At 43.8% G+C, this 72,089-nt stretch overlaps 1 protein-coding gene across 1 annotated transcript; it reads left to right on the top strand.

Moving 5' to 3' along the window:
* Positions 1 to 37,586: 37,586 nt before the first annotated feature.
* LOC115539083 (NLR family CARD domain-containing protein 3-like) lies at positions 37,587 to 49,954 on the top strand (the record flags this gene model as incomplete). The annotated part of the gene is made up of 6 exons (XM_030350282.1): positions 37,587 to 37,637; positions 38,458 to 40,240; positions 40,682 to 40,855; positions 47,167 to 47,340; positions 48,510 to 48,556; positions 49,476 to 49,954. Coding segments are annotated over exons 1-6 (2,700 nt in total), but the record flags the coding sequence as incomplete, so codon positions are not given.
* Positions 49,955 to 72,089: the final 22,135 nt, after the last annotated feature.

Genomic DNA, 72,089 nt, shown 5'->3' with positions numbered 1-72,089 from the left:
CAGACACTGCATTCAGCCGGCGGAAGTCATTGCAGAACCTGTGGGTCCCGTCCGGTTTGGGCACCAGCACGATAGGGCTAGCCCAGGCGCTACTGGATTCCTCAATTACCCCCAGTTTCAGCATCCGCTCTACCTCGGCCCGGATGGCCTTGCGCCGGGACTCGGGCACCCGGTAGGGCGGGATCCGGACCGTCACCCCCGGAGCGGTCCGGATTTCATGGGAGATCACCGAGGTCCGCCCCGGTACGTCCGAGAACACGTCTCGATTCTGCAGCACCAGCTCCCCTAGTTCTTGTCTCTGGGCGGGGCTGAGGTCGGTCCCCATCGGGACGTCAGGGACCGCGGGCCGAGCCATCAAGGCTATGGGGGCCCGCAGGGGAGGGTCGTCCTCACCCCGCCACTGTTTTAACAAATTCACATGATAAACCTGGGTGGGCTTGCGTCTCCCGGGTTGCCTCACTTTGTAATTGACGGTCCCCACGGCCTCTACCACCTCGTACGGGCCCTGCCACTTCGCGAGAAACTTGCACTCGCTGGTTGGAACCAGCACTAAGACCCGGTCGCCTGGTTGGAAGTTCCGCACGCGCACCCCCCTGTTATACACGCGCGCTTGGGCCTGTTGAGCACGGGCGAGGTGGTCCCGGACTATGGGCCAGACCTTGGCCATTCGGTCCATGACGAGCTCCACATGTTCGATGGTGGTCCTATGTGGAGAGGGATGACTCTCCCACGCCTCCTTCGCCAGGTCCAGTATTCCACGGGGTCTCCTCCCGTAAAGGAGTTCGAAGGGAGAGAACCCCGTGGAAGCCTGGGGTACCTCACGAATGGCGAAGAGGACGTGGGGGAGTAACTGATCCCAGTTCTTCCAGTCCGCCTCGATGCTCTTTTTGAGCATTCGTTTGATGGTCTGGTTGAACCGCTCCACTAGCCCGTCCGTCTGCGGGTGATACACCGAGGTCCGGAGCTGGGAGACCTGCAACAGTTTTAGTAGCTCCTTAAGCACGCGGGACTTGAAACACGAGCCTTGATCGTGAGGATCTCCTTTGGGAGCCCCACCCGGCTAAAGAGTAGCACTAGCTCTCGAGCTACCCGCCTTGCTAGTCGCCGCACGCAGGGGGAGGGCCTCGGGGTATCGGGTCGCATAATCTAATATGACGAGGAGGTACCGATGTCCCCGGCTCGTCCTGGGTAGGGGTCCCACAATGTCCAACGCTATTCTCTCAAAGGGGGTCTCAATAATGGGCATCGTATGAGCGGACTCCGCCCCACTGCCCGCGGCGCTACGCGCTGGCAGTCGGGGCACTCCTGGCAGTAACGCGCTACATCTCTACGCAACCCCGGGCCAATAGAACCGTGCTACCACCCGCTCTCGCGTTTTGTCCATGCCCAGATGTGCGCCGAGCAAATGTGTGTGGGCCATGAACAAAACCTTAGTCACGTACGGTCGCAGGTACCACCAGTTGTTGTAACTACCTCCCCCTCGCGTTACGTCGACCCGATACAGCAAACCCCCGCTGAGTGCAGAAGTGGGGGTGGGTCAGGTGGCTCACTGAAGTCCCTCACCTGACCGTCGTGGGGCGACCACATGTCCCCACGCGGTGCCGCAGGGCATCGTCCCGGTGCTGGGCCGTGGCGAACTGCCCCGGTCGGGCCGAGTTCTCCCCCCCGGCCTGGGCGAAGTCCGATAGCTCAGTTAGGGGGAGCTCTCGGGCACCTCGGGTGTGTTCCCCCTCTCGGAGGCGGTGACCGGTGTCGGGAAGCTGGGCCCCGCTCCGTCTCCCGGTCCCGGTCCGTACCTGGTCCCCGGTAGATCGGGGCGGGCTTCCCGGTGCTGACGGTCCCTCTCCTCCGGAACCCGGCTCGTCGTCCGTCTCGGTCCGCGCGGCGGTCCGGTCGGCGGGTCGCTCCCAGGGCTGGTCCGTGGTCGTCGTCGCGGTCGACGGGGCGGGTCCTGACTCCGACCCGGGCCCTCGCACGGCGGGCGCCTTGCCTCTCGCAGGGCCGGTCGTCCGCTTCGGCCGGTCGGACGGTGTAGCTCCCGTCCCCCTCGGCTCCCCCTCGTGGGGCTCCAAACTGCGAGCGAAGATGGGGCAGTCCTGGCGATCAGGAACGGGACTGGACAGGGCTCGGTACTATCCGGCTCCGGGCGACGAAGACCCCCTGTGGTGTGCGCCACTACCACGTGGCAGGTTTCGTACGTCCGCGGTGTCGCCGTGTACGCAGGAAAACCTGCATCGGGGTTTCCCCGGTCTGCCCCCGGCGAGGTCGGCCCTCACTAGGGTCCACGGCACTCCCCGTGTCCACCAGGGCATGGGTGTCCTGGTGCATCACCCTTGATGGGGACGGTGGGGGAGTCCTTGGCGCCCTGTGTCCAGCAGGTCGCCAGCATGAGGTGGGGCGGTCTCTCGGGACGGTGCAATGCGGAGGGCATGGGGACGTCCTGTCGGTCGGGACAGTCCCGGACTAGGTGCCCCCGTCGCCCGCAGTGGTAACAGCGCCGGGTTCTCGGGTTTCCCCTCGTTCTCGGGGCGGGGTGGACGGCCGGGTCCTCGCCGGCGGGGTTGGGGTCTCTCCTCCGGACGGCCCGGGGGTTGGGTTTCGGGCCCGCCGCCAGCCGTTTGTGCCACCTGCCAGTTCTCCAGCTGGCGCACGAGGTCATCCACGGTCTCAGGGTGGTGGTGGGGCCAGCACCCTCCGGGCGTCGGGGGCAGCTGTCGCACGGGTGTTGTCCACCACGACCCGATCCAAGGGGCTGGGTCCCGCTCCGTCTACCATCCACCCTCCGGGCTAGCCGGCATTGGTGGGCCACCTGGGTCCGTACGGGTCCTCGGACGTCGAACGTCCACTCATGGAAATTGAGGGCCTTCGCAGCAAGGCTGTGTCCATAGTAGGCCAAGACGTGCCGCCCTTCAGTGCGGGGTTACCGGCCCGCGTCCCCGGGGTTGAGGTCTGGACTCGCCTGCTGGGCGGGACCGGTTAAAAACGGGGCCACTATATAGGCCCACTGGGCCTCTGGCCACCTCTCCCGGGTTGCCACCTGCTCAAATGTCTCTAGGTAGGCCTCGACGTCGTCGTCGGGTCCTAGTTTTGTGAGCCGGCTCGTCGGGGCGGTGGCCGGCGGGTCGCGGGTGGCCTGCTGGGTCAGGCGAAGCACCGCCTCCGTCAGCAGGCAGGCCGGGGTCCGGTTCTCTCGGGCGGCTGGTCCTGCGGCGGTCCGGGGTTCTGCATCGACGTCCCGCGGGTATTCACCTCCGCGAACGGAGGAACCGCACAGGAAAAAACAAAAAAACAAAAAAAAATGAAGAACCACTGCAAAAACCCAGGGGAAGGGGGGTCCTTACCGGGAGCCGTACGTGGACCGAGATGCCTGCATTCTCCACCATATGTGGCAACTCGGTTCGGGAGAGGGGCTCGAAGTAAGGACCAGGCAGGGTGTGAGGGTCCAAAGCCTCAAACGGCGGTTTATTACACTCGGTTTCAATAGTTACACAAGCGCACGCTGCACATCAAAGACGGGGGGTTGCTCGAGTCGTAGTCCACGTGTCCGCCGTGCGGCTCACTGTGCGGGGTCTCGGTCCTCTGCGTCGTCCCTCTCTTCCACTCGACTCGGTGCCTCCCTTTTAACACCTGGGTGCCTCCCGCCCAGGTGTTCCTCGTTTCCCCGATTGCGGCTCTCGGGAGGTCGGGGTTTGTCGCCGGCTGTTGGCCACCGGCGGTATATCCCGGCCTCGACCTCTCCCGAACAGGGGGCGTGGCACCGGGGGGAATGCCACAATGCACACACACACAACATCACAACACCACACACACACATACCCGTTTTGTCGGGCTATAGGGACCATTTTCGATTTTTTGCTCAAATCAGACTGGGCATAGGTTTATGAGGACACCGGGTTCCGGTGGTGCTAGAGCTACAAAAAACATATGTAAAATCATGAAAAAAATCAGCGAACCTATACACAACTTAAAATTAAAAGATTTTCTTTGCACAACTGAGACATAAGAAATGGCTGTTTTTCAGACTTTCTGGTGGTTTGTAAGGACTTCTCTGTAACACGGTCTATAAGGACAGTGTGGTATACAAGGACAGTGATGTCATCATACACACACACAAAGTATAACCTGTTTTGAAAGGACAAAAGGTCTGTAAGGACAGGTCACCATACACATACACCAAATATAACCTGTTTTGAAAGGACACATGGTTTATAAGACCAAAGTGACTGAGGCACACCATTATAATAATATGGAATATATTAAGAGGTCATTTTTGTTTTCTTTGTTGACCTCTGTTGTGCATCACAATTTGGCACATAAATTGAACTAAGTGTAAATAACTCATCACATCGAGACATCATTTGCAGATGATGTACAGAACATGAAGAGCACAATCACTCCATTCTACACTTCTTCCTCTCAAAAGTTTACAGATAACACCACGGCTCTTATCTGATGGGGTCTACCTACCGGTGGGCCAAGTGTCATTAAATCAACTAGGAGCATAACACAAAAACATTGCTTGCATCCACTAGGACGAACTAAACCCCACCAGCACATATCATTGCATCCTTGCTACCTAGTATTATGTCCAACTGCTAACCTGCAATCATGTTTCTCTCACTTTCTGATCAAACACGATAACATTTTACTGGCCCATAGCCCCTAAAATCGACCTTTAGAAGTGACCTGGACTTTTAACATCAACATGAATAAAGGAATCTAATTTCTCCAAATATAACTAACTACACTTGCTCCTTACCAACCCACTCTTCAAAAACATGTTTATCTACTTTGGGATATTATCACTAATTACAAAGTGAGGGTACACTCACCTAAAGGATTATTAGGTACACCATACTAATATTAACTGAACTCATCTACATTTTTGAAAATAATTATTTATTATATAATTATCATATGTTTGTCATTACTAACACACAACACCACATTAGTTTAATCACTGACTTATATTTGATTTAATTCCCTCAAGAATCTCTTCCTTAACAAAGGACAGCATTTTTAAATGAATAAAGTAAAATAAAAGTGAATCCTGACATTAAAAGGCCCAGGCTAACCACAAAGCAAAACAAACAAACAAAAAAATGCCTGTGAGCAAAAAAAAATGAAGTGACCTAACCCATTTCTGAACACAGGACACCAACTTGTAAAACATGCCTAGAAAGGCTCAAGCTATCCAAAAGTGCATTTAGCGTTTAGAATTTGAATGCCTTTTAAAGGCCAAGCCTCTGTTGCGTACAAAATCTCGAATGTTTTGAATGGATCTTGTCTCCAAGATAGGGTGTTCCTTTTCCTTGCACAACAGGCACTGCCCACTGGTGGCAGTGACACCGTTTTCAACAAAAGGCCTCAGATGTTTCATCACGGCTTGTATCTCCTCACCAGACCATGGTCTCTTCGTACACCGCCTTGATGAAACACAGAAACCTGAACAATAAAAAAAAAGATTAGAAGATAAAAAAAGATGCACTTGCAAGGATGTACTTGCAGGTAGGGATGTTGCTGTTCAAAATTGCCAAACAAACTGGAACTTGTGTAGACAAAATATGTGTGGTAATAAATTGACTAGATCTGCTAAAAATGAAGTTGGCTTGTTTTCATTAACATGACATTTCATTACACTGCTTGTTAAAAACAAAATACACCCAGCTTCTTTATATGATTTATGTGTGTTGACTGTACATTAGCAAGTGTGCCTAGTGTGCCTAGTGACCGGATTTAATTAATACCTTGAGTAACTGAGTCAGGGAGATGAGGTGAACCAGAAGTTACACAGGCAGAGTTCCCCTGGTCATCTAAAAAAACATTGCAGGTATAAATGTATGGGCTTAAAGAGCCTGTCTGCCTACCAATCAAACACCATGGGTATAGAGGGGATACATGTAAAACTGTAATATATTCTACTACCATGCACATGACAAGCAGACAGCCATTTCTATATTATAATAACTATGCTCATGGCAAAGTTGTTGCCAGAAGTTAACAACATTTACTCAAAACTGTAACTGACCACTGGCAAGGTCTGCTGAGAACACAGGGGATGACACTTCCTGGTGCTGGACACCAACTTCTCCAATCCCCTCTTTCGCAGAAAAAGTGCCACTTTGACCTCTCACACAGTGCACCTAAAAATAATGAACAGCAATATGCAAAGATGAACAGGCATCAACTGGTACAGATGGGAATACTCCATACAGTATGTGCAAAGACAGAATATTTAACAAGATTTAGCATTTTGGATAAGGGAGGCATGTCACTGCATAACATATTTCAGCATCAAGCCGCAGGAAACAGCTGACAATGCACCATATAGGTACACATTGATGCCACAAGTAAGAATGTGCATTAAAGAGAAAAAAACGATATTCCTTAACTAGCCACTTTACAAGCAAGTGCTGTAGTTTCTACATCTGTATGTGAGACAGGGGAATATTCATGTTATGTGAGGACAGTTTGTAACACAGACAACCTCATGGTATGCAAGGACACTGTCCTTTGGACTTTTAATGACATCCTTGATCAAACTCTAAGTCTTGCATTATTGAACTCCCAGTGTATGGCACACTCAGAAAAAAAACAGTGTTGAGAGGACACCATGGTTAGTAAAACCATCCATACTGAATAGAAGACATTTCCATTATTGAACTCCCAGTGTATGGCGCACTCAGAAAAAAAACTGTGTTGGGGGGACACCATGGTTAGTAAAACCATCCATACTGAATAGAGGACATTTCCAGTAGCTGCAAGATGTTTACTAAAACACTGAAAATGGTGTTCCATGGAACATCACAGTACTTCTAACCATTGGTCAATTTCAAAACACAGGTAAATTCAAACTCGCCTCACAAGCAGAGTCATTTGGCGCAGCTCTGGATGATTGACACCCTGATCTTGATTCGGTCTCTGTACAAGAGAACACAGAGAGATTCAGTGCTCGACTTTCCTCAAGTCATAAAACCACATATAGGCATAACATACTCAACTCACATCCCTGACAGATGATATTCTACTCAAAATCTCCATCAAGACATAGAACAAAGGCCTGATATCGCCACATTTTTCATGCTGCAACCCCTTAGCAGGCATGACATGCATTGCCAGAAGTTAACAACATTTACTCAAAACTGTAACTGACCACTGGCAAGGTCTGCTGAGAACACAGGGGATGACACCTCCTGGTGCTGGATACCAACTTCTCCAATCCCCTCTTTCGCAGAAGAAGTGCCACTTTGACATCTCACACAGTGCACCTAAGAAAATGAACAGCAATATGCAAAGATGAACAGGCATCAACTGGTACAGATGGGAATACTCCATACAGTATGTGCAAAGACAGAATATTTTACAAGATTTAGCAATCATTTTGGATAAGGGAGGCATGTCACTGCATAACAAATTTCAGCATCAAGCCGCAGGAAACAGCTGACAATGCACCATATAGGAACACATTGATGCCACAAGTAAGAATGTCTATTAAAGAGAAAAAAACGATATTCCTTAACTAGCCACTTTACAAGCAAGTGCTGTAGTTTCTACATCTGTATGTGAGACAGGGGAATATTCATGTTATGTGAGGACAGTTTGTAACACAGACAACCTCATGGTATGCAAGGACACTGTCCTTTGGACTTTTAATGACATCCTTGATCAAACTCTAAGTCTTGCATTATTGAACTCCCAGTGTATGGCACACTCAGAAAAAAAACAGTGTTGAGAGGACACCATGGTTAGTAAAACCATCCATACTGAATAGAAGACATTTCCATTATTGAACTCCCAGTGTATGGCGCACTCAGAAAAAAAACTGTGTTGGGGGGACACCATGGTTAGTAAAACCATCCATACTGAATAGAGGACATTTCCACTGTAGCTGCAAGATGTTTACTAAAACACTGAAAATTGTGTTCCATGGAACTGGACATCAATTACACAATTGTGTTATTGTATCAAGCCCAAATATTGGCATGATTTGGGCTTGGAAACGGTCTTTGATAGACTCTTGGGCAGCAGTGCTTGTAACAGTAGGGGGAATCTACAAAACATTCAGATAAGCTTGCTGTCATCATCTGGGAGAGAGACACGATTGACTAAAAACCAGATTGAAGACCACCAAGATGTGACTTCTCACCAAGCAGTGACTTCTGTTTTTTGGTTATGATTGTTGGCACTAACAAGCGATAGCTGCGCGCCTCCTATTTGCAACGGAATTTGTTTAAGATATAAAACCATTTAATTTAACACGCAAAAACTAAAACAGATATTTTCGTTTTTAAATAAATATTTGGAAACTAAAAATGTTAGCCAAACATTTTTTCCGCAGTATGCCTCTCTGGCATTGAGCGGGTCTACAGGATCGCATTCTGCACAACCCAGTCAGTAAAAAAGTGAACGTCTCGGTCCCGTAGGCATACGCCTCCGTAGTCAACGCTGTCCAAGCATCGGTGGTGATGGCAACTTTCTCCGTTATGGACAGGATCTCACGGAGCGAGGCTTCTGCTTCGCTGTACATCTTCTCCAGCCGCACAGTCATAGTTTGGCGACATGGCACTGTAATCTGCCTCGAGAAATGCGATCAGATCGCGGAAGTCCCGTCGCTGGCATAGGCTACCGTATTTAAAATAGCATGCATATGCATTAGTTATATTCTTAATTTAATTTACAGAGCAATCCCTGCAACGTTTTTAGCTTAACTATAGAAGAGACTAGGAGGATGAGTGTGTGTCTGATGGCGGGGGGGGCATCACGATGGTGGCTCTCCATCGTGATGTCGGTCAGCCATCACGATGGACGAAGACATTGTCCATCGGTACAACCCTAGCGCTGGACATTAAGCTTGACAAGCCATAACCTCTGGCTATACTTTCCTCACGTGGGAGTTAATGTTTGCCTACTTAATATTTAGTCCATTAGTTTTCTAGATGGGCGAGTCCCTCTACCTCTTCAGAGAAACTGGAACAATTCAGACTTCAAATAAAGTTGAACAACATTGATAGTCACCATTGTAACCCCCTCTCCCCCTCCCTCAATACCACTGTGCCGTTCGTGGTTTAGGCTAAGCGTTCTACCAAGCTAATGCTAAGCATAAATAGCAACGTTTTAATGTAGTTTGCTAGCGGAATTGACGTTAGTAAAAGTCTGACGCCTCTGATGAAAAGCAAACAAAAACAAAATACGTTGTCAGCTAGCTGCTAGCAATCTAGCAATGCTCTAAATACAATAGTGTTAATCTTACCAAACCATTTCCATTTACCATTTCTTACCTGCTCTCCACAATGTGCATTTCCAGAACTCCCAGCAAATGAATCTGGTAATCACAGACATAGTAGCTCTCTTCTATCCAGCCAATCAAAATGAGCATGCGCAGTGTTGAGTTAGCGTCTACTTTCGCACGTTGTGTATAATCTCCCGCGTTTGTGTATATGAGGACAGTTGGCTGTCCTCATAAAAATACCGGAGGGTCCTCGTAACTCTTTGAAATGTCTTGAAATCTGTCCTTATATACCCCAAAACAAACACACACACACACACACACACACACACACACACACACACACACACACACACACACACAATTATATTTCCCCAGACTTGTAGATATCAGTATCAGTAGAGACTGATAACAACCGACTGGTCTGTTTTCATCGTCTGTTTGAAACCCCTACCTCTCCTCTCTGGAGGGCCATCCATCTTTAAAGTAATCAGGTGGATCCATAGAGCGGTCACTCTTCATGGAGACACAGCTGGGTCCAGGGGAGTCTGCTCTCTCCTTCTTGGCTCTTCTAGAGTAAACAAGAATCAGGATTTATGGACGTTTGATAGAAGTTATGTCTTTATGATCTCTGATAAATCCTCACCTCTTCTCAATAGACTGATTTCCATCTTTAAAGTTATCAGGATGTTCCATAGAGTCGGCAATCTCAAAGGAGTCACAGCTGGAGCTGGATCCAGAGGAGTCTGCTCTCTGCTGCTGCTCTAGGCTTCAACCACACACACACACACACACACACACACACACACACACACACACACACACACACACACACACACACACACACACACACACACACACACACACACACACACACAAACACGAACTGTTGGAAGGGGAAGTACTTGAGGAACTGAGAGAGAGAGAGCAAGAGAGAGAGAGAGAGTGTGAGAGAGTTTTCACTAAAGGTCTAAGATTAAATGATTCAAATAAAATAATAAAATGAATTGCTATCTATTGTTATCGTGGATATTTTTTAAACACATTTTTATACAAATCTATGTATTCTATCAAATTTATGAACCAGCAGTTGAGTGAGTGGTCTAGCATTTGCCCTGTAGAGCGGATGTTTCAAGTTCAAGTCCTGAGTACGTCGTTGAATTCTTGGTGTTGACCTACTTTTGTAGTTTTCTTTATATCAGAGAAATTAGGCCTAACAATTGACTTTTTACATACTAAATATGTCTTACCATATCCCTAGAACCAAAAAAAAACCTTGCAAAAACCCAAAGTAATGTTAATATTAATATTAATGTTACTGATAGTGAAGCCTTTGTCAAAATGACAAAGACACTGCTGCATAGGAAATTGTCAGCCACATAAATTATCGACAACTGCAACTCACTCCTGGCTGGACTTCCTGCCTCTGCGATTAAACCTTTGCAGCGCATCCAGAATGCGGCAGCGCGCCTCGTGTTCAACCTACCGAAGTCCTCCCATGTGACCCCCCTCTTCCGGGACCTCCACTGGCTCCCTGTAGTAGCTCGCATCAAATTTAAAACGATGGTACTGGCATACAACGCAGTTGATGGAACTGCCCCTGCCTACCTCCAAGCATTGGTAAAGCCACACACCCCAGCTCAATCCCTCCGCTCAACTACCTCAGCAGGACGTCTGGTACCGCCATCGCTAAGAGCTAGCAAAGGTCGATCCGCAAAGTCACAACTTTTCTCGGTTTTGGGACCTCAGTGGTGGAACGAGCTCCCTGCCGCTCTCAGGACCGCAGAGTCGCTCACTATCTTCCGAAGAGGTCTCAAGACTCACCTGTTCAGAGTCCACCTCGACTCTGCATAGCCACCCTCCCCCTTTTGGCCACCATTGTACACTGTATTGTATTGTATTGTATTGTATTGTATTGTATTGTATTGTATTGTATTGTATTGTATTGTATTATAGTACTTAACTGTGTAGCAACTGCAGTAGATGCTATCATGGCTGCAACACGGGGAATTGACTGACCTAGCGATTGTGGTACTTGCACTTGGTTCTATGAACATCCTTTCTGTACCGACAGCGATATATTGTTGCATGCTCTTGAAATATCAGTTAGCTTACCTTTATTCAACCTGGTGTTTGGCGTGACAAGGGTTTGTTCTGGCCCTCTACCCCGATCCAGCTTCTCCCGGTTGCTTTGACCGGTTGGTGAGTACCCCAACATCTGCGTGTTCGGCATTTAAGTGTGTTTAAATGTGGTTACATTTTACACACTGAAGACTACAAACACACAGAGAGAGAGAGACCCCCTCCAGCTAAATGACCCCTCTCCATCGAGAGACTACAAACACACAGAGAGAGAGAGAGACCCCCTCCATCTAAATGACCCCTCTCCATCGAGAGACTACAAACACACAGAGAGAGAGAGAGACCCCCTCCAGCTAAATGACCCCTCTCCATCGAGAGACTACAAACACACAGAGAGAGAGAGAGACCCCCTCCAGCTAAATGACCCCTCTCCATCGAGAGACTACAAACACACAAAGAGAGAGAGAGACCCCCTCCAGCTAAATGAACCCCCTCCATCGAGAGACTACAAACACACAGAGAGAGAGAGACCCCCTCCAGCTAAATGACCCCTCTCCATCGAGAGACTACAAACACACAGAGAGAGAGAGATACCCCCTCCAGCTAAATGACCCCTCTCCATCGAGAGACTACAAACACACAGAGAGAGAGAGAGACCCCCTCCAGCTAAATGACCCCTCTCCATCGAGAGACTACAAACACACACACAGAGAGAGAGAGACCCCCTCCAGCTAAATGACCCCTCTCCATCGAGAGACTACAAACACACAGAGAGAGAGAGAGACCCCCTCCAGCTAAATGACCCCCCTCCATCGAGAGACTACAAACACAGAGAGAGAGAGAGAGACCCCCTCCAGCAAAGTGACCCCTCTCCATCGAGAGACTACAAACACACAAAGAGAGAGAGAGACCCCCTCCAGCTAAATGACCCCTCTCCATCGAGAGACTACAAACACACACAGAGAGACAGAGAGACCCCCTCCAGCTAAATGACCCCTCTCCATCGAGAGACTACAAACACACAGAGAGAGAGAGAGACCCCCTCCAGCTAAATGACCCCTCTCCATCGAGAGACTACAAACACAGAGAGAGAGAGAGAGACCCCCTCCAGCTAAATGACCCCCCTCCATCGAGAGACTACAAACACACAGAGAGAGAGAGAGACCCCCTCCAGCTAAATGACCCCTCTCCATCGAGAGACTACAAACACACACAGAGAGACAGAGAGACCCCCTCCAGCTAAATGACCCCTCTCCATCGAGAGACTACAAACACACAAAGAGAGAGAGAGACCCCCTCAAGCTAAATGACCCCTCTCCATCGAGAGACTACAAACACACACAGAGAGACAGAGAGACCCCCTCCAGCTAAATGACCCCTCTCCATCGAGAGACTACAAACACACAGAGAGAGAGAGAGACCCCCTCCAGCTAAATGACCCCTCTCCATCGAGAGACTACAAACACACAGAGAGAGAGAGAGACCCCCTCCAGCTAAATGACCCCCCTCCATCGAGAGACTACAAACACACAGAGAGAGAGAGAGACCCCCCTCCAGCTAAATGACCCCTCTCCATCGAGAGACTACAAACACAGAGAGAGAGAGAGAGACCCCCTCCAGCAAAGTGACCCCTCTCCATCGAGAGACTACAAACACACAAAGAGAGAGAGAGACCCCCTCCAGCTAAATGACCCCCTCTCCATCGAGAGACTACAAACACACACAGAGAGACAGAGAGACCCCCCTCCAGCTAAATGACCCCTCTCCATCGAGAGACTACAAACACACAGAGAGAGAGAGAGACCCCTTCCAGCTAAATGACCCCCTCTCCATCGAGAGACTACAAACACACAGAGAGAGAGAGAGAGACCCCCTCCAGCTAAATGACCCCTCTCCATCGAGAGACTACAAACACACAGAGAGAGAGAGAGACCCCCCTCCAGCTAAATGACCCCTCTCCATCGAGAGACTACAAACACAGAGAGAGAGAGAGAGACCCCCTCCAGCTAAATGACCCCTCTCCATCGAGGCTCCTGGAGCGGCAGCAAGCTACTCCGGCCTTCTCTGGCTCTCTCCGACCACATGTCACAAGATCGGTCATACTGCAGGCTCTCATTTGCAAATACACTGATTGTGTGCCCGTCTCCGATATGCTATATACCTGGCATTTATTCAGTTCATGTTCATATTATGTAATGTTATGGCCTAGCTGGCTACTGCATATCGAGAAAAAATCTGGGGATGAGGACATCCCCGAATATTGTCGGGTATTTCGCACACTGCCATCTCAATATATAGCCTAACATATACAAATATATCACTGTACTAGACACAAATGTATTTTCCACTAGCTAATGGTGGTCATTACATTGTAGTGAAACTAGTAAAGACAACACAGCTTTATGTTACAGCGAAACATCGAGGCACTGCAGCTCTGATTGGTTAGACAGCCTTCAAACTTAGTGGTCAAGCAAAGAAGAGGGAGGGGCTCGTTCTGCATACCTAATAGCCGGAGTGAATAACTAATAGCCGGAGTGATTGACTAATAGCCGCGGCTATTAGTCATTCAAAACCGTACGGAATCCGTACGGACCTACTGGGGGGTGTCATGCCGGGAGACGCAGGAGCTGGCTGAAGGGGCGGGGCGAGGGTCCGGAGCCAAGGCAGGACGGAGGTAGGTGACAGAGGCCTGGGACGGAGAGCGGTCCTCGCGGTCATCGCTGTCCGGGGCCCCGGGGTCCGGGGAGGGAGGCGGCAGGTCGGAGGAGGGTAGGGAGCCGTCCCGCAGGGCGTCCGCAGGGTCCGGGGCATCAAGCTCACGCCTGAGCTCGGAGCGGAGGGCGTCCAGCGTGTCCTGGCGGAGGCGGTGGCCGTACTGGCGAGCGGCCCAGGAGGCAGCCACATCGAAGTTGCGGCGCCAGGCAGGGTCCGCAAGGCAGGAGAGGTCGCTCACCTTCTGGGCCACCGTAGCCCTGTAGTGGTCCCGCAGGAGGATGGTGGTGGCGTGTCCCCAATCGCGAGAGTTGCTATTGTCGAAGATTAATTGAGATTTAAAACACTTTGACTTAGACTAATTTGAGAGAGAGCGTAAAAGAAATCGAGGGGTCCGGAGCAAGAATTGACAAAAGACTTTATCGTGCAGAAAAACAACAACGATAACAGCCTGAGTAGGTCTATAGAGTCACTCTCGTTCACAAACTGCGGCGTCTTTTTATACACACAAACAGAGCAGCTTCTCCTTGAGGTGTCTGCCTCCATTCAGTCATAAATCCATTTTAACCTGAATGGTCAGCAAATAGACAACAAATGGTCAGCAAAGATAGCCCAAAGATAGCCCTGCTCCTTTTAGGGGGGCTCCATCTGTTCTAAGACCAGACACCTAGGCACCGTGTGTTTTCCACTATTAGATATAAAAGACCTCATAATAATCACAGTTTACCATAGAATATAATCAGTAATTTCTACCACACACCCCCCCTTTTTTGGTTCTGATAAGATCATAACAAAAAACATAACAGTTGTTTAGGCTATATTTTGCACTACATTTGATCATCATTAAAAACCTTTAAAGGGCAACTTCACCCATTTCATATAAGCTTTGTATTTTTAGAACCCCCCGCATATTTTTGAATGGTCTAGCATCATTCCCTTATTTTCTGGAGACACTGGAGAGATCCGTATCGATCTCCAACACTTCCTGTTTTAGATGACGCAATATGACGATTTTTGCGTACAAGAAAACAGGAAGTGTAAGAGGGGAGGATTCTCGTAAGACTACAAACACTAGTCCCACCCCCCTCTAGGGGGTGGGACTAGTGTTTGTAGTCTTACGAGAATCCCACTGACGCTACAGACCTATTACAGCAGTGCCAGTGGGTGGGACTTCACCAGCAGAAACTAACATACACAGCGTCTGAAGCTAAGATAACAGAGGCTGTTGATAAAACTGAAGTACAATGGCGGAGGGTACTGGATCTGACATAGAAGATGGCACCATGCAAAAGTTCACCATTTCGAAAGAAATACAAACGAGGACTACCGTATTTTCCGCACTATAAGGCACACCGGATTATAAAGCGCACCTTTAATGAATGGCCTATTTTAGAACTGTTTTCATATATAGGGCGCACCGGATTATAAGGCGCATAGAATAGAAGATACTGCAGTCAAACGTTTGAATGGGGTTGCGTTATGCATAGACTAGACCGAGCTGTGCTAAAGGGAATGTCAACAAAACAGTCAGATAAAGTCAAACTTTATTAAGCGTTCTGACAACTCCGGTCACTCCCATGGTAACGATGTTCAAACGTTAATGTGCATATTAACAATATCTCATCAATATCTGATCAATATCAATGTCTCTTAACAATAAGCTCACTTTTTCAGTTCATTCCCCGTCTACGAATCCCTCGAATTCTTGTGTCCGAATTGAACAGTTGGGCGAGTACGGCATCCAACATGCCCGGATCCCTCTCGTCATTATCCGAGTCAGTGTCGCTGCTGTTGCCTGGCAGTTCAGTGATTATTCCTGCCTTCGTGAAAGCTTGGACCACAGTTGAGACTGTTATATCAGCCCAGGCATCCACGATCCATTGGCAGATAGTGGCGTAAGTCGCCTGGCGCTGTCTTGGTGACTTGGTGACGTGATGTTCGCCTTCTTGGCCCCGTCCACACGAAGCCGATTTTTTGGGTGAAACCGCATAATGCTACGGCCACACCAAACGCGTGTAACGTGCCTAACTTGACGCTTGATCATTGTGTGTCACAAAAATGGTTCAACACGCCAACGCGCCTGTGGCTGCGCTGGATTTAGGAGTCCGAGGTAGGAAACCCAAACGCCGCCATGTTTGGGTGCATGATAGAGTTTAGATCGGGTTAGATTAAATAATCTCGGATATAAATAACAATAATCGGGTGAAATAACTTCACATGGTGTGTCTGGTGTGTTTCCAGCATTCGTAGTGTTGATCAGCAGATAGTCTGCCAAGACGTTGAGGTTGCTTAGCAACCGGAGACGCTGTCCATGCAAGTGAATGGAGCGTTCCCTCTTCGTCATAACTATCAAACCAAACATCCTACACATTCAACGAGCGAACATGATGAAAGTATAATGCACATTTCTCGCTAAAAATGTTTACATAAACGCATTTAATGGCGTAACTATGTTACTATTTCCACCCAGAATAAAGAAAGATGTCGACCGTATGCTTCTGTGCAAGCGTTACTACTCTCTGCCAGTGACGTCGGGTCAAGCTCCACGCTGATTTGTTCCATTAGTAGATGGAACAAGGAGGTGTCCGATAGGCGGAGATGATCAGCGGGAGTGGCCGCCAGCGAAGCTGTGCATGGTGGGAGTTGTTGTCTTCAATCCACAAGTGCCAAAAAGTCACTTTCTGCCTTTTCTCGGTCAAGACGGCACCAAATTAGAATTTTATTTTATTATTCGACTACATATAGGACCCAATTTCAATACATATTCATGCCTCCACCGGTGAAATGCTCCTTTAAGCATGTTCAGGAATCTCAACCTGTATAATTCTAAGGATTTTAAACCTGTTTAAGGCAAAAAGATCTATCAAATGTTTAACTAGAATTCACACATAACATAGTATTTTCAGCATGTATTGAAAATTAGCATTTCAGAATATATGACAAAAAATATTTCAAAAAGTGAGTAAATAATAGAAATTAAAAAACTAAGATTGTCAACAAGCTTGCATAGATTTGGATAGCTCTGATTATCGTCATGTACCGGTATACTATATAACGTGGGGGGTTTGGGCACCGTAGTTGCTTCTGTTCGCAGCCACCATGCCCTGGAACCCATTAGTCCAATGTCCATTTGTTCACACTGTCTGAAATGGTTGTGGTTCCCATGGGGAGGTCACCAGTTAAGAAAATAGGACCTCCTTCTGATGTCCGATTCTCACATTCCGGTCTCCTCACTAGTTTCACTCCAATCTATCTCCCCATAGAGCATCCTCTCCCAGTCACCCGACTCCTCTATGCCAGACACCATTTCATTGAATTAAATTGGATATGTAATTCACACCGATCTTTCCTATGCACATGTTCATGATTCTGGCGGAAGGTTAATGCACATAACGGTTGATTATCCGACATAACAGTAAACACAAATTCATTAACTTGGTCTCGTGGTGGTATCTGAGCATATAAGACTATTTTCCCTTTCTTGTTGACTATTCCTGAGTGAGTTGGGGCCGGATTGTCCTGTGTTTCTCTTAGGCTTCCTTCAGTACCAGCCCCTGATCCTGGCTCTTCCAGGTCTGTGTTGTCTCCATGGTTTCATTCCTCCTCGGGGTCTGTCCTTGTGCCAGCGGAATCTGGCACAACCCGTAAAGGATCAGGAACAGGCTCCCCGTTTTCAGCATCATCATGTTGCTGTATCTCTTGGCTCGACTGGATCTGGTCCTGGGGCAGCTGGTCAGCCCCACGTGTGTCTGCGTCCGGCTCCTCCTCCTCACGCTCATCCCTGGCTTTGGGTTGAGCGGCTTTTGTGCAGTGGTTGAGATGATACCACGTGGCAATTCCTTCCACTTGGATGGTTGTTGTTGTTGCGTTGGTGACTTTGTATGGTCCTTCTCTCCTGGACTGCACTCTCCTGAGATACACGTGGTCACCCGGCTCCACCCCCCTTGGTGGCTCCTCCTCCAACTCTGGAACTCTGTCTTTCTCCTGTTGAAAAATAAGCCTGTGTATGCCAGTTAGTTGTCCCATATAGCGTCTTAACTCAGTTTCCAATTGTTCCAATGGAGGTCCTTTGTGAGGCCCTCGAATGACAGGTGAAGGCATGGGTCGACCCGTAAGCATTTCATGCGGGGTTAGATGTGTCGTTCTGTTAGTTTTCATGCGATAACTCATTAGTGTCAGTCGTAGTGCTTTAGTCCTTTAATTTAGTACTCTAATTTAATTTTGTTAATCTTTGTCTTAAGTGTCCGATTCCTCTCTCCACCATACCTTGTGGTTTGAGGAATGTAGACACAGCCTAATCTTTGTTTGACATGCAGATGTTAAATCACTTGTTTGAGTGTTTTCTGAATAAACGCTGCCCTATTGCCTGAGCTAATTTGTGACGGAATTCCAAACCTTGGCATGACTTCTCTAGTCAGAACCTTGATTACCGTAGCCGCACTTTGGTCTTCTGATGGGACTGCTTCTACCCATCTGTTGAACACTGTTTTTTTCAAATATTTCACACTCATTTAGCTGGATGTCAATCATTGTTTGCAAGTATGGTGAAGAAAAACCTTGTTTTCAATTTTTTTCCTAATTCTCCTCAATACCTCCCCCCTTGCGCAATGGTCAAAACCATGCGCATTAAACGATAAGCAAATCTAAGAATGCCGTTGGTGCAACCAACGTCGAAACGTCTAACCTTAAGCATCAGCAAACTGAAACCAATCTTTTGGGAAGGAAAATCGAAACCAGTATGTCCAAATCCAAAGCCCAATATGGGTGGGTTTACCATCAGCCGCCCGAAACCACGCTGTTCCAAAGTCATGCACTAAACCGAAAAAACATACATGCGTTAGTGGCCTTCTATACCACAAAGGTAAAATAAGATGAAATAAAACGCGACATGCCCCGTTTCAAGACGACCTCTGCTGCCAGAGCTGACATATCTGACTCCTGTTCCCCCTCCACATTTCATCAGCCGGCTTTCCCTTGCAGTTCGTCACTACATGTTCAAGTGAGCCAATGCTCACAGTGACTCTGCCAAGTAATCGTGACTGTTCCTGTTTTAGGTTGTCCCGGGCTTCAAGGTGGGATCTTACCCGTCGTTGGCTAACCAGCCTTCCATACTGGCTTATTGCAGGATGCCGTACCTGGGATACGATCAATCCCCACCTATATGGTGGTATAGATCGCAAAGTGGAGGGATGGAGACAGAGTCTTCAGCCGCATCTGCCTTATGCAGCCATATGTGTGCGTCATGAATACACATCAGGGCGACTATAAAACAAAATATAATTTATCAGAGTTAAAATTATTAAAGTGTTGCAGCAGCATTAGTGGCATTTGAAGGCAAACCCACTACTTCCGAATCCAATTTGACAACATAGCATGTATGACTCCTTCCCAGCAGATGTGGCGTCAACCCACCTACTGTCCCTCACTAGGGAGATGTGAAAGAAAACAAAAATCACAATATTAAAACTTGCATTTTCAATATTGGGCGACTCACTTTTGTCTTAACCGTTACTCAAAATCCCAATTCTCTTCATAATCCTACCCGATTGCCCTTCACTATCTATTTAAATTGGATGACCTAATTAAACCTTTTATTCTACCTATTGCTTGCATTTAGTGTTTTCCATATTTTGATTCACTACTATACCAAACCCAAATCCTCTATATTGATCTTAACTAGTTTATTCAACACTGAATTGATACATTGTTTCTATTTAGTAATTAACAATATTGTTTTATCTGAAGTGTGCTTGTGTATCCCCTTGTGTACTCAATCACTCGGAGTAGGAGAGGATTCTCCCCTACCTCGGCAGCCCTGACACACACACGAGAACAGGTTCACACACACCCTTTCTTATTTTATTTTACTTATTTATTTTAAATGACATTTGTCATTGTGGATAACCTAAATTAGAAATTTGGATAACGTTTTATCATACTTATTTGGTCTAATTTTTAAGTATTGCCGATTGTTTTTTCTAAATTATAAGATCACTTTTAATAAATTGTCTATTACTTATCATAATCTCGAAGGAAATATTTTATTTGTGTTGTTATCTTGGCACCTAGACCTCGTCAGGCCCAAGCACCAAAATAACATTCACCTATCCACGCAGAGTCCATGGGTTGGGTCCGCTCCTCGTTTGATGAGTCACTTTACCCTGGCGCCATTGAACCCATTGACTCCTGTGGAGTGTGGTGTACAGACAATTTTTTAACGCTAATTGCTGATGTTTTGGAGTCTAGATAATTATGCCTAAATCCTGTAATCACCATGTAACTTGCTCAGGGACACATCAACACTCAGCTAGGAGGAGATGGGGATCGAACCAGCAACCCTTCGGTTACAAGACAACTTCTCCACCTCCTGAGCTAAACCGACCCCAGCCACCTCTCCGCTGATTTATTACCTCCGGGTCGGTCCGTATCCGCCCTTTTTGCTTTCTATACATTCCTCTTCCTTCTCCAAACACCTTCTCTCTCTGATCCAACCCGTTGTCTCACCAGTGCTCTGTGTACCAAGATGTAATGATATATACCATATGGTGTTCCGACGCGTTGGAGAGTCTCCAAGAACCACAGAATCACCAATCCCAGCGGTGGTTCTAGGTTTTTTCTAAAACAGTGGACATGGGTTACATTCAGGAACCAATTACAGAGTACATCCAAACGCACAAATAATCTATTAAGCACAATGCAAATTCAATCTCTTTCTCTCTGTTGTCTCTCTGTCCAGCCCCCATCTGCGGGTTTTCCTTACTTACATTCCTTTTCTCTAACTCTCTTAACCTCTCTTTACCTACTTCCTTTGCTTTCACAAATCTCCATAACCATTTTTACTTTCAGTAATCCTTTCCTTTCCTTTCTGGTTTATTTGTTTTTGGACACACTCCAAAACTAGATTATTAATCTTAAAAGGCCATCGAAAGACATGAATGTCCCCAAAGAAAATTCTAACCGGAAAGCCTTCTCCAATCTCATCGCCACTTCTCGTTGCCAATCCACACACTCTTCCTCTTCTCTGTCTCACTCTTCACAAATCACTTCATCTGTCCCCTCTAACTCAACTCAATGCTAACTCTTTCTCACTCACTCACTCACTCACTCACTCACTCACTCACTCACTCACTCACTCACTCACTCACTCCTCACTCATTCGCTCACATATACAACTTAAAATAAGAATTCACAGATTGTCATAGGTATTAACTGCGTGTGTTCCGAGAATCCTAAAGTTATGGTGCATTTTCCTGCCATGGGGAGGTGAGAGGCATAATTTGGACCTACGCAAGTGTAAGTGGCTCCAGTGTGGGCCATCATTGGCGTGCCTCTATAATTTATCAGAACCTGCAGTATTGGTTCCTCATCAGCTTGTTTTGTGATTGCTACAAGCTGACCCTCCCCCTGTGGATTCCCTTGGCACCCCTAGTATCCCTGTCCCATAAAGGGACCTGCCTGGTAGCTACCTCCTTGTTCCTGCCTTCCCTGATAGCTGTTACCCTGTCCTTGCTGTGGTGGATAAGGGTTAATTAAACAATCTTTCTTAATATGTCCTTCCTGGTTGCACCCGAAACATATTAAAGGACCTCTTCATTGTCCTTGGGATCCTGGTTGTTGATTGTTTCTATACTGCCCCTGGTGCCCCTGTTGTTGATTATTCTTATACTGTCCCTGGGGCCCCTTGTTGTGATTCTGCTTGTTCCCATTGTTATGTGTTTGTATATTTATGGCAGGTGGAGTGGGTGACCATTGGCTCTGAAGCTGTTGTACTGGGGGGGAGAATGCCTGTTGAGGAGGTTGGGTTTGTGGTGCGCCCTGCTGGACGGCTTGCAGTATTGTATCAACAGACTCTGAAACAACCGCCTGTTTTTTCTTCTCCTTTTCTCTTTTTGTGAGTTCTTCCAACTGAAGCTGAGATAGTTTCCTCTGCACCTCTTTACTTTGTTCCTGTATTTTGTGTTCATTTTGCCGATATTTGTCCACTGCATAACCACATGATTGCAGAAGTTTCTATGAGATTTATTTGTAACCAACCTAACCACATCATCTAGCCAAACTTTGATTGAGCTAGGTAGAATCTCTATCACAGAGTTTCTGAACATGACCGAAAACACAGGATGGATCTCAGGATCCTCATTCGTCTCCAAGCGCCATCTGTCCACTTGGGCCTGGAGGTAGGATGCAGGATTCTCTGTGTCATTGATGGGGAGGCTTCTCATGTTTTTATGATCGATATGGGTAGGGAACTCCGTTCTGAGTGTGTTCCACATCGCCACTCTGTAGCGATCAAGTGTAGTCCCATCATACATTCCGTCCATTATGTCCAACCCTCCATTCCTCAGTACAGACTCCATTTTAGATAACCCCAATACTCTTGCCAACAGAGCTTTCAGGTCCCCCACTGCCATTAGGTTTCCCACTGTGAGTTCCTCAAATGTTCTAATCCATTTAGACGCCCCGTTATGAATGTTAGGGAGTTTAGAAATGACTCCCTCCAAGTCCTGTGAACCCCATGGTTGATAGTGGACCTGTTGTCCTTTGACTAGAATAGGATAGTTCCCGGGGAGGGTGTCGGGTGCCTTTTTCCCCCTTTGCGATTTCCTTAGTTTCTCATCTAACTCGAGTGGTGTGGGGGTTAGTACTGATGTACTGCAGCCAGGCTCCTCTGTCGCTGGGCTCCCACTATACCCCTCCCCCTTGGGGTCATTACTCTTTTTTGTTTGCCTTTTCTGAGACTTCGTCCACTTCTTTGTGTTTTTTCCTCTCCTTTTTTTTTTCCAGGAGAAGGCCCTTCGCAAATTCGCTCATTACCATCTTTCACATCTTTATTACTGTGCTCATCACCACTTGTCTCGTCTTCGTCCTCATCCTCACTCTCACTAGAACTAGTGTCAGCATTGCTACACTCTTCTCTTGACTTCCCCTTTAATTTCTACGTTGCCTGTTAACAGTGGATACATCTTAGTTGGTCTGTACGGCGGTGGCTCAAGCTTCAGAGGCAAAGGTTGAGCCGCTTTCTTTGTGATTATTTTTCTGGCCACCCGTTGTATTGCTCGCCACCTCTCTCCCTCCTCTTCGAACAAAGCTAGCACTAACTTTTCCCTGTCTCTCTTCTCCAAGGCCTTTTTACCACTTCTGTTAGGTTTGTAGTTCCTTATTACTACCTCTATGTCCCTACACATTGTTTGACCAAAAGTTCCTCCCGCGGGCCATATTGTGCCTGATTTAACTGTCCGCTTCTCCCACTTCTCAGAAATTAGTTTGATCTCATTTCTGAGGAGTGGATTGTCTCTACTCAAAACTTCTACCGCTGTTGGTGCCATTTTTAATTATTACTTTATTTATTTATTCTAAAATACACTATTTATTAATACAATTTATTTGAGTTTATTCTACTAGTTAGTTTAAATACTTTACTATCTCTAAGGTACAAATGTGAACTCCTCCCAAGCGCTCGTCTCCCTCCCGAAGATTGGAATGTGGCCCCAACCCTTCACTGCTATCAATTCTCAACCCTGCCTTGCAGGCTCCTGCTTGTCCCCTGTGTGTTTGCTCGTGCACGTGCAGTTAGAGTCAGCGCGATGATGTTAAAGTCAAAGAAGATTTACACATTTATTCAGTACTTCAACAAATTAACTATTCTCTATCCGTCTAATTTTTTATGATTATCAACTACTTCAAACAAATTAACTATTCTCTGTCCGCCTAATTTATTTATGACAGAATCAACAAAAAATGAACCGGGTCATAAAAATCTCCGAGGTAACTTAATCGTAGCACGACTTAAATACAGACAATAAACCGATTCATACAATTTTTAATATTATATAGAAAAATGTCCGAATTGTTTGTAATCAATTACAAATAAATGGTTGACCGAGCGTAGAAACTGGCCTTTTGATTAAAATATGAACAGTCGAGTACTCCAACTCTGAGCTACTCAACCCGAACTTAAAACAAAAACCATATTCCCTCATAATGCCAACATCAGAATTAAAATTCACTCAATCGATCCGAGATCAGAAAGCTCTTCAATCGGCCCAAAATAAGAGAAAATTCACTCAGTTGATCCAAGATCAGGAAACTGTTCAATTGGCCCAAAATAAAAGAGAGAGTTCACTAAATCGATCCAAGATCAGAAGACTGTTCAATCGGCCCAAAATAAAAGAAACTCACTCAATCGATCCGAGATCAGAAAACTGTTCGATCGGCCCAAACCAAGAGACAATTCACTAGTCGGTACTTCAAGGAAACTTTTCTCAAATAAAAATGAATTCATCGACGGCAATGAATTCCAACCCAGCTCTCTGGGATACTCTCAGACATCCAACAGGTACTTCAACCGACCTGCGGACCTGTACTGTCCTATTGGAACTTTCCCACTAATTCGATCCTCTAGAATACAGCCACAGGACTTTATAATAGGTCTATTTAACCAAAACCACAAAACACCAAATAACAACAACTCGTATCAAAAATAGGGAGCCACACAGCGTCTTGGTCATTTAGAACCACAGAGCGCGAATGGCCTATGTGCGCGCGCACGTCAATCTCTCCCGGAGCCCCCGTATCTCTCACTCGCTCATTTATCTATAATTTTGGTTCGTTTGATCGAAGAGACACTTTACCTGCTGCTCGGCGTTCAGACGGGGCAAGAACAGATCAAACGACTCTATCCTATATATGGCAAGACAACTTACCCTTGAGCTCTGGTCGTATGATCCGTTCGCGTCCCGTCCTCTGGCCCGGCAGCTGGCGAGTCCCTATTTCCTCCTGGTCGCGACGCCAATATGTCGAAGATTAATCGAGATTTAAAACACTTAGACTAATTTAAGAGAGAGAGTGTAAAAGAAATCGAGGGGTCAGGAGCAAGAATTGAAAAAAGACTTTATCGTGAAGAAAAACAACAACGATAACAGCCTGAGTAGGTCTATAGAGTCACTGCTCGAACATCGATTCCAGCTTCTCTTTATGCACACAAAAATACAAGAATTCCTTTGTCACAATGGAGGTTTCCTCCCAGTCAATCTTCGTCTCAGCATGTTATCAACAAAGCCCTGGTCTGAGGTCAGCATGGATTAACCCCGTTAGCCAAGATGACCCAAGGCTGAAAGGCTGAGGTCAACATGGCTTGACCCCGCAGCTTCCTGCACATTCCTGTGTTCCACCATCTGTTCTGAACCCATGCTCTGCAGGCATCATGTGTCTTCCACCATTAAAGATAAAAGACTTTATACTAATCATGGTTTACCATAGAATATACTGATTAATTTCTACCACTCTCTCTCTCTCTCTCTCTCTCTCTCTCTCTCTCTCTCTCTCTCTCTCTCTCTCTCTCTCTCTCTCGCTCTCTCGCTCTCTCTCAGTTCTGAAAAATAAATTCTATAATTCCTAATTTGTTTTTGTTGTGGAAATTGATTTTTAAAACATCAGGTATCGAAAAAAGTATCGTATCGAACCGGTATCGAAACCAAGGTATCGAAATTAGCACCGTATCGAAATAATTTGAACGATACCCACCCCTACCTGCGAGTGTTCACCGCCGCGCTGCTCAGCATGGTTTCAGCCTCCGACGGATGACCTCACCAGTGTGGGGCACCACTGAAGAACGTTGTTCATCATCGACCTCTATGGAGGCCCTGAAGGTCGTGCTCTGTTCTGGGTGTCCTGGAGGAGAGCTGGGCGTGGCTGGTGGGGTGGTATTGGCATGAGGACGTGACCTGGCACGAGAGTTCTGCCTTGGATGGCTCCGTGGCATGTGGGTTTGACATGAGATGGAAGGGGTACACATGTGAGCATGGCTAGGGTACCACCTGGTGTGTGTGTGTGTGTGTGTGGGGGGGGGGGGGGGGGGGGGTTCACCTGGCATGGGTTTCTACATGTCTGTGTGGGGGGGTCCGACTGAGAAGTCACACTTCACACGGAGGTTGTCAAGGATGAAATCAAATAATGTTTACTTAAAGGACAGATGTATTCACATCAAAGAGAAGAATACATGAGGGGATCTCTGCTCCCTCGTGCCCGGGATACCCCAGGCACAAAGGTTAACGTTGGCTAACGCTAGGAACAAGTAGAGCTGCTCGACGATGCAAGGAATAGGAGACGGAGCTTACATGATGAAGGGGGAACAACGTGATCGATTTTTCCATCCTACATCATGTGTGGAGCAGAGCTGATCTCAGCCTTTCTGTCACCTGTGCCACGGTATAAGAAGTCCTTGCAGTAGACAGTGTGTCGGACTTCAGCTGGCGCAGCTCTTGGGGCGGCGCGGGTTGATCTCCCCTTCAAGGGACTGCACCTTGCGGACCTCTCTGGAGGAACGCAGGCTGACTACCATCCATTGGATCATTGTGTGTTATGTTTTCTTGTTTGTTGTGTTATTATTTGTATGTTATTGTACCGTTATTACCCAAATATAGGACCATAATTGTTATGAGTTAGAATAGAAAATAAAGTAAAAAATAAAGAATAAAGATTCTGAAACCCTAAGCCCTCTGAATACTGAGTGACATCACGTTACAATGGTTGTAAACTGTGCTGGTTTGATAAGGCTAAAAGTGTGTGTTGTTGAATACCTGCCTGTAAAGGGTGCAGCAAGAATCCAACCCAACCGGATAGTCACGGAAGAGAGGTGAAGGAATAAAATAACCCTGCTATTATAGACGCATAACCATTGTAAATGACACACTCCATAGACGATACTGTTCACTGTCTGTTTTCTCCAAAACCATTGATAACCTTTAATGCAATAATTTTTACATTTGCAGTCATGTAGAAATGTTTGAAGGATCCTTGTTGATGCCATTATAATCCATAGATTATATTTCTGTAAATCTCTGCTTCTGAATAATGAATGACATGTAACAATATTGGTTTCCTAATTGTAATTAAAAAACATACAATTGACCGACTTCCAGCTCCGTCTGATGAAATGAGGTCACAGCAACATGACAGGGAGTTCAAACACACCAAGGAGGGATTCATGTGTGATGTTGACATCACACTCATGGGACCATAACTGTGTTAATGGTTTAAAAATATATTTCTGCACAAACAGTAGCAGGTGACCCTGACACATTCATGAGAATATCTCATCCAGATAGAATACTGTGTGTGTGTGTGTGTGTGTGTGTGTGTGTGTGTGTGTGTGTGTGTGTGTGTGTGTGTGTGTGTGTGTGTGTGTGTGTGTGTGTGTGTGTGTGTGTGTCTTCGCCCTTATCTGAATACCTGCCAGTAAAGGGTGTAACACGAGGAAGGAAAAAACTAAGAATAATCCAACCCAAGAAGATTCCATTGAGACTCATTCAAGAGAAACAAATAAAGAAAATCAACCTGCTGTTATAGAATCACTGGCCAGTACAACATGCTAACCCTTACTGAGTGCTTTGAATACTCTACACTCTAGAGTATTCTGCCCTCTGAGCATCTTCTACTCTGAGGACACTCTACTCAGTACACTGCTCTTCTGAAAAGAGAAATCATCCATCTATTGTATAGATTATACTGATTCATACGGTCACACTGATGCAGATCTAGTGTTCATATGAACAAGGTGGTGTCTTTAAAGGATGGAGGAGGATTGTACATGAAGTTCAGCAGACACAGAGCAGAGGAGGCCTTTTCTACTTGATGTGCTTCTATTCATGACGTTATCAGTCTCTTACAATGGTTGTAAACTGTGCTGGTTTGATGAGACTAAAGGTGTTTCTCCCATAAAGACTCGATCACCGATAAGTATGAACAGGATTTATTTAAATAACGACATGGGAATATTTTGCATGGTAAATCTTTGGCATGAGCCTCGTCACTGATCCAGGGTGACGTGCGGACTCGGCGTATCCTGCCAGGACTAGCAGGGGCGGAGCCTTCCCCTGGACAAGTAGACTGAGGCCGACCTGGTGGTGGTGGGGTGGATGGAGGTGCGTCGAACGAAGACCTGAGCAGCAAAGACATATGTTAGACTACTCTTTATAGAGCAGGTGTAGGCAGGTGATTGGTAGCTGGTGATTGGTGATTGGCGGCCAGCCGCGCGTGATTTGAGTCCTCTACCAGCAAGCTTAACATGTGTTGTTGAATACCTGCCTGTAAAGGGTGCAGCAAGAATCCAACCCAACCGGATAAACACGGAAGAGAGTTGAGGGAAGAAATTAACCCTGCTATTATAGAAACATAACCATTATAAATTATGAAACTACATGGACTATTCTGTTCACTGTCTGTTTTCTCCTCAAAACCATTTATAACCTTTAATGCAATAACTTTTACAGTTGCAGTCATGTAGAAATGTTTAAAGGATCCATGTTGATGACATTATAATCCATTGATTATATTTCTGTACGTTTCTGCTTCTGAATAAAGAATGACATGTAACATTATTGGTTTCCTAATTTTAATTAAAAAACGTACACTTGACAGACTTCCAGCTCCGTCTGAAGACATGAGGTCACAGCAACATGACTGGGAGTTCAAACACAAACACATCAAAACACACTCACCCTTACCCACATGAAGGCCGATGTCTAATGTCTGACTAGGAGCCGTGGAGGGATTCATGTGTGATGCTGACGTCACACTCATGGGACCATGACAATGTGTTTTTGGTTTAAAAAACTATTTCTGAACAAACGGTAGCAGGTGACCCTGACACATTCATGAGAATATCTCATCCGGATAGAATAACGTCTGTGTGTGTTTGTGTGTGTGTGTCTTGGCCCTTATCTGAATACCTGCCAGTAAAGGGTGTAACACGAGGAAGGAAAAAACACAAGAAGAATCCAACCCAAGAAGATTCCATTGAGACTCATTCAAGAGAAATGAATAAAGAAAATCAACCTGCTGTTACAGAATCACTGGCCAGTACAACATGCTAACCCTTACTGAGTACTCTGAATACTCTACACTCTAGAGTATTCGGCACTCTGAGTATCTGGTACTCTGAGGACACTCTACTCAGTACACTGCTCTTCTGAAAAGAGAAATCAACCATCTATTGTATAGATTATACTGATTCATACGGTCACACTGATGCAGATCTAGTGTTCATATGAACAAGGTGGTGATGTCTTTTAAGGATGGAGGAGGATTGTACATGGAGGAGTTCAGCAGACACAGAGCAGAGGAGGCCTTTTCTACTTGATGTGCTTCTATTCATGACTTTATCAGTATCTTTATTGATAACATGGTATCTATGTTAGAATGTGTATCTGTGGAGAAGCAGCTGACTCAGTGACTGAGTGTCTCTACATGGTGGTTGAAACATCAAGTCTCTAGGTTTGTCTCTGAGCTTCTACGCATCACAGCTCTCCGTCCATTGTTCATATTTTAATAAAGTTATTATTCTTGGATCAGCTGCATTAGCATGTTAGTCTGGGAGGAGCATGAACAGGTCCAACTGGTTTGTACATAATTTCCTTGTTATGAGTCGGACGGTTTGGTGTGGCTCACTTCATCACAGCAGGAAGACGACTTAGGTACTGTATTCCACTCTTCCATCCGTAATAGATCATAAATATTAATAACTTTGTTTCTTATCAGTAGGTTGATCATTTTTAAGATTCCTGCTCTACAGGATGCTACGTGTTGGACTGTGGGCATTGGGGATCAAACCCAGAACCTTCCAGCCAGGAGTCAAGCGTCAGGTTGAAGTTAATAATGATAATGTCAGTGTAAAGTCAAGGTTCAGGTTGAGGTTATACATGTTTCCTCTGATTTAGGATTTGTTCTAAATCACCAGTGTCCTGTGGTGACTTTAAAGGTACTTAGGACATAATGGAGAGTTGTTATATTTGTAGGGCGGTTTTATGATTACATTATTTGTCCAGGAAGACGGCCATCTTGGTTAGTGAAGGTGTATAGATGTCATCTTGTACTGGGTCTTGTCATCTGTGGGCCTGCATCATTCTGTAGTAGTGTAGGCCTACTCTATATCTGAGAGCATCACTCGTATGAGAGGGACATGACCTTCGGGGGGAATTAACCCTGCCGCGACCGCCTCAACACATAGGTCACTGGTGATGACTGGTCCGTGTTCTTCAGGTCAGCCAATCGCACTGACATCCTCTCATCAGCAGGTGGTGCTGCAGTGCACCTTTTCAAGGGTTTCAAAATGGGCCCTGTGTTAAATCATTTGGTTTACAACTCTCAAGACGTTTAAATGATTCATGTAGACTTACAGCAAAATGTTCCAGTTCGAGATAGCTAGGGATGCTAAAATGTTTCCACACATTTCCCAGGGACCCGAGAACGACATATCCGATATTCGGAGTTCTAGCCCTTAGAGAAAAAAAGTTCAAAGGACAAGTCATTTGGACAAAGCCCCTCAGAAGTGTTGCCTTCAAGACCTAATGGTTCAGAATGTGGTAGAAAAACAGTTTTTGAGATAGGAAGGTCCTACAGCCCTGAGATTTGAATGCCTTATTCTAGGGCCTAACTGGGACCTTCCTATCTCAAAAACTGTTTTATCTCGAAAAGGCCAGAAAAGGGGTGTGACCTCCAGTCAATGTACATAAGAGGTTAGTTTTTAGTTTTTAATCCCCATTTTTTGTGGGATGGAGATGTACATTTGTGGCTTAAGGTGTGTAGAAACAGCTGGCCTGTGGCCACGTTTTTGAAGTCTGGGGTCAAAAGGTCAAAAGGAGCCGGCACCACGCCGCTTATGAGATAACAAAAAGTTTATGTGTATTTCTCTCGTAACTTTTTTTCATAATGAAAGAGAGGCCTGATTTTCAGATATGCATGTTGGATGGCTAGGGTGTAGGTCTGGGAAGAACTTCAGGCCAAAATCTTGCAAGCGAGCCGCTGGGTGAGGTGCAACGAGGTGGAGCACTTGCTGAGACATTTCCTGTAGGGCTGGAGCCACAGGTTGAAGCGTATGCGTCCTTTGAGACCCCCTTTGATATATAAGAGACCCCAAGATACATCTTACTGAAAGGTTCTTGACTCAGTCACCTATTGCATCACTTCCTTTAGGGCTTCGGTCTCCTAATTGATCAATGTAGTATAATGGAATGCCCTCTTTCATATATATGATACTTCCACCACTGGGACGTGGCAACAACTCTCCAAATCCATATGGGGAGGGGGGGGGATGCTTGTGGACAGTAGGGGTGTACACTAGACATAAATAGGAAGCAAACTCAGGAGAAGGAATGACCTCTAAAAAATATTTATTGAATAAATTGTTTCAAATAACACTGCCTCGTTAAATCAATGAGCTTGGTGTTTTGCTTTCAAAAATAGGTGATGGAAGAGGTCTAAATTGCAGAAAATAAAAACATCCAAGCTGCCTTTTAAGGATATCTTGGAATATCTGTCTATTTTTTAACCATCGGACCCTAGTTTACGACAAAAACAATACAATTGACGGCAGCTCCTTTGCCGCTTGGTTTTTAGAGCCATGTAAGGAGAGGGGGTGGTCGATAGCAACCACCATAGCAACCATGACGGCCAGGTGACTGGATGCAGCCCCGTTCTGTGTAGCATGGAAAAATCGGAGAAAAACACCCATTCAGAATGCATTGGTTTACATTTCGTTCTTTGGAGCACGGTTATTTTTATTTATTTATTTTCAGTTTTTGAGGAGGTGCTTCAAAGATGCTAATTTTTCGGCAATAATCCAAAATCCAATGGAAAAACCCGTTGGCTTTTTGTCAAGGGAACCCGGGGCGACGCTCACTTCCGGGTTGGCCAACATATGTCATCCCTCCACAACTCTATACTGTAAGAACACATGTTCAAGTTGAATGATAATGAATGAATTTATTCTTTATTCTGCCATAGTATTTATTTAAGTGGGGGGGGGGGAATAATAAGTAATAATATTTGAGGCGATATATATTTATTTATTTTAGCAGCAAAATGCATTGTAAGTGTGTGTGTGTGTGTGTGTGTGTGTGTGTGTGTGTGTGTGTGTGTGTGTATACAACACGCTATTTTATGTTGAAATGCGACGTAATCCAGTGTTCGCGAAAACGTACACTGTCAACGTATGCTTTTGGCGACTGGGTTGGCTCTCAGATATACGTGTTTCTAACAAGATGATATCATTAAAAGTTACATAAAGTAACGGTTTAATAACACAAACGCAGGAAACATGTGAGCTGCTTGTTTAGCGAAAGCAGCGTCTCTAGCAACCTGACGTCGTTGAAACATGCGAGCGAGCCGATAAAATATTCCTAATAACTATAAAACTAAAGATCAGACACAATCACTGACTGAAGATTATTCAAGGAAAAAGTAAATTTCTCGCTAGAAATGTCATTAGAAACACGTTTAATGGTGAATCTGTCAAACAAATCAATAGACAATAGTTGCATAACGTGACGGCATCACCGTTGATAGACATTGATTTCCTGTCGTCTATATCCGACGGTGAGGGATTAACATGAATGTCTATCTGATTGACCCCCGCGTTGAAAAACGACGCAAAAGGTATAACATGAATGTCTATCTGACGGACCCCCGCATTGAAAAACGACGAAAAAGGCACCCATTTTTCGTTGGAAATTGACACCGGATCCTTGGCCATGCGTCACACATTTGACAAATCTATATATGGTCCTGCCTTCGGAGCAGTTTAACCAGCACTGGTATGATATCCGTACGGTGAACTTGATTTTATCAGACACATTTGAAGCCCTTTGAGGCCTTCTGTTCGGAATTATGAATAGTTATTAAAGAGTGTATGACACTTCTGGGCAGCATTTCCACATCGTTGAGAATGAGAGCGCCTATAAATGTGCGTCTAGGAAAGAGCTTCCTGCCTCTCATCCAAAGAGACAGAGACAACAGCCCCCTGGGACCGGAAATACACATCTCATATAAAAGCAGAGAATAAACCAACGCTGAGTGGCAGTAGAAACAATATGGAGTTGTGTATGTGTCCAGGTCTCCAGTCTACTATGGAAGAGGAGAGAGAGGAGGGGGGTCCTACCTCTAAGACCACTCTGTCTGGGGAACATGGCCGCCAGAGCAAAGCTAAGAGGTAAGAAGAGGATCTCTCTGTCTGTGACTGTTCTCCATCTCAGAGCTCAGCAGTGATACATCATGACTCCATCATTAGTCTGAGTAACAGCTGTGTGTGTGTTGAAGCCCAGAGCAGCAGCAGAGAGCAGACTCCCCTGGACCCAGCTGTGTCTCCATGAAGAGTGACTGGTTTATGGAAAGAATTAACTTTTTTGAACCACAGTGAGTATATATCAGAGATTATAAAAACACAACATCTATCAAACAACCATAAATCCTGGTTATTATTTTTCTAGAAGAGGCCAGCAGCAGAGAGCAGACTCCCTTGGACCCAGCAGTGTCTCCATGAAGAGTGACCGCTCTATGGGTAGACTTTGGAACTTTACAGATGGAAATCAGTCTATTGAGAAGAGGTGAGGATTTACACAGTGTCCCGTCGGAGGTGGTGTGAATGAGAGGAGGGATAAGACTGTTTTAGTGATGTGGTTGACATGGTGTGAATGAGAGGAGGGATGAGGCTGTTTTAGTGATGTGGTTGACTTGATCTGATCTTGTTTATCTAGAAGAGTCCAGCAGCAGAGAGAGGACTCCCCTGGACCCAGCTGTGTCTCCATGAAGAGTGACAACTCTATGGTTCAACCTCCTCTCTTTAAAGATGAACGCCCCTCCAGAGAGGAGAGGTAGGAGTATTAAACAGACAATGACAACAGAACAGTTGGTTGTTATCAGACTCTACTGATACTCTCTCTCACAATCCATCATTAACTAACTGAAGAGGATTACTGGTTTACCTATACTCCTTACACACACACACACACACACACACACACACACACACACACACACACACACACACACACACACACACACACACATACACACACACACACACAAAAACATATACACACACACACACACACACACACACACACACACACACACACACACACACACACACACACACACACACACACACACACACACACACACACACACACACACACAAAGCAATTTACCAATAAATCGTCCACAAGCAGATAAGATACAATCAACTTTATGAATCCGAGACGGGGGGAATAACTTGTTATTGCAGCTCAAGAGTCAAAAGCACAGCGAAAGAGAAATTAAGTGATAAATAAAAATACAAAATACATTCAAAAATGTAATAAAGATAAAAAATTAGAATAATAACTAAATAAATACAATTACACTGAATACTTGCACAGTATAATTATAAACATAATTGCAGACAATAATATTCTCTCCACAGACAACCCCACCAGAGGTCAAAGGTTACCAGTGCTCAATCTGTACAGCAGCATCAAACAGAGCTGATCAAGGTGTGTATATTTCCAACAAGACATCTGACTTCTGCTCTAGGCAAGGCAAGGCAAGGCAAGGCAACTTTATTTATATAGCACTTTTCATACACAAGGCAGACTCAAAGTGCTTCACATATAAACATTGTCATACAATTAAATAAAATAATAGGTAAGTAAAATAAAAAAAAGAAAAGAAAAACATATGCAAAAAAAAAAAATAGAAGTTAAGGCATTTTAGTATTAAAATAGAAAATAAAGGCAAAGTTAAAAAAGCTTTTTTAGAAAGTACAATGTCTTTAAGATTTAGCAGAAAGCTATAGCAAACATAAAAGTCTTCAGTCTTGTTTTAAAGGTGCTCAGAGTTGGGGCAAGTCTTAAATCCTCTGGGAGTTTATTCCAGCTATTTGTTGCATAGTAACTAAATCCTGCTTTCCCATGTTTTGTGTTTACTCTGGGGATAATTAACAGATTGGTCTCAGAGCTTCTTACTGGTCTAAAAGGCTGATGTAGTGGAAGCATATCAGTTAAATATTTTGGGCCTAAACCATGTAGGGATTTATAGGTAAGCAACATGATTTTAAAATCAATTCTCTGACCTACAGGAAGCCAATGTAACGATTTCAGAATTGTTTGGTCTTTGTTAGAACTCTAGCAGCAGCATTCTGAACAAGCTGAAGCTTCCTCAGAGTTTGTTTTGGGAGACCTGTAAGGAGACCATTGCAGTAATCAAGCTTACTAGTGATAAAGGCATGTACAAATTTTTGTAAGTCTTCGGTGGACATGAGGCCTCTAAGTCTTGCTACATTTTTAAGGTGATAATATGCTGATTTTGTAACTGATTTGATGTGACTGTCAAAATGTAAATCTGAATCCATGATAACCCCTAGATTTCTGGCTTTGATTGAGGTTTTCAGGGACAGAGAGTGAAGATGTTGGGTTACTTTAAGCCTTTCCGTTTTAGAACCAAATACAATTATCTCTGTTTTGTCCTCATTTAGTTGAAGGAAATTTTGGCACATCCATTCCTTCACTTGCTCAATGCACTGGCACAGCAGATCTATGGGCCGATAGTCATTTGGTGATAGCGATGCATAGATTTGCGTGTCATCAGCATAGCAATGATGGTCAATATTGTAGATGTTGAATAAAGAGGGTCCTAAGATCGAACCTTGTGGGACTCCACATGTCACGTTGGTTGATTCTGATACAAAGTCGCCAATGGAAACAAAGTAGTTCCTATTTTGTAGGTAGGACCTGAACCAATTTAAGACAGTGCCTGAAAGCCCCACCCAGTTTTCTAACCTTTCCAGAAGTAATTTATGGTCTACAGTGTCGAATGCAGCACTGAGGTCAAGTAGCATTAGTATTGAGGTTTTGCCAGAGTCTGTGTTAAGACGGATGTCGTTTACAACTTTAATAAGGGCGGTCTCAGTGCTGTGCAGGGGTCGAAATCCTGATTGGAAGGTGTCATAGCAAACAGTTGATGCCAGGAAGTGATTTAGTTGCTAGTGGACAACTTTCTCAATGTTTTGACTTATGAAGGGTAGATTTGATATTGGTCTGTAGTTGTTAATAATAGAGGCATCTAGGCTCCGCTTTTTTAAAAGGGGTTTAATAACTGCAGTTTTCAAAGCTTTTGGGAAATTGCCTGACTGACTGACTGAGAGAGTTGTTAACTATCTGCAATATGTCTACTGCTAGGCAGTCGAAAACATTCTTAAAGAGGTTGGTAGGTATAGTATCAAGGCAACAGCTTTAGTTGTGTCACAGATTCCACAAGATTTTGAGAGTCTATAACATTAAAGCATGCCATCCTTGCCACGTATTTTTTGCCTGAACAGGGTGGTAGTCCAACATTTTTGTTTGACGTGGAGATATTGATGGCGCGCCTGATACCTTCAATTTTATCAATATAAAAAGCTGCAAACTCATTGCATTTCTGCGTGGAATGGAGATCAGGTGGAATTTCTGTTGGGGGGTTGGTCAGTCTGTCAACAGTTGCAAAAAGGGTTTTTGCATTATTAGTGTTGGTTTTAATGATATTGGAGAAAAAAATTTCTCTAGCATTTTTTAAGTCTAAATTGTAGGCACGGAGGCTCTCTTTATAGATATCATGGTGAATATGAAGTTTTGTTTTCCGCCAGATGCGTTCAACCTTCCTGCATTCCTTTTTCTGTGCTGTTACAGAAGCAGCTTTTCTCCAGGGTGCCTTTTGCTTTCCAGAAATCGTTTTAACCTTATAAGGTGCAATGACATCTACGACTTTCAAAATTTTCAAATTAAAGTTTTCTACAAGATCATCAGCAGAACATGGGTTCAGAGGTGGTAGCAAGGAGATGGCCTTTTTAAAAAGTACATTAGAATCTTCATTGATATACCGTTTTTTGACAGTGTTTGATTTTGTCTGTATGTCAGGAATAAAAGATATGTTAAAGAAAACACAAAAGTGGTCAGACAAGGAAGGATCAGTCACAGAGAGATCAGAAACATTGAGGCCCTTTGTGATAACCAGGTCTAGAGTGTGCCCCTTACAATGAGTAGCCTCTTTCACATGTTGAGACAGTTCAAATGTGTCCAAAATGGCAAAAAGTTTTTTTGCACACTTGTCATTCAAATCATCAGTATGACAATTGAAGTCACCAGTTATAACTAGACAGTCAAATTCTGTGGAGATGCTAGACAATAATTCTGTGAAGTCATCGAAAAAAATTGCAGAATATGTGGGTGGCCTGTAAATAATTAATAGGAGAACTCTGGGGGAGCATTTCAATACAGCACTAAGGTATTTGAACGATGGAAAATCACCAAATAACATCTGTTTCCCCTGAAATACATTTTTAAATATAGCAGCAACCCCTCCACCTCTTTTTCCAGATCTACATGCATCAAAAAAGTTATAGTTGGGAGGAGCTGTCTCTATCAGAACGGTTGCACTGTTCATTTGTTCCAGCCATGATCTACATGATCATTAGAAAGCATCTCTTGTGGTGCTCATCTTCTCCAGGCTTCCCTCTTCAGACCAGCGGGACGTGATTCCAGGACAGATGCTTCAAATGTCCTCAGTGAGTTCAGAGTAAAGTTTTCCTTGATGTTTGTTCTGTTCCAGAGGGCTGAGGAGAACGCACACGCTTTTCTAGACAAGGAGCTGAAGAAGCTCTGGAGAGATCTCTTCTCAGATTACCCACAATGCTCAGAGAGTCAAAGGGAGGAGGAGGAGTTGGATGGTAATAACGATGAGCAGAGGAGGCGCGCCATAGAGGGAGTGGTGGACATCACAAAGCTCTGCCTGATGGAGATGAACAAGGAGGAACTGGCCGACACACTGTGGGGCGGTAAGAGACTCTGAAGACAGAGGAGACAATTATTTTGAAGCGCAGAAGACTCTTATATTGAAAACAGGATGAATATGTATATTTTAGAGTAGTATGAGACTCTTATTTGTTTTGTTCAGACTAAATAACACAATCTAATTTAGTGTTAAGTGATTTCTTCATTTATAATTCATCAACGTGGAGGTATCTTTCTTCTTGGGCGTTCAATGGTTTGATCCAGATATGAACGGTTATTGCCTGTCGATCAGGCTAAATGGTTTGATCCAGATATGTAGGGTTATTGTTGGGGTATCAGGTTAAATGGTTTGATCGTTATGTAGGGTTATTGTGGGGGTTCCAGGTTAAATGGTTTGATCCAGATATATATAGGGTTATTGTGGTTTGATCAGGTTAATGGTTTGGTCCAGATATGTGAGGTTATTGTTGGTTATGAAGTGAAATGGTTTGATCCAGATATGAAAGGTTATGGTGCGTCCATCAGGTTAAAGAATGTTAAACAACAAATGGCAAATCAACAGCAGAATAACTATAAGTGGAATAAGTGGAAGAGATGCAGAACTATCTTGTTATATCAGCATATGAAGTTAATTTCCACAGATTCACTATCATTGTTATTATCATTAGACCAAGGATTTTTCTGTGTAAATAACAAACAAAAAAGTAAAAAATATGTATCCATTCCTTGTCACGACCAGCTTCTCGAACCACAAGTAATGAAGTCAGTAAATATTATGAAGTTGATCATTTTACAGGAAATATTAACATGCTTCAAGTGATTTCACCATCCACTATCTGATGTCTTCTCTTCATTCTCATGTAGGATCTGCTGCTGTTGAGTGCCAACATAAAATCAAGTCTCATTTGAAGAAGAAGTTCAAGTGTGTGTCTGAGGGAATCCCTAAAGCAGGAAATCAAACGGGTCTGAATGACATCTACACAGAGCTTTTCATCACAGAGAGAGGCAGTGGAGAGGTCAACGAAGAGCATGAGGTCATTCTGATTGAAACAGCTTCCAGGAAACCAGCCAAGGAAGAAATACCAATCAAATGTGAAGACATCTTTAAACACTTACCTGGACAAGATCAACCAATCAGAACAATAATGACCACTGGAGTGGCCGGCATTGGTAAAACCATCTTAACACAAAAGTTCACTCTGGACTGGACTGAAGGCAAAGCCAACCATGACATACACTTCACATTTCTCTTAACTTTCAGAGAGCTGAATTTACTGAAAGAGAAAGAGTATAGCTTGGTGGAACTTCTTCATCACTTCTTTATTGAGACCAAAGAAGCAGGAATCTACAGATATGAACGGTTCAAAGTTCTCTTCATCTTGGATGGTCTGGATGAGTGTCGACTTCCTCTGAACTTCCAGAACAACCAGACCTGGACTGATGTCAAAGAGCCGTCCTCGGTGGACGTGCTGCTGACAAACCTCATCAGGGGCGACCTGCTTCCCTCCGCTCACATCTGGATAACCACACGCCCTGGGGCAGCCAATCGGATCCCTGCTGAGTGTGTTGACAAGGTTACAGAGGTGAGGGGGTTCACCGACCCACAGAAGGAGGAGTACTTCAGGAAAAGATTCAGAGAGGAGACGCTGGCCAACACAATAATCTCCCACGTCAAGAAATCAAGAAGCCTCCACATCATGTGTCACATCCCAGTCTTCTGTTGGATCACTGCTACAGTTCTGGAGGACATCTTAAAAAAATCCCAGATACAAGAGATGCCCAAGACCGTGACTCAGATGTACAGCTACTTCCTTTGGGTTCAGTCGATACAGGGGGACAGGAAGTATCATGGGAGAGCTGAAACGGATCCATACTGGGGTCCAGAGAGCAGGAAGATAATTTTTTCCTTGGGAAAACTGGCTTTCAACCAGCTGGAAAAAGGCAACCTGATCTTCTACGAGGCAGACCTGGCAGAGTGTGACATCGATATCAGAGAAGCCTCAGTGTACTCTGGAGTGTTCACCAAGATCTTTAAAGAGGAGTGTGGGATCTACCGGGACAAGGTGTTCTGCTTTGTCCATCTGAGCTTCCAGGAGTTTCTGGCTGCCCTTTATGTCTTTCTGTCCTTCATCAACGATGAGGTCAATCTGCTCTCAGAAGAACCACCCACCTCTGGGGAAGATAAACTCATCCTCCTCTACCAGAGTGCTGTGGACAAGGCCGTACAGAGTGAGAATGGACAACTGGACTTGTTTCTCCGCTTCCTCCTGGGCCTCTCTCTGGAGACCAATCAGATTGTCCTACGAGGTCTGCTGGGACAGACAGGAACTAGCTCACTGACCAATACAAAAACAGTGTCTTACATCAAGGAGAAGATAAAGGGAGATCTATCTCCAGAGAGAAGCATCAATCTGTTCCACTGTCTGAATGAGCTGAACGACTGTTCTCTAGTGAAGGAGATCCAACAGTACCTGACATCAGGAAGACTCTCCGGAAAATCTCTCTCCCCTGCTCAGTGGTCAGCTCTGGTCTTCATCCTACTGACATCAGAAGAGGGACTGGACGTGTTTGACCTGAAGAAATACTCTGCTTCAGAGGAGGGTCTTCTGAGGCTGCTGCCAGTGGTCAAAGCCTCTAAAACATCTCTGTAGGTTCACTGATAACATGTATCAATTACAATACACACAATACAATATAAATATAACTGGAATATAACGTTAAAATAATATGCAAAACATCCCTGTAGGTTTATAACAACATGTATTGCTATTCTACTCATAACATAATTAACATACTAGTTATAATATTATACAAAACATCCCTTTTGTCCTATTGATGCATAATGTATTACAGTACACGTAAGAGAATATTCAGAACAATAGAATATAGAAGAAGTATCCATTCAAAAAACATTTTCAATCCCAACTAAATAACTTTAACATTTTACATTGAATATATAATGAAAATGTAAACGTCTAATTATTTAGTATTTTTTGGTAAACTAATAACATTCTTCATTATGGAATAACTTAAGCTTTCTGTTATTTTGATCGCAGTTCCTGATATGTTCTATTTATTGTGTGTAAAGGCTCAATGCCTGTCATCTGTCAGAGAGATGCTGTGAAGCTCTGGCCTCAGTTCTCAGCTCCAACTCGTCTAGTCTTAGAGAGCTGGACCTGAGTACCAATGATCTGCAGGATTCAGGAGTGAAGTTGCTCTCTGCTGGACTGGGGAGTCCACACTGTACACTGGAAACTCTCAGGTCAGTTTTACTCAATGTGCAAAACAGTTACAAATAAATGTTAAAAGTCAGAGTTATATAACTCAGCTTATATCTCAGTACCTGTGATGACCACATTCATGACTTTCATAAAGGCTACCCCTTGTTGTTGAGGTGGATATTCTAATACATCCATATGCTTGCAAATCTTTAATTATAAATATAAACCCAAAATATGACGATAGTGTCCCCTGTATGCAGGACAGATTCAGATTCAGATTTTTTTTGTCACATACACGATACATTGCAGTGAAATGTTCACAGTCGGCTCCATGCTAAATATATGCATAACAAACATAACAAAACATTAAATACATTCAATATGTCAGAGGTTATTGCACAAAGTCTAAGGAGCGGGGGGGGGGGGGGGTACTTAAATAAATATATATATCAATAAGTGCAGTTTCTCAAAGTGCTTTAATCAGTGCCATTTAGATACCTCACAGCTTGGGGGTAGAAACTCTTCCTTAGTCTCTCAGTTTTTGCCGCCAGTGAGCGGTATCTGTTTCCAGAGCGGAGCAGGGAGAATAGTCCGTAGCCAGGATGGCTGGGGTCTTTCAGTATGCTGCTGGTCTTGCCCTTGCACCGCTTGGTGTAAATGTCTGCTAGATTAGGGAGTTTCCCCCCTATGGTACGCTCAGCTGAATGCACCACTCTCTGCAGAGCCTTACGGTCCTGAATGGTGGTGTTCCCATACCAAGCGGTGATGTTCCCAGTCAGCATGCTCTCTATGGTGCATGCATAGAAGCTCTGCAGGACTGGTTTGGAGGCTCTGAATTTCTTCAGCCTCCTGAGATGGTACAGTCTCTGTCTGGCTTTCTTTCCCACGGTGTCCAGGTGGGTAGACCGCGTCAGATCATCGGTGATCTGGACACCGAGGTACTTAAATGTATCCACCCTCTCCACAGGGGTCCCATTGATGGATACAGGCGTGTAGTCCCGTTCCTGTGTCCTCCCGAAGTCCACCAGCATCTCCTTAGTTTTGCTGGCGTTGAGGTGCAGATTGTTTTTCAGACACCATTGTGTCAGGCACCACACCTCCTCCAGGTAGGCCGTCTCATCGTTGTTTTGGATTGGGCCTACCACTACGGTGTCGTCAGCAAACTTTATGATGGTGTTTGAGTCTGCGATGGCTGCACAGTCGTGGGTGTACAGGGAGTACAGTAGAGGGGACAGAACACAGCCCTGGGGGGCCCCTGTGTTGAGGGTGAGGGGGGATGAGGTGTGCCGGCCAGCTTTCACCACCTGAGGTCTCTCTGTTAAAAAGTCCAGGATCCACCTGCAGAGGGTGTCGTTCAGCCCCAGGTTCCTGAGCTTTTTGATGAGGGTGGAGGGGAGGATGGTATTAAAGGCTGAACTATAATCAACAAATAATAGTCTCACATAGTTCAGCACTTTCCCCTTACTCTTGTCCAGGTGTGATAGGACACTGTGTAATATGTGAGTAAATATGTGAGTAACTCAGTGGATCTGTTGGGCTGGCACGCGAATTGTAGAGGGTCCAGGGTGTTGGGCAGTGAAGAGCAGATGTGGGCCTTGACCAGCTTCTCGAAACACTTCATCACCACAGCAACTGGGCGATAGTCATTATGACAGGCTGGTCTAGGTTTTTTGGGTATGGGGATGATGGTGGACCTTTTAAAGCATGTGGGGATGATGGACTGTGCCAGGGACAGGTTGAATATAGCCGTGAACACTGGTGCCAATTGATCGGCGCAGACCTTGAGAACCCGCCCCGCTATCTCATCTGGTCCTTCAGCCTCCCTGGTGTTCACCAGCTTAAGTGTCCTCCTGACATCATGTTCAGAGAGAACGAGTGGTCCTCCACTCCCTCCTACTCCGTCGCTCTCCCTCCCTGGTGCAATGGCCCCTTGGCAGGTGTCAAAGCGTGCAAAAAAAGTGTTGAGGTTATCCACCAACTCCTTGCTTGCACCTCCCGAGGAGGGGGGCGGGGGTTTGTAGTCCGTCATGATTTTTAGCCCCTGCCATACGCTCCTGAGGTCTCCTTGCTGGAATTTGGATTCCATCTTCTCCCCATATTCCCTCTTGGCATCCTTCACTACCTTTCTCACATTGTATGCTGCTGCTTTGTAGTCATCCATATTGCCAGTCTCCAATCCTAATTTATATGCAGCCGTGCATATAAATTAGGATTGGAGAGACGCTTACCAGGACGTTGATGGTTGAGAGCAGGGTGAAATATAGGGGGTCTTGGGAGGGTCAGAGACCCCTAGTTGATTACTGTGCGTTCACACTGAACGCGACGGGGTGACAAGATCCCATACAAAGTGAACGTAGGGACGCGTATCGGGCAAATGTGGCGCGACATATTCGCTCGAGTTGAAATATTTCAACTTTGATGCGAATTTCGCGTGATGAAAGCCAATCAGCGTTCAACCGCGTGGCCACTGAGTGACATGTGTAACGTAGCAGCCAATCAGCGTTCAACCGTCAAACTCAGTGCAGTGCAGTCCGGGGTGAACTGCAGCATGGAGGAGAAAGTGATTGTTGCCGTTTGCGACTCCCGGAGCTCTATATATCATAGTGTAGAATATAATATAATTGTGTACATAATATCACTGCCAAAAGCTCTGTACGCCTCCGGATGGCCGTAGCGCGGGGAGCTCTCGTAGGGATTGGGCTTCTCGGGGTTTGTTTACCGGCGTTGCTATGGTTTTCGGTCTTGCGTGTTCCAAATCTCTGTCTAATCAATGCTTCATTCCCTGCCTCTTCCGTGGTCTTGCACAGTGACAGATTATGATTTGTGGCGCGACAAAACTTCGGCGACAACGCGAACGGGCGACAAATGTCGCGTTTGGTGTGAACGGAGGATAAGACCTCCTGAATGCCACAACAGCAACATTTTCAAAAAAAATATTTTAAACCTGCAATAGTCAAACAAAATGTATTTTTAAAAGCTTAATATGTCCAGTGAATAGGTTTCAGAAAGATATTTTTAATATTGTGTAACCAAGGTGAAGAGACTAACTTATAAAAGCTCTTTATGTATACTGTCGAGTGTTGGCACCGCACGCGCGGTGATTTATAGGAACAATTGCGTACGACACACACACACCGCTCCGCAGGGGTGTGTTTTGTGTATGTGTGTGTGTCTGGGTGTCGCACGTACGCTCCCCGGGACCAACCTAGGTCGAGCCCGCTTGTTTCCGTGAATCGTCGGTTTCACGGAGGCGCTCGGCCCGGCTCGGCTCAGTCTTAACCCGGTCCGACCCAGGTCACTCTGTTAAGTCCCTTCACAACAGTTACTTTAATACGAATTCAGACCTGTCCCCCCTCCGTTTAGCGGGATCAAGGTCTCTCTCTTGGTTAATACGAAATAATGATGTATCTTTTTGCCTTGTGAATTTAATAAAACCTCTTTTACGTCTCTGCCTTGTCACCCTCTATACACGTCAGTCACAATCAACCATTGCTTGTACAATGCGCCACTTACCGTGAGGGGATCAGCTGGGAGAGCGCGTCGTTCGGCTTTGCCTGTGTCGAGGAGTCGACAGGGAAAAGGACTCGAACGATTGAGTTTACCTACTACAAATGTAGTCAGGTAGATTTATTTTTAGGTCCAATAAACACAATAACTTTTACAACTGAGTATAGATTTGAAAAGAAAAGACGAAGAAAATAGATGAAAATGGACAGGATTTTAACCAAACTATTGCTAACTCTAAGAGGGGATCCTAATTGAGCCTTTCCCCAAGAAGGGTAGGCAGCGCAGTAAGAGAGGGGGGGGGGGGGGGGGGGGAAATCCTATTAAAACCACCAACGGTTCTCAAGCGGAGCTCGAAGAAGGGGTTTTAAGACTAAACCTACTAAAGCCACCAACGATTCTCGAGAAGAGCTCAAGGAAGATGTTTTAGGACTAAATCTACTAAAGCCACCAACGAATCTCGAGAGGAGCTCAAGGAAGATGTTTTAAGGCTAAACCTACTAAAGCCACCAACGAATCTCGATAGGGGCCCGAGGAGGGTGGTTTAGGACTAAACCTACTAAAAACACCAACGAATCTCGAGAGGGGCCCAAGGAAGCTGTTTTAGGACTAAACTACCAACGTTTCCCAAGTGGAGCCCAGGTTTTAACGTTGAAGCAACTCTCGTGCCCCAGTACACCGCACGACCCCGAGAGCTGCCTTTATTTAATCACGCTTAAGACTAAGCCTATTAAAAGTACCAACGTTTCTTCAAGAGAAGCTTGAGGTTGGATTTTCTAAATCTAAACTAAAAAGAAAAAGAATAGAGTCTGAACCGAGCGCTACGGTGTCAGAGTCCTTAAGATGAAAATCTATTGCTATGAAGGCCACAGTTTTTTAGAGCAGAAGAGCAGAGGCAGAGCAGAGCACACGACACCAACCAACAGCAGAAAACCCAAAAAGACCGACTGAGCTCTCTCTGCAGATCTCCCTGCTTTACACTTCTGATAACAAAAAGATCCTTTGATAAACGTTCCAGAGTTTCCCTTATTTTGCCCGAGGGGCAACACAAGAAGCTTGAAGTTGTGCACATGCTATCACGCGCCGAGTGTGCATACATCATGGGGTCTAAAGGGACACATGTTCTTTGTATTCCTCCAATGTTTCTCCACAAGGAGACATGTTTAAGCATTCAATTTTACTACATAAAAAGGGTATATAATGTAACCAGTTGGCTCTATGGTAAGACATTTTAAGGCACGCAATTTTAACACATAAGAATATCTAAAGTAAGCAATTTACTTTCTCATAAGATATAAGGCACACAAGAATTTATAAAGTAAGCAATTTACTTTTTCATAAGATATAAGGCACACAAGAAGTTATAAAGTAAACAATTTACTTTATCATAAGATATATGAGGTACACAAGAAGTTATAAATTAAGCAATTACTTTATCATAAGATATATGAGGTACACAAGAAGTTATAAAGTAAACAATTTACTTTATCATAAGATATATATAGGCACACAAGAAGTTATAAAGTAAACAATTTACTTTATCATAAGATATATATAAGCACACAAGAAATTATAAAGTAAGCAATTTACTTTATCGTAAGATATATGTAGGCACACCTATATATATGGTGACCTTGTTGACAGCATGGTGTCACAGCATGATTCTGGAGTGATTCTGGAACGGCTAGGTGCATCAATATAGTGAGTCCTATCGGGACACACGTCAATACAATAAGTTATTGTTGATATGGAGGATACATCAATAATTATCTTTTCAAGTCAATTCACTCTTTTTTTTTTTACCTTGCTCAGTACATTTGATTATATTGATGATATTTGGGTTCAACCAATAGGATTGGTTGATATTGAGACTTCGGGGTCATCTGGGGAAGGGTGAGAGGTCACGAGTGAGCGGGAAAAAGGAGAGAGAGGGAAGAGACAAAGGTGGAGAGTACTTCATTCTCTCTAGAGATCGCCATAGCTAAATGATGTTTAGACATTTACTTCTTAGTTGTTTGACAGCTAAAGAAGTACGAGAGAGAGTGTATGTGGGGCCGGTTTGATTGGTGTTTCTGTTTGTGTCCGGGATGTTTTGGACGGAAACCTCAGTCTTCTCCGCTCCCTATAATGGTACCGGGACTTTTTCTTGCACGTGTTAAGAGTGAGGAGTCTATTGTGTTGCAACACTGAGCCCATACAGGCCTGCAACGTTTATTACGGCATATCATTGACAAAAGGCGCCAGCAAACATGACTTTGTGCAGGCGAACAACTAACACATCCGTGCGCACAAATCATTATTGTAAACATTTTAACTGCACTTGCGCTCAGCAGTTCTCTGATCGCGAGAGCAACAATAAAGCCTGTGAGGCAGAAACGATTCATTGAGCGTGCACGTAAAATGAAGCAGAACTCAACTGACACACCTGCACACACAAATGCTGCCTTTGCTCTCGTGCTCGCAAACAGTTTTCCTGCTTGCTCTGATATTTTTCTCCTCTCAACACAATGTACATAATATTGGATTAAAACTTCTCATACAAAACACCTAGATGCACTAATAACATGTATTACAATACAATACACAATATACTACAATAAATGTCATATTAATATACAAATGGCTTTTCAAACCCTACAAAACAACTATTAAATACCATACATTTTACACCCAATATACAATAAGATAAGGATCTATTGTATTGACTAATGTATTTTTGTTAAGTTATTAAAACATCTCTAATAAAACATTTCAACACAATTCTTTCATAATGTAAAAAGTAAATTAGTTATTTTAAACACAGATTCTTGTTATTCTTGTATTTTAAACATATTTATTTTGTTTGAAGGCTGAATAGCTGTCATTTGTCAGAGAGATGCTGTGAAGCTATGGCCTCAGTTCTCAGCTCCAACTCCTCTAGTCTGAGAGAGCTGGACCTGAGTACCAATGATCTGCAGGATTCAGGAGTGAAGTTGCTCTCTGCTGGACTGGGGAGTCCACACTGTACACTGGAAACTCTCAGGTCAGTTTTACTCAATGTGCAAAACAGTTACAAATAAATGTTAAAAGTCAGAGTTATATAACTCAGCTTATATCTCAGTACCTGTGATGACCACATTCATGACTTTCATAAAGGCTACCCCTTGTTGTTGAGGTGGATATTCTAATACATCCATATGCTTGCAAATCTTTAATTATAAATATAAACCCAAAATATGACGATAGTGTCCCCTGTATGCAGGACAGATTCAGATTCAGATTTTATTCGTCACATACACGATACATTGTGAAATGTTCACAGTCGGCTCCATGCTAAATATATGCATAACAAACATGCTGACAAAACACTCCCTGGTTCTACACAATGTTAGAACATGTGATGAAGTGGTCTTAGCGTACCAAACACAGCAGGCTTCTCCTGACTAACTGAACAATATCTCATTGAGTTTTAGCTATTGAGAAAGGAGCATTTGTTTAAGATCCTGTAACATCCAAGTGAAGGAAGTTCTGCTGGCTGTGATGATGTAATCTCCCCACTTCTTCTTCCTGTTCTCAGACAGGGTGACACAGCTTTGTCTCCATGAAGTATCAATAAAGCTTTTACTTGTCTTCAATATTGAATGAATGCACTTTATAAATGTGGTAACTGTAGTACGAACTGCTCTCAACCAGATAGAATACATTTTTTTGTGTGTGTGTGTGTGTGTGTGTGTGTGTGTGTGTGTGTGTGTGTGTGTGTATATATGTGTGTGTGTGTGTGTGTGTGTGTGTGTGTGTGTGTGTGTGTGTGTGTGTGTGTGTGTGTGTGTGTGTGTGTGTGTGTGTGTGTGTCTGTGTGTGTGTCTGTGTGTGTGTAGCTTGTCTGGCTGCCTGGTCACACAGGAAGGCTGTGCTTCTCTGGCCTCAGCTCTGAGTTCCAACCCCTCCCATCTGAGAGAGCTGGACCTGAGCTACAATCACCCAGGAGAGTCTGGAGCTGCGCTGCTCTCTGCTGGACTGGAGGATCCACGCTGGAGACTGGACACTCTCAGGTATGGACAGCTCACAAAGTCTCCTACAAGGATTCAAGCCGCTGCTAGATGAAGTGGTTTGAAGAGGCAGCTGTAACTCATGTTGTGTAGAACATGATGGGACAACAGATGATAAAGGTGAATGTTTCAACATGCTGCTCTCACTTTGTTTCCCCCCCAGTGTGGAGCACGATGGAGTGTGGAGGCTGAAACCAGCTCTAAAGAAGTGTAAGTGTCTGTTTGATTCATCACATCACACACTCACTGTTGAGATGGAAAGTCCATCCACACAGCAGGAAGTGAGATCAGATCCTACTGGGAATGAAGATGATGGCTGACATCATGTATCTTACGTATATTAATACTGTCCACCATCACAGTTAAACCTGCTTGTATAAAACCCAGCAGGTATTACATTGTTACATTGAGGGGGGGGTGACGGGGCTGAGGGGGGCGGTGAGGGGAAGGGGGGATGAAGGGGCTGAGGGGGAGGGGGAGGGGGGGCGACGGCGCTGAGGGGGGCGGTGAGGGGGAGGGGGAGGGGGGGTGACGGGGCTGAGGTGGGTGGTGAGGGGGAGGGGGGGTGACGGGGCTGACCCTGCGTTCACACCAAAAGATGCAAAAAGTTGACGCGCGTCGTGATCCCATTCAAAGTGAATGTAGAGACGCGTTGCTGCTTTGCTGCCGATGCATTTGCTGCCGAGAAAACGGGCAGCAAAACTTGATTTGCGGCGCGTCAAAATCTGATTTGCGGCGCGGCATGGAGGGCGCGTTCACGTATTTTGCGGCGCGTCAAATGCTGCTCGAGTTGAAATATTTCAACTTTTGCCGCGCCGCAAAACCTTGCCGCGCCGCAAAACTTGATTTGCTGCGCCACAAAACTTCGGCAGCAACGCGTTCGGGGAGCAAATGCATCTTTTGGTGTGAACGCAGGGTAAGGGGGGCGGTGAGGGGGAGGGGGGGTGACGGGGCTGAGGGGGCGGTGATGGGGGGGGCTGGGGAGGGGGCTGAAGAAGAAGAGAGAGCGATCACAAAAATAGTCTGAAAGAGAATAAAAAGAAGAAGAGCGCAGGAGAACAGTACTAGTGATGATGAGGATGATGATGAAGAGCGGTTCAGCAGCTCATCATGTCTGGTTCTCCCTCAGATGCCTGTGACCTCACACTGGACCCCAGCACGGCCCACAGACTCCTCTCTCTGTCTGTGGACAACAGGAAGGTGACGTGGGTTGGAGAGGACCAGTCGTATCCGGATCACCCAGAGAGATTTGACTCCTGGCCCCAGGTGTTGGGTAGAGAGGCTCTGACTGGCCGCTGTTACTGGGAGGTAGAGTGGGAAGGATGTGTTGAGATAGGAGTGACATACAGAGGAATCACAAGGAGAGGACGGGGTGATGACAGCCTGCTTGGAGAGAACAACAAGTCCTGGAGTTTTTATTGTTATGATGGTCGTTACTCTGCCTGGTACAACGGTACAGAGACAGTCCTCCCTCTCCGCCCCGCTGGCTCCACCAGAGTAGGAGTGTATCTGGACCAGCCTGCTGGCTCTCTGTCCTTCTACAGAGTGTCCCCAGGTGGAGGAGGGTCCTCAGACACACTGACACACCTCCACACCTTCTGGTCCTCCTTCAGCCAGGAGGACCTCCTCCCGGGGTTGTTGGTAGGGTGGGGGGGGGCCTCAGTGTCTCTGTGTAAGTTATAGACACACACAGGACATCCTTCCTGGGCTCTGGGGGGGGGGGCTCAGGGGTCTGTGTGTGTGTGTCTGTGTGTGTGTGTTAGCATGCGTGCAGGCATTATTCGATTGCCTGGTAACCTATGGTTACTAATATTCATACTGGTTTCAATAATACATTTGATAGTATTTCCCATCTTTGCCGAGCAAGAGTTTATTTCGAAAGTTCAGTGATTGAAACAAATAAAAGCCCGGGCTATGGAAGTGTTACGGTACCACTGTCATGCACCTACCCGATGTCAAGTGGACCAGGTTGAATTCACTGCCGGTCTCTCTTCTTATATTCATCTTACCAAAGATATTTTATTACTGTCCTTCTCAACCCTCTCTGATCTCACTAAAAGGCTTGCAGCACGAAACAGCAAAAACGACGAGATGCACTATGCATAGAGAAGAAAGAATACCGACGTTGAATTTGCAACATTTTGCAACAAATTATTCTAAATCTGCCCACATATGGACACGCCAGAATGTTGTGGTTTCCACTCGCTACAATGTTGCATCTGTGGCTGCTGGTAATTTAACCACAAAGAAGTTTAATTTTTTTAGACGGCACAGCGATCCGGGGCAATTCCCAAAAGATCTGGGGCTATAGCCTCGAATGCTCGAATGCTATAGCCTCGGATGGGTTCTTCAATCAGATTGGTAGTCAAACTGGAAATTAGTTTTTCCCCCCTTTTCGAGGATAATGTTCCCCGTTTTGATCTCGGACGTCTGGTCACTTTATATCAAATATCAGAATATTCTATTACTGTTTAGCCCACTAGAATTATTAAACCAAGCCGAAACATGTGTCCTGTATCCTAGCTACATGTATGACCGGTGAAAGAAAGAAACCGTGTGAACATCAGTTTGGTACTCAGTGAGGTGTGATTAACTGAATGCGCTGACAGTTCATTACACCTGCCAAACAGATGACACTGAGTGGAGCGGTCGACCCACCTCCACACCTTCTGGTCCTCCTTCACCCGGGAGGACCCCCTCCCTGGGGTCTGGTTAGGGGGGGCTATAGAACTATAACCCAAATGCGACATTTTGTTGGGCTCTTAAAGTTGATCTTGATTAACCATGAAAGGAAGAGACTTTTACGATTTTCTGTCAGGTTAACTTTACAAAGACTATATTTCTAATGTCAAATGTATTTTAATTATTGATTGATGGTGAATTGTAACATTTTATACAACAATATTGTGTCTATTTTTAGTCGTTAACAGTTTCATACTGTGGGGCTCTGATATCAGTTTATATTTTGATAAGCCTCACATGATGTAAAGCAGATTTTATATTATATTCATAATGCAAGCGGTCTATGGGGAAAGCTGTAGATCATGTTGTGATGAGTTTAAACTGAGTATTGATTCCTTGTGTTCTGTGGGGAACAACACAGCAGCAGATCATGTTCAGTTATTAAAGATATGTGCACACCTGTTTATGATTAGTAATGTCTGCTGCTTCTGTTGTTTGAGTCCTTGTGTTTATTGTGTACATGTAAGGACTGTTCTTCTATTGTTTGAGTCCTTGTGTTTATTGTGTTCATGTAAGGGACTGTTCTTCTATTGTTTGAGTCCTTGTGTTTATTGTGTTCATGTAACGGACTGTTCTTCTATTGTTTGAGTCCTTGTGTTTATTGTGTTAATGTAAGGGACTGCTCTTCTATTGATTGAGTCCTTGTGGTGTTCATGTAAGGGTCTGTTCTTCTATTGTTTGAGTCCTTTTGTTTATTGTGTTTTTTTTTCTGTTGTCCTGGTTAATAAAGCATAATGGTGATAAACAACTCAGTGGATCCACTGAATGTTCTCTTGTGTTCAGCAGAGGATCAGTTTACACTTTAAGGTCGGGGGTTCACTGAATAAAAAGCACAACAGAGGCTTCGTCTACACAACATTAATAATGAGGATACCAGCAAGTGCATTTCCACCTCAGACTCATACGCCCGATGAGGGACGGAGTATGGAGAGAGTTCTAGAAGCGAGCCGACAGGAAACAGCCCAGCTACTGGCGTCTCTCCAGAGACGAGCCTTGCAGGATGGTTGATGTACCACCTCCCCGTCTAACAGGACCCTGAGCCTCCATGTTGAAACACACAGAGGGTTAGTGGTACACATGTGAGCATGGCTAGGGTTAAACCTGGTAAGAGTGTGTGTGTGTTTGTGTGTGTGTGTGTGTGTGTGTGTGTGTGTGTGTGTGTGTGTGTGTGTGTGTGTGTGTGTGTGTGTGTGTGTGTGTGTGTGTGTGTGTGGGGGGGGGGGTCCACCTGGCATGGGTTTCTACATGTGTGTGTGGGGGGGGCCAACTGAGAAGTCACACCTCACACGGCAGTTGTCAAGGATCAAATCAAATAATGTTTGCTTAAAGGACAGAGTTCCCTGTATTCTCATCAAGGAGAAGAACGCATGAGGGGATCTCTGCTCCCTCGTGCCCGGGATACCCCAGGCACAAAGGTCAACGTTGGCTAACGCTAGGAACAAGTAGAGAGACTCGACAATGCAAGGAATAGCAGATGGAGCTTACATGATGAAGGGGGAACCACATGATAGATTTTTCCATCCTACATCATGTGTGGAGCAGAGCTGATCTCAGCCTTTCTGTCACCTGTGTGCCACGGTATAAGAAGTCCTCGCAGTAGACAGTGTGTCGGACTTCAGCTTGCGCAGCTCTTGGGGCGGCGCGGGTTGGTCTCCCCTTCAGGGGACTGCACCTTGCGGACCTCTCTGGAGGAACGCAGGCTGACTTCCATCCATTGGATCATTGTGTGTTATGTTTTATTGTTTGTAGTGTTATTGTTTGTATGTTATTGTACCATTATTACCCAAATCTAGGACCATAATTGTTAAGTTAAGTTAGAATAGAAAATAAAATAAAAAATAAAGAATAAAGATCCTGAAACCCTAAGCCCTCTGAATACTGAGTGACATCACGTTACAATGGTTGTAAACTGTGCTGGTTCGATGAGACTAAAGGTGTGTGTTGTTGAATACCTGCCTGTAAAGGGTGCAGCAAGAATCCAACCCCACCAGATAATCAGAAGTGTCAAAAGTACTCAAGTAGAAGTATAGATACTAGCGTTTAAAAATACTTCTGTAGAAGTTGAAGTATCAACTCAAGCTTTTTACTTAAGTAAAAGTATAAAAGTACTGGTTTCAAAACTACTTAAAGTATTAAAGTAAAAGTAATGCAAGGGGAAAAAAATGCCATTAAGGACAAAAGCGTAGGCCATGCCACAGGGGCCTATAGAATTACAATTACAGCTTTTTTGCCAAGTATGCTCACACATACAAGGGATTTGTTCTCTGCATTTATCTCTGTGAATTAGTGACACACACACAGCACACCTCTATAGCACACTGCCCCACTTTCCCCAAAAAACATTTTTCTAAAGGCCATCTAATGACTATAATGTTAATGTTGAAAAAATTGGGATGCACCTGTTTTAGACATATTTATGCCTTTTGAAAATGAACGCATATTAGTACAACGCAAATAAATGAAAGAACCATATATGTATACTACTGAGCATTAACATGTGTTTCATGGAGAGGAAGATATGATGACTAGTTCCCTGTAAGTATTGGAATGGTGCAAAAAGTCAAACTTCAGAGGCATGTTATCAAAAGCCTTTATTGGGAATGTAAATGTATGTATCCAAGCTAAGCTGCAGGAATTTTAGATGTAACGGGTAAGAGCTGAGTTGTTTTTGCATCCAACCATTTCAGAAAATTCCTCCAGGTACGGCCAGGGATGAATAAGGGTTGGCTGGTCTTCTTGGCTATCAACCTCCTCAGTCCTCACTGGTGCTTGGTTGGGACATTTCGCTCATCTACGTCTGCTATTTCGTAGCTGGAATGTGGCGCGATTTATGTCATGTCAGAGAATGTAGACGCGCTCTGGTCATGCGCAGGTGCCATGGATCGCGTATAAACCAATAGGGTGTCAGAATGGTATATGTTTCTATTCTCCTCCAACCAATCAAATTCACTCTATCCGATGGCGCGAATAATCTGGATAGGTTTTTTTGTGTGTGTTTTTTTGAACATCGGCGGAATAAAAACAAGCTGAAATTAAATAGGAGTAACGAGGCCATTTTTAAAATGTAAGGAGTAGAAAGTACAGATAAGTGCGTGAAAATGTAAGAAGTAGAAGTAAAAAGTAGGCTGAAAAATAATTACTCCAGTAAAGTATAGATACCCAAAATCTCTACTTAAGTAAGGTAACGAAGTATTTGTACTTCGTTACTTGACACCTTTGCAGATAATCACAAAAGAGAAGTGAAGGAAGAAAATAACCCTGCTATTATAGAAACATAACCATTGTAAATGATGACACTACATAGACTATACTGTTCACTGTCTGTTTTCTCCTCAAAACCATTTATAACCGTTAATGCTATAACATTAACAGCTGCAGTCAGGTAGAAATGTTTAAAGGATCTATGATAATGATAATAATCACTATTTTTTTTTTGTAGTTTCTGCCTTTGAATAATGAATGAGATGTAACAATGTTGGTTTCCTGATTTAAATAAAAAAGTACACTTGGCAGACTTTCAGCTCTGTCTGGAGACTTGATGTTACAGCAACATGACAAGGAGTTTTAACGCATCAAAACACCCTCACCCCCACCCACATGGAGGCCGATGACTACATGAATAGGAGCAATGGAGGGTCTTCTATTAATTTGTGATGTTGACATCACACTCATGGGACCATAGCAATCTGTTTTTGGTTAAAAAAAACTGTTTCTGCACAAACGGTAGCAGGTGACCCTCACACAATCATGAGAGTATCTCATCCAGATAGAATAATGTGTGTGTGTGTGCGTGTGTGCGTGTGTGTGTGCGCCTTGCCTTGGCCATTCCATACCTGTCAGTAAAGGGTGTAAGTCACACCCAGTAAAGGGTGTGAGGAAGGATAAACACAAGATGAATCCAACCCAACGAGGTGACTCATTTAAGAGGAATGAATGAAGGAAATAGTAAACTAAATACCTTGTCTGTTATAGAATCACACGCCAGTACAACATGCTAACCCTTACTGAGTACTCTGTACTCTGAGTGTCTTGTACTGAAAAGAGAAATCATCCATCTATTGTATAGATTCTACTGATTCATACGTTCACACTGATGCAGATCTAGTGTTCATATGAACAAGGTGGTGATGTCTTTAAAGGATGGAGGAGGATTGTACATGGAGGAGTTCAGCAGACACAGAGCAGAGGAGGCCTTTTCTACTTGATGTGCTTCTATTCATGACTTTATCAGTCTCTTTATTGATAACATGGTATCTATGTTCTGTTGGTTCTGCTGTACAGAAGCAGCTGACTCAGTGACTGAGTGGCTCTACATGCTGATTGAACCATTAAGGGTCTCTTGGTTTTTCTCTGAGCCTCTACGCATCACAGCTCTCTGTCCATTGTTCATATTTTAATAAAGTTATTATTCTTGGATCAGCCTCCTTAGCATGTTAGTTCATGTCTGGGAGGAGCATGAACCGGTCCAACTGGTTGGTTCATCATTTCCTTGTTATGAGTCGGACGGTTTGGTGTGGCTCACTTCATCACAGCAGGAAGACGACTAAGGTACTGTAGTCCACTCTGATCCGTGATGGATTGTAAATATGAATAACTTTGAATCTTATTAATAGGGTGATGGTTAAAACTGTTAGTAAATGTATGGATGCATTGCTATTCGTCAAAATTGCTATTGAATAATTTTAAAGATTTCTGCTCTGTAGAATGCTACGTTTTAGAATTTGGGCATTGGGGATCGAAACCCAGAAGCTTCCAGCCAGGAGTCAAGCGTCAGGTTGAAGTTAATAATGATAATGTCAATGTAAAGTCAAGGTTCAGGTTGAGGTTATATATGTTTCCTCTGATTTAGGATTTGCTCTAAATCACAAGTGTCCTGTGGACAGTTGTTATATTTGTAGGGCGGTATTATGATTACATTATTTGTACAGGAAGACGGCCATCTTGGTTAGTGAAGGTGTTTGGATGTCATCTTGTACTGGGTCTTGTTCTCTGTGGGCCTGCCTCATTATGCAGTAGTGTAGGCCTTCTCTATATCTGAGAGCATCACTCGTATGAGAGGGACAAAACATTTGAGGTGAATTAACTCTGCCGCGACCGCCTCAACACAGAAGTCACTGGTGACGACTGGTTCATGTTCTCCAGCTCAGCCAATCGCACTGACATCCTCTCACCAGCAGGTGGTGCTGTGGTGCACCTTTTCGAGGGTTTCAAAACGGACCTAGCAATATGATCCACTTTACTACCGCTGGAGTTGATTGAATCACAGACTGCAGAAGAGTAGACCGTTTGTGACTTTTTTTCTTTTATGTGTGTGTGTGTGTGTGTGAACTCTGAGTACTCTGCTCACTCTGAGTACTCTGTATACTCAGAGTGAGTACTCTGTACTCAGAGTGGACAGAACTCAGAGCTCTCTGTCCATTCTTCATTTTTTAAAACACTGATTACTATTCATCACTGAAGGAGGTCATGGATCAACCACCTATAAGAGGTTAGAGTATGAACTGGGAGGGGAACTGGTCCAACTGGTTGGTTCACCATTTCCTTTGTATGAGTCGGATAGTTGGGTGTGGCTCACTTTACACTGTAGGATGAAGAATAAGATACTGTAGTCCACTCTTATCTATGATATAAATATGAATAACTTTGAATCTTATCAGTAGGTTGATCATTTTTAAGATTCCTGCTCTGTAGAATGATACCTGTTAGACTGTGGGCATTGGGGATCGAACCCTGAACCATCTTGCCTGGAGTCAAGTGTCAGGTTGACGTTAATAATAACTTTTTCTTCTTGTCTGTCCTTGGGTGACTTTAAAGGTACTTAGGACAGAATGTACAGCTGTTATATTTGTAGTGCAGTATTATGATAACATTATTTTGACAGGAAGACGGCCATCTTGCTTTGTGAAGGTGTTTAAACGTCTCTTACCGGGTCTTGTTCTCTGTGGGCCTGCCTCACAGATCTGGTTGTGATGTCACACCACATGAGGAAGTCCATGTATGGTCCTGCCTTCAGAGCGGATTAACCAGCACAGGGAGCAGTTGGTATGATATCCGCACGGTGAACATGATCTTATCAGACACATTTGAAGCCCTTTGAGACCTTCTGTGTTGAATGATGATACGTTATTAAAGTGAGTATATTAGAAACGTCTGGGAATGAGAGGGTCTATGAATCTATGTCTAGGAGAGACCCTGCCTCTTGTCTAAAGTTAACAGAGACAACAGACCCCTGTGAGCGGAATACACAGCTCATATAAAAGCAGAGAGTAAACCAACGCCGAATGGCAGTAGAAACAATATGGAGTTGTGTTTGTGTCCAGGTCTCCAGTCTACTATGGATGAGGAGAGAGGGGAGGGGGGTCCTACCTCTAAGACCACTCTGTCTAGGGAACATGGCCGCCGGAGCAAAGCTATGAGGTAAGAAGAGGATCTCTCTGTCTGTGACTGTTGTCCATCTCAGAGCTCAGCAGTGATACATCATGACTCCATCATTAGTCTGAGTAAAAGCTGTGTGTGTGTGTGTGTGTGTGTGTGTGTGTGTGTGTGTGTGTGTGTGTGTGTGTGTGTGTGTGTGTGTGTGTGTGTGTGTGTGTTGAAGCCCAGAGCAGCAGCAGAGAGCAGACTCCCCTGGACCCTGCTGTGTCTCCATGAAGAGTGACCACTCTATGGATTTTCCTGTTGACTTTAAAGATGGAAATCAGTCTATTGAGAAGAGGTGAGGATTTATCAGAGATCATTAAGATTCAGGGTAACACTTTACAATAAGGTACGCAAAAACGTGGGTAGTTACTGAGGAACGAATGAGTAACGAATGATGAACGACCAGGGCCCTAACTGGGGCCCTGACGGGGCCCTATGTGACAGTTACTCAGTAACTACTGAGGAGTTACTGGTAAACAGACTAGTGGACTACTGTATTTGTTACTGAGTAACGAATGATGAACAACCAGGGCCCTAACTGGGGCCCTAACTGGGGCCATAAAGTGAGTTATTCAGTAACTACTGAGGAGCTACTGGTAACCAGTCCAGGGGACTACTGTATTTGTTACTGAGTAATGAATGATGAACGACTGGGGCCCTAACTGGGGCCCTAAGTGAGTTACTCAGTAACTACTGAGGAGTTACTGGTAAACAGACTAGGGGATACTGTATTAATTAATCATTCTGTGAATTAGCAAACTGACCAATTGATTATGAAAGCAACTGAATTTTCCTGGGATTTCACAATTAGTTATTAAATTAACAGGACACAGACGGGATGATTGTCATATTTTCATAAATATATTCACAATACATACACTCAGTACATGCATTAATATTCACATTAAAGGTTTATTATGTGGCATTAGTAATGCTGATGGCTTAAAAGCAATTGTCCACCGCTGCAGGGCACGCTTTAAACCTGCCGCCCTTGGTTTCAAGCGCTGTCGAGGGATGGCTTGGGTCCCACACTGGATCGACTGGTGGAGCTGGATCTGACTGATGATGAGTTGTTACTCATTCGCGAACCATTGGTTCACCAGTAGTTAAGCTTTTAGAACCATTCGTTCACCAGTAGTTAAGCTTTTTCAACCATTCGTTTACCAGTAGCGAAATTTTTTGAATCATTTGTTTACCAGTAGTGAAGCTTTTTGTGTACCTTCATGTAAAGTAATGCATCATACTGAGTTGTTACTCTTTTGCGAACCATTCGTTCACCAGTAGTTAAGCTTTTTCAACCATTCGTTTACCAGTAGTGAAGCTTTTTGAATCATTCGTTTACCAGAAGTGAAGCACTTTAGGGTTAGTTATAAAACGCCAAACCACTGTGGATGACAATGAGGGATCTACAGCCACTTTAGTTAAACATTTATAACATAATAATAACATAATAACGGGGTAATACAGAAAATATTAACAATTTAAAACACAAACAGAAACAAAAAAAGGCATTTGAAAATGGAACAAAAACAAAGGCTGCACTTTTAACAAGGCATTTCTCGATGTCACTGAACAAATCAACCAAAAAAAAGGGCATTTTAAAATGGAACAAAAAAAAGGCACCCTAAAAAAAAAAAAAAAACCTGCTCTGTTCTTTACTATGCCTGGTGTCCAATTTGCAAAAGTTCCCCGTTGCTTTTCTTTTCATTCACCTTATCCTGAAGGTTCCTGCCAAGTATTTCTAGATTACATTTTGCCGAAAAAAGATAAAGTGTCTCTCCCTTGGGCATTGATGCCCTCAGCTGGTCATACAGGTCCTTGTCAACAGCGTGTAGCTCCGAAATGGCGGCCGTTGCTGCTACCGTTTTTCGGTCAACCCCGACTTTGAGGTATGCCTCAGTTTTTGTCATGCCCTTTTTCACTGCTACAAAGACGCGCCTTAGCGATCCATGTACTCTTCTGGGTTGAGGACTGAAACAAAGAAAATTATAAACATGTGTTAACTGTAATTAACAGTAGTATTTTGTCAGGATGATGGTGCAGTTGGTTAGGGGTTTACTAATAATAATATAATAATACATTTAATTTAGAGGCGCCTTTCAAGACACCCAAGGTCACCTAATATATCACTTAATACTAGTATTAATACTATTCTTGTATTAGTGTTATATAGTGTACAGAGGTATAATAATAATTATTATTAAATTTCCAGTAGTATCAAGAGTGGTACTAGTACCAGTTTATTCAAGTAGTATTATCTCTACTCTTAACAGTAGGTTATTATAAATCAAATGAGCACCACTAGAGAGTAAAGTGGAAGCACTGTATAGTTTAGATAAGTGGTAGAATAAGTCAATTATATCGTTAAGTGTTATTTGAAAGCCATGTTCAGACGTGGCTTTGATATTATAAGCAGACTTGGGACCAGCTGATCAACCAGCTGATTGATCTATAACATAGCATTGTAGGCAGGCTTTTCCTTTTTATACAGTGGTCAGTAATATTTGTTGGAAGTTGGAACAAAGACTGGGTTAGGCATTTCAAAGGTGATAACTGTAGTACACCACAGATGTACCCCGCCTTATCCCCTGGTTGCCAACGTACCTCTCTTTCCTATCTTGGTGTTCTTTTTGTTTCCTTTCTTCCCTTTTTTTTCTTGCTGTCTTTTTATTGTTGCTGTTGTTCCTCTTCTTCTTCTTCTTCTTCTTCTTCTTCTTCTTCTTCTTCTTCTTCTTCTTCTTCCCTCTTCTGAAGAAGATGATGAGGAAGAGGAAGAACTGTCGGAGGAGGATGAGGAGGAGGTGGAGGAGGAAGATGAAGAAGATTTTTCAATGCTCTTTTCGTGCAAGGAGGGCGCTGTTGTCACTTGGTCCTCTTTATTTGCAAGCGCCAAAGCTGAAACAAGCAAGACGATAAGCACGTTACTAGTGTTACCAATAGGCAGTGTTGTGCCTGAACGCATTCATTGAACGATAGTTCATGAACTCGTTCATATTTTGGGCGAACGTGAACTGAACGTACTGTATCTCTGCCTGATGAACGTTACTGTGAACTAGTTCATTCTGGTGTCTGTGAACGACAAGCTCACTCGGTTTAACTTGTTCATTCTTTGTTCGATTCTTTGTTTATCTACACGGCGGATGCGGGGGATTCTTTGTTTATCTACATGGCGGATGCGCGCGCAGAATTAAAATGTTTGACTGGTTGCCATGGCAATGGTTATCTCCGTCTGATTAATTTGCAGTTGCGATGTTGTCAGCCTACTATTAATAATAATAATAATAATACATTTAATTTAGAGGCGCCTTTCAAGACACCCAAGGTCACCTTACAGAGCATATAGTCATCATACATTTTTTAAAAAGCAAGACATTGTGGAAAAAATAAATAAATAAATAAATAAATAAATAAACATAAGCAATAAGAAATAAAAAAAAACAAAAAAAACAATCAAAACAGTGATCAAATGACATTACATGATTATTACATTAAACTGTAATCAGAAAATGCGGTTATATGCTATAGAGCCTATAGTATCTGTGGTATAAAGGCTGGGACGAATTTCAAATAATAAATAAGTACACTTTATGTTGAAAATATAGACCGTCAAGATTCCCATTGAAACAAATGGAGCGGTGATTATTCTTCATACCGAGAGCTGATAAATTGTGAAAAATGAATTAAACTGTAATCAGACAACGCGGTTATACGCTATAGACCCTAGAGTATCTGTTTTATAAAGGCTGGGACGAATTTCGAATTATAAATATAATTCGAAATTCACCCCAGGAAAAACACCCTATCTGCCTGGCAACACAGCCACCAGTGTCGCACGAAGCGCATGCGTCTTCAAAACAAAAACAGCATGGCTACGACATCAGCATGTAGGCGATTAGACTCGTATAATAATTTAAAAGAGTTGTATGACAAGGTCGGTGAGGATGGGAAAAATCTTACATTTCTGTGCAAACTTTGCCCGCCGGCTTTAAAAAAGAAAATCCGCACTTCAGTCACATCCACAGCAAACCTGAAACGGCACATTGAACTGAAGCACCCGGCTAGCCTTTCAAGGTATGTGCAAGCAAATAAAAAATCCAAAGACGGTCAAGACAGATCCTCGACCTCGACCCAAATCCCATTAACCGCGTACAGCGGCTCCTTTTTCATCTCCCAGCCGCAGCTGGACCACCTGGTGGTGAAGTATATTATCGGAGACCTGCAGCCTTTGAGTCAGGCCCGGTTCCAGAACAGAATGCCTTGGGGTGCATCTGAGATTACAGGGGGTGCACCAGTACTATAGGCCTACTAAAACCAGCTACCCAGCTTCAGTTCAGACTTCGCTTTTTACACACAGGCCTTTCCTACCATAGACAAGCACTTCTGCGTAGTTCTACTGACATGTTGGAACATTTCAGCTGCAACATTAGCTTATTGATATCTTAGATAGCTTTGAATATGAGATAGGTTTTTGATTTGTGTGATGTGTGAGGTGTAAAAAATAACAGAATTCTACACTAAAAAAAAAACGTGTGACTGCAATTCAAAAATAACGTTTATTTTTTATAAATTGTGGCAGGATATTTGACATAACAAATAATTGTACATTGCCACTTAAAAATAAAACAGATTTTAGCTGAACAAGGAAAGAACACTTTCAGACTTTGAACTTTGAACAAAAGTAATCAGTATAATACTCTTAAAGTTAACACAATTGTAAATAAATACAATAAAAAGAAATATGGGTTCTTATGAACATAATACATTCAATACATGTATTGGATATCCAACGGATATGTAACTGTTGCTGCCGAAGAAGTTCAACGTCACTACCGTGCGCACCATAGATATACTATATGGGTGCGTGCATTTTGCACACGACGCCGGCATGACACCATGGACATAATAAAGCATGACACACGATGCCAGCCGGCGGCCAATCACAGCAGCGCTGATGTAGAGCGACAAACCGACAACATTGCGACCTCGAGTGTGATATTGCTTTATACAACGGTTATACTAGCAAAATGTACTGTTAATAATAATAATTGACAATAGATTGTGATTTGTTTGTCTTTTTAATCATATAAACGAATGAAATTGCTTCCGGCAACAAAAATAGATCACCACTGAGCGGTCAGAGTGATGGATGCTCATATCTCAACGGTATTTAATGGAAATTGTCACAAGTTTCATTACAATTTATTTTGTGAGCAAGTATTTTATTATTTTTATCATATTTATATAAAAAAAATCTTTTTTTTTTTTTTTTTTTTAATTGAGGGTGCAAACATTTTTTTGGGGGGTGCAATGCATGCGTACAGCGGCTCCTTTTTCATCTCCCAGCCGCAGCTGGACCACCTGGTGGTGAAGTATATTATCGGAGACCTGCAGCCTTTGAGTCAGGCCCGGTTCCAGAACAGAATGCCTTGGGGTGCATCTGAGATTACAGGGGGTGCACCAGTACTATAGGCCTACTAAAACCAGCTACCCAGCTTCAGTTCAGACTTCGCTTTTTACACACAGGCCTTTCCTACCATAGACAAGCACTTCTGCGTAGTTCTACTGACATGTTGGAACATTTCAGCTGCAACATTAGCTTATTGATATCTTAGATAGCTTTGAATATGAGATAGGTTTTTGATTTGTGTGATGTGTGAGGTGTAAAAAATAACAGAATTCTACACTAAAAAAAAAACATGTGACTGCAATTCAAAAATAACGTTTATTTTTTATAAATTGTGGCAGGATATTTGACATAACAAATAATTGTACATTGCCACTTAAAAATAAAACAGATTTTAGCTGAACAAGGAAAGAACACTTTCAGACTTTGAACTTTGAACAAAAGTAATCAGTATAATACTCTTAAAGTTAACACAATTGTAAATAAATACAATAAAAAGAAATATGGGTTCTTATGAACATAATACATTTAATACATGTATTGGATATCCAACGGATATGTAACTGTTGCTGCCGAAGAAGTTCAACGTCACTACCGTGCGCACCATAGATATACTATATGGGTGCGTGCATTTTGCACACGACGCCGGCATGACACCATGGACATAATAAAGCATGACACACGATGCCAGCCGGCGGCCAATCACAGCAGCGCTGATGTAGAGCGACAAACCGACAACATTGCGACCTCGAGTGTGATATTGCTTTATACAACGGTTATACTAGCAAAATGTACTGTTAATAATAATAATTGACAATAGATTGTGATTTGTTTGTCTTTTTAATCATATAAACGAATGAAATTGCTTCCGGCAACAAAAATAGATCACCACTGAGCGGTCAGAGTGATGGATGCTCATATCTCAACGGTATTTAATGGAAATTGTCACAAGTTTCATTACAATTTATTTTGTGAGCAAGTATTTTATTATTTTTATCATATTTATATAAAAAAAAATCTTTTTTTTTTTTTTTTTTTTAATTGAGGGTGCAAACATTTTTTTGGGGGGTGCAATGCATGCTTATGCACCCCCGTAGAACCGGGCCTGCTTTGAGTAAAGTGGAAAGCCCAGCTTTCATAAACCTAATTAAGGGGTTGCAGCCATCCAAAACGGTGCCATCGAGAAAGAAACTACAGACACTGTTAAACAAGAAATTTAAAGAAAACATATCTGAACTTAAGACTGAACTGTCTGAGACCGATGCTGTGTGCACAACAGCAGATTGCTGGTCAGCTGTGAACAAGGCATTTATGGGAATCATTGTCCACTGGCTAAACAAAACAGATGTTTCCAAGAGATACTCTGCAGTACTGGCATACCGGCGGATTAAAGGAGCACATACACATGATGTGTTGGCAAAATTATTGTCAGAAGTACACAAAGAATTCAAAATCCAGAATAAGGTTGTGTGTACAGTAACAGACAATGCTGCAAATTTTGTCAAGGCATTCAACTGTTTTGGGATGGATATTGATACTGAAGTGCCAGAGACAGTGGTCCACTTTGATGAAACTGAAAGTGAAGATGACGATGAAGTGTCAGCCTCTGCTGCCGCCAGTGAGGACTCAGATGAAGATGACCAGATGGAGCCTGAGCCTCTCTCAGGTCTGGATCATCCCTCTCTCCCCCCTCACAGAAGGTGCATGGCTCACACCTTGAATCTAGTGGCCAAAGATACGGAAAAGGTTACTGAAAAACGCTACAAAACAATGTCAAGGGCTGTTTTTGCAAAAGCATCTGCTCTGTGGAACCTGGTTAAGCGAAGTACAAAGGCTTCTGATGCTGTGGAGGAAAAGCTTGGGATTGGTTTTGTTGTGACAAATGACACAAGATGGAACTCAGTTTTTCTCGCGATGGAGCGACTGTCTCGCATAGCAACACTAACTACCAAGGCAGAAATGAACGTGGCTGAGGTCACCCCTGAAAATGATGCCACTCCCCTACATGACGAGCTGCTTTTGCACACTGTGAGTGATGAGTTTGGCTTTCGCAGATTTACTCCACAGGAAGTTGAATTCATACACAAGTTTGTGGATGTGATGAGGCCTTTAGCACTTGCACTAAACATCCTCCAAGCAGAGAAGAACATCTTTCTTGGCTACCTGGCTCCAACAATTGTGCAGCTGCAATGTCATATGAATGACCTGTTGGATGAGAGCATAAAGCCCACTGCAGCAGAGGGTCTCATTACATGCAGACCCCTCATAAAGAGTATCTTGGAATCCCTGAGCAAAAGGCTGGCAGGTCTTCTGGAGAAGAGGGACCACATACTCTCCGCTATGCTGGTGCCAAGATTCAAGCTCGACTGGGTCCAAGATGAGGAGAAACAATTGCAGTACAGATTGATGCTGAAAAGAGAATTTCAAACCCTCAACTCTGATGACTCAGGTCTAGCACAGTCCAGTGGTAAACCCGTCAAGAAAGATCCTGCAGCGTCATTCTTCAGATTTAATCAAAAAACTGAGGTCAATCCAAAAACTGAAGTGGACACCTATTTGGACGCCCCAACCACAGATGGGTTTGATGAATACCTGCAGTTTTCAAAGCTCAGAAGGCTGTTCATTAAACACAACACTGCCCTGCCCTCAAGCGCTCCAGTAGAGAGGCTCTTCAGCATCGGTGGTCTAATATTCAGGTAGGAATAAACTGTGATTATATTATATAATTATTATTCTTTGGTAATAAGTACAGTAAATACCCAGCCTCAAATTATAGTTCTTGGTGACATCATTCTAGTTCTGGTTTTCAAAATAAAAAAATATTTCAGTGATTGCCTCTTTTTTTGCCATAATAATCATGATGTTAAAATCTCATTCAGACCCAGGAGAAACCGGCTGGGAGATGCCAACTTTGAGAAGCAGCTCATCCTGAATGCCAACAAAAAGTTTTGACGGTATGTTAAAAATTGTGTTTACAGGGCCGCTGCTAAGCTTTTGGGTGCCCTAAGCTCAACTGTTCAGGGAGGCCAGTTGAGCTTTTCAGCACCAGATTCCTGTTGTCTCTTACTTGCCATTATGAAGAATCGCCATTCAAAAACAGCTTGATAAAACCGGCAAAAGCATGCTCTGTCTCCGATGCGAAACGACGAGAGCTTCGAAGGCTGTACCGTTAGGGTCAGGGGGGCTCCTTTTATATATTAGGTAAAAACATCTAATTTTCCGAAATGTATTGATTGGTTATACAATTAAGAAAAAACAACGGTCTCTTAATAACTCATTTATATATCTTTGTAATTCAATTTATTTATTTATTTTTGTAACCTTACTTTTTGGTGCCCTACTCTGCGTATAGGGAGCGGCGTGGCCGCATAAAAATAACAGCATACCTGTATCTTGTTTTTACAGGAAGCTAAAAAAACAGCAGATCCACCAGGGAGAGAACACTGTGATCAATGACAGAGGATCTTCATTCAGATAAGGGATTGGCCCTGCACACTGACTTTTTTTCATTCATTATTGTACTTTGGTTATTTCTGTAACCAGTGATATTCATTCAGTTCCACTCACTGGACAGAAAGTAGGAGCACTGTCCATGGCCTTGGACTCTGACTGACTCTTTTTAAGTTATTGTTTTGTTTTACGTATTCATTTGGTAAAAAAAAACAACTTAATAATGTTTAAATGTTTTGCACTTTGAATATTGGACTTTCAAGTTCAACCTTGATTTCCTACCTCAGTTTGTGTTATTGGAATGGTTACTTTACTGTTCATGTAATGTAACTTGTTTGTTGAACCTGCCTGGTATATTTTTCCAGGATTCCAGTATTATTAAAAAATAACATTCAAGCAGCAAGTTTTTCCTCATGTTTTTGAGAATATACTGTAGGGTGAAAGCTGCAGCTGCTACTAGTGTGGACTGAATTGACAGCAACAAAGCGTTAAAGCAACAATGGGGAAAGGCTGTCCCCTCAATGCTAATGTATACCCTGGTTGGATAAGGATTGGATCAGGATAATTGGATATGAAGAGGAAATCTGATACATAGTTTCAGTGATAAAACTGATAAAATAATTGCTGTCTGTGGTTCTATATGGGCTGTGGCAAAAATTTTGAAAAATAATAGCACACAGCAACATATTGAAAAAAAGAACTATGAACTAGTTCATATTTGGAACTTGAATTATGAACTTTGAACTGAACTAGTTCATTTTAAAATTTGTGAACTGAACTTTGAACTAGTTCACGTAGAAAGTGAACTTTCCCAACACTGCCAATAGGGGTGTGAAATTATCACTCACTCGCAATCATTCTAGCGTTATACTTATACTTAAATGTACACCTGGGCTCCCCCACTTTAGGGTAGAGTGATCGATTTTTGGGATGGCATAGAAAAGACAAACAATCAGATGCTTCCACCTTAATGAAAATAGAGGCTGCAAGACAAAAACGATCTATTTTTTCTAAACTGCCATGCAGCCCTTAGCTGTGACCATCACTTGTCAGCTGCCATCACAAGTCAAAAGTGAAACTTAAAAGTATTTTACATTATGCCCAAATGTATCAAAGTGTATAATTAATAATAATGGATGAAAAGATCTGCGAGTTCCTGGCTGTTCAGGCCATACAATGTACAGTAAACAATGAGGTCTCTGCAGCACACCTTTGGCATCATATACTGCCTCCTCCTGTTAGCTAAAGTGCTACCTTTTGGCCAATCAACATGAAATTCACGCCATGGCCTCCTTGCACAACCGTCTACCAGTGTACCAAATTTCATTACTTTTCAACATAGGCCTACAGTTCTATGGGCTCCCATGGACTTCAATGGTTGAATAAAAAAAGAGGGTTAGGGTTAAATAAGAAGGGATACGAATTCAATGCTTGGCCCCACATAAACAACCTGAACACATTTAACGTTTTTCCTCCTCAATCCCACCCCTCCATTGTCTCTTCTTGTTCAGTGAAAGAAGTAGGCAGTAGCCTGTCCTCTCAGGGTTTTTGATCGGGACTGAAGGATGGTGTGGTGTCTGGGTCCGGCCCAGGCCCGCCATTTGGTGGTGCCTGTCTTATATGGTATGGTTATTGAAATGTTTTGATGCCAAATGACTGTTACTCGTGATGCAATTGTTTACTTCAGCAAAGACATGTGGACTCTGCAAGCAATTGTAGATGAGAAAATCTGTAGGGGTTGTTGTGTGTTTTTTTGCCTTAAAACCATCAGATGCCAATAAATCCTAATACTGTTTATTTAAATAATTTTTCATTATCGATTACCCTCAGACAGTTGGTTCCTTAAGAAGTCCCTTTCATTCTCCAAGGACTTAATTTTTTCTTTTGCATTCTCCAGCTTTAGCTTCCAGACAACGTTTTCTTGTTTGCTGCGCTTCAAAGATGAAATAGCTGTTGGAGCTACTGAAGAACCTGTAATGACAAAGACATCAACTAATAACATTCTGGTTTCTCTCGTCATTAATAGCACATAATCAAAAACAGTGACAGCAGGACATAAAATGGAAATGTAATGCAATGTGACAACACAACCTTACCTTGAGCTGCTACTCTTTTAGTAGGCTGGTGTACTGTGTCTGACTCAAAGTCAGACCCATCACTGCAGCACACTACAGCTTCAAGAGGAGAAGGAAAAGGCAATTAGTAATAGTGTTGGCAAAAGTATACTCAATATATGTAAATTTTTTAGATCAAATATGTCAAATTGAGCTCCAGTTGTGGTCACACTTTAGCAGTAGCATGTTAGACCAAAAAAAAACCTGCCTGTCTGCTACACCACTGTTTGGCTAACCTGACCTCTACCAGCAATGCAGGTGTGGTAAAGCACAGAGGAAGAATCCCCCAACATAGGAGATAACTGGGGGCTTCTCTTTCTGCTCTGGAACTCTTAAATCCACTATATGTTTTACACATCACAAACGTAGGCAATGTCCCAGTTGCACTAAGTGTTAAATGGAATTTAGTATTCTCACACAACTTATCAAAATGAGATCACAAGGCACCATGGTGTGATTTATTTTGTCCATAGTTGGAGGAACCATGTCAAGTGCATGATGTGTTAATGATCTAAGTATAATCTCAACTACATGTCCATTAAGCAATTATATTTTATACTTTTATACATTTCGCAGTCAATTGAATCCGAGTACATATATTAAGTATGCTTAACATTTAAAATAAAATAAAAACAATTACCTGCTTCCTCTGCCGCAGTTTGGCTACTGTGCTGTTCAGATCTTTCCCGCTGACTCGAATCTGATGGCACTGTAACATTTTGGAGTACAGAAATCATGGTTGGTGTAAGGGGCTCAAAACTTTATGAAAGATCTTGATGAATGCATACAGAGTGACGTTTTGGTTCATTTGAAAATTAAATGGATACCTTAAAATATATACAGTTAATAATATAGTTAAGAAATAAGAGTTTTATTCACTTTGGGCAATGACATTATCCATTGTCTTTAATGTTATAATATGTAATAATAATATGTATGATTATATGTCAATTTGATTAGAGAAAAATCTTCATCTACTCATTTGTCATGGTTCCACAAGCCCATTGTGTATAAGACATGTTTCAGAGATTCAGAGGTTAACATTAAACATACTGTAACTATGGACTAAAGTGAAAAGAAAAAAACCCGGAGAAAAGTATTACTGTAATAGCACTATAACAGTGCTATTAGCAGCCTTCGAGTTTTCTAGTAGTTAAAAACAACTCCAAAAACGATTCAAAGACATGTGGTAACATGTCTAACAGAATAATGTGGCTAAGAAAATAACTTTACAAGTCCAATTTCAAAGCTTGGACCACATTTTCGTGGCATATCGCCTAATTTAACATTAGATAAATGGTTGAACCGTCGGTCTTTTGACCAGTTAAGGCCGCGTTCACACTAGACTTCTTTTTTAAGAAAAAAGCGCTGCCTTCAGCGCCTTTTGAGCGCCTTTTGAGGGCTTCAGTGCGAGCATTCTGTAACCTTAACAACGGTAATCATACATTCTAGCGTTACATCATTATCCGTTATTATAATTTTCCGTCGGTTACTTTTTGAAGTAGATAGGCTAAAAGACACAATGGCGAATCAGTTACAATTAATTGCTTTAGCTTTGGCGTTTGAGGAGGAGGAGGGGGAGGAACAGCCAAGGCGCCGTGTATGGGTGCACGACATCCTCCGCAATAGGGAGTCGCAGGGGGCATTCGGCCACCTAATTCAGGAGCTCCGCCTAGACGATGCTAGGTTCAAGAATTTTTTTTCGCTTGGACAAGAGCCAATTTGACGATCTCCTAAGGAGGATTGGACCAGAGATCTCAAAAAAGCAGACACATCTCAGGGAGACCATCAGCCCAGACGAGCGGCTTTGCATTTGTTTGAGGTGGGTAACATTAACTAACGTGAGAGAGAGAGAGAGAGAGAGAGAGAGAGAGAGAGAGAGAGAGAGAGAGAGAGAGAGAGAGAGAGAGAGAGGGAGAGTGTGTGTGTGCTGTCTGTTAGGATGAAAACTTAACCTAGCCTTAACCAAGCTAATTCCCGTGCATTTACATTTTCTTGGAAATGTTTATCAATGTACACTGTCCCTTTTCAAATAAACACATAAATAAATAAGATATAGTGACACCAGGAGAGGGTACAGTAGGTGTGTGTGTGTGTGTGTCTGTGTGTTAGAGAGAGAGACACTGTGGTGGAAATTAACCTTACATTCTATGTTAAACTATGATTATTATTAGGCCTACATATCATATATATACTTTAATGGTGGAGAAGAGCTGATCACCTCTAACCTAGATGTTGTGTGCCGTGTGACACCAGTGAGTGAGTCCAGGATATTCTCACCTGATGGGCCATGTGATACATCAGTCAGAGAGTCCAGTCTACTCCCATATTGATGTACTCTCTGAAGACAATGCTTACATTCACACATGTGCATCATCTCTGTTTGTATAAGGATAATATATGTTCTAAGGTCACATTGGGATTCAGAAGACATAGGAGTATGCTGACATCCACACAGTATGACCCTGATGGGAAATTCTATATTTGATGAAAGTCCAACTTTGTATTGTGTAAGAATTGGGGATATAAGGAGCTGTCCGGGATTCATTCGGTAGTGTGTATTCGCGAATACCATTCAGCTTTGTTGTCTCTCGTTTGCGGGTGGCAATAAACTCTCCATCTATACTTGACCTGGACTCCCCGATTCCTCTTGCTTTTTAGCTAGTTGAAGTGAATTAGATAAGTTATTATTAATTCTACAACAACACCAGGTTAAGGAGGGGGTAAAGTACATCATTGGCTCTGAGTGAGTGTGTTTTGTAACACATTTTAACAACAATCTTTTTTGTGTGTGTATTTTTTCCTAGGTATTTGGCAACAGGGAACTCTTACCGGTCCATTGCTTTCCACTTTAGGGTAGGAATAAGCACTGTGGCTGGAATAGTCAGGAGTGTGTGCGAGGCCATTTGGGACTGCCTGTCTGGGGAGTTCCTGGCCTTTCCTACAGAGGCTGAGTGGAGGAAGATTGCAGAGGATTTTGCAAGAATGTGGGCATTTCCCAATTGCGTAGGGGCAATGGATGGGAAGCATGTTGTCATTGAGGGAACCTCCATTAAGCGGCTCCCTTTATTTTAATTACAAGAAGTCATTCTCCATTGTACTGTTGGCGGTAGTCGATGCCCACTATCGTTTTAGGGTGGTCGACATTGGAGCCTATGGCAAAAATAGTGATGGAGGAACATTAGCTGCCTCTGCCTTTGGGTCTGCCCTGCGGCAGGTGACCCTCAACCTCCCTGGGGATGCCCCCCTACCTGGAGCAGAGAACTTGGGGCCCATTCCTCATGTTTTCCTGGCGGACGAGGCATTCCCCTTGCGGAGAAATCTCCTTCGCCCCTACCCTGGGCACACTCGAGGGGAAAAGCGTGTTTTTAATTACCGCCTCTCTCACGCCAGGAGAATGGTGGAGTGTACCTTCGGCATCCTTGCGGCCCAATGGAGGATATACCGGAGGGTGCTTGGTGTGTCACCACAGGTAGCAGAGTCAGTTGTCAAGGCAACGTGTATACTGCACAACTTTCTGCGATGGGGGGGTGCTACAGAGGCACTGACTGGTCCAGCAGAACCATCTGCTGGAATGAGAAGTATTGGCAGGGTTGGCAGCAACAACGCCAGC

This window comes from Gadus morhua, unplaced genomic scaffold, assembly GCF_902167405.1.
Source record: "Gadus morhua unplaced genomic scaffold, gadMor3.0, whole genome shotgun sequence".
Lineage (NCBI taxonomy): Eukaryota > Metazoa > Chordata > Actinopteri > Gadiformes > Gadidae > Gadus > Gadus morhua.
This window is presented reverse-complemented; position numbering and strand designations above follow the sequence as displayed.